Raw genomic sequence first — 71,603 nt, 5'->3', positions numbered from 1 at the left:
ACGTCAGTCAAAGATCAATCAATCTGACTGGTGACATGATAGACATGTTCATAATGAAGTCCACACACACACACACACACACACACACACACACACACACACACACACACACACACACACACACACACACACACACACACACACACACACACACCACACACACACACACACACACACACACACACACACACACACACACACACACACACACACACACACACACACACACACACACACACACACACACACACACACACACGCATTCAGGAAGCAGAGTGGATTAATGTCCAACATGTGATGATGGCATTTGAGTGAGACAAACATCCTGATATGGCAGCAGCAGCCCTGAATCCTTACTTGTGTCCTACTTCTCTGATGTTTAAAAGCTGGGTCCAATTTTGGGGGGGCTACAAAAATATAAGAAATATAGTGTTTGTGTTCTGAAGTAGCTAAGAAGAGATGTTAAAGATATAAGATGACAGTGCCATTTAAAAAAAAAAAGTGTTTTACAATATTAGAGACGGTACTTGACCCTGAATTATCTGTACGGATTCAATTGGCACAGACCCATTGCCAATCTTTATATTATACTCTATTAAACTATACACAGCACATGTATAGTCACTGATAGTGAGGACTCGTAGAAATAAAACAATGTTCCCTTTGTAATCATTGTCAAGAATCAGGTCATATTCAAGAAGCAGATGTGGAGAGGAGAGGGATGAGGCTGGGTCTGCAGGCAGACGCTCCGTCACTGTCCACTTTAGGGTCTTAATCTTATGTGACAGGCTAATCTAAACCTAAATCTATGTTTTGCTGGGAATGGTCCGATTCCAACAGGCCCCATAAAACATGTGGTAACCTAAGCATGTTAACGTGGGAAGAGCTTTGACACTCTGAAACACATCAGTTCGGAGACTTTGTATTTATTTATATTTGTTGGACATGTGTACAATCTGAAGCTAACGTTTGTCGCTTAAGTTAGATAGTTCATTTATGGTATAGCAAACATCTGCCTTCCGGTTATTGAAATGTCTTTCAAACACTTGGTAGTACTGCACTGTTGCCTTGTCTTGCTAGCTATTTGTAATTGTTGTGGAATAAACGACATACATGAAACTACAAATGTAAGACATGACAAGGACAGCTAGCCACAGCTCAATATGATAGCTGCCTGTCTGTGCAGTTTGGGTCCAACATGCAGACAGGCCTTGAGGAAAGACTTAAAGAATACGTTCCCCACATACACAGGAAGGAGATGTTTGTTAAACATATTCATTTATTTTTGCTGCTCTCATTATTTGATAACATGGGATCATAGAGCTCAACAGGAAGCTGTTCACACCATCGTAATATCATGTATACAAAGTGATCATTTATCAAAGCTGTTACAGCTAACAAGCTTTCAGTTTTAAATGGGCTTTGGGTCATTTCCAAAAGTGTTGATATGGAAAGGCTGATATGAGGCTTACTGAGAGACATTTAGTACCTGCTAACTATTGATCCTAACCCAGGACAGACAACTGACCTCAGAAAATATCTAAAGAGCTTGTTAGCCTGGAGTTAGCCCATTCTGAGAACACATACCAGAGGGAGTAAACCAGTACAGCACACAGGAAAGAAGCTTCCGCTCACTCTCATGTTCACCTTGGCTAGTGTGTCAGTGGTTAGCTAGCCAGCTGCACTAGTTTAGCAACAAGCCTTGCTAGTCACTGGGCCTCGCCACTTCCTGCTGCGCCAGGCTTATCACGGACGAGAGGACAAACTGCTGGAGCCAACTTACTCTTCTGACGTTAACAATAAATAAGATGAATGAAAACAAATTGAAGCACTGTCATCGTCACATGGTTCTTTGGTTGACGGAAATAAAGGGTGACCGGAAATACTGGTGGTCCCTCCGCCCACAGGTGATTATGCATATATCAAATACACCTCCCACATTTAGGGTTATTGTATGTAATAGGTTGGAATAGAGCAAGCATATGTTTAATCTTAAATAAACTTAATACAAGAGACATCTTTGTGACAGCCATCCCTTTGCCAATTTAATTGCATTTCATAAGCCCAAGGACATACATGTTCTATTCGAGTCTTTTCTCAATGCAGACTGTGCTCATGAATAACAATGTGAAGCAGACAGATTCTGAGCGGACACAGATGCGGTGTTACAAAAAGGGAATGCACTTGTGTGTTTATAAGGACTTTCTGATTGCCAAATAGCAACACACACACACGCACAAGGAATGGAAGAGTAGAGAGGAGGCGATGGAGAGAGGGCCAGATACAAGTGTTTTAACACAACGCAACAACCTGAGACTAGTGTGGGGGAGTCATAAGGGTGACAGAGGGAGTGAAAAGGAAAGGCAGAGAGATGGAGAGATCAACAAACGTATATGTAGAGGAGAGAAATAGTGCAACAGAGATAAGTAAAGCCAGAGACCTCTCTCAGCATGGCAGAGAGGAGGGGGGAGAGGAGGTACAAGACAAGAGGAGGAGAGGAAACTGGGAATAAGGGGGAGAAGAGGACAAAGAGGTGAGATAGCAAAATAGTGGAAGAATTGAGACAGAAGAGCAGTAGTGCTTTCATGAGTATGGCTGTGGAACTCCATATCCTGGTCTGTAGATGGGTCTCCCTGTGGGGGACTGAGAATTGGAATACGGGGGCCCGGCGGGGTAGCTGTAGCCCCCATAGCTGTAGGAGGCCGGGTAGGGTGCGGGGCCAACATGAGAGTGGCTGGGGGTGTACTGGCCAAATGCTGAGCCTGGGTGTGGGGCAGGGAAGGAGGGCTGGGTGGGGTAAGGGCAAGCAGCTGGATCCGGAGGCCCAAATGCAGGCCTGGGGCCAGAGAAGCTCCCCGCAGGGGTGAAAGGTGAACCAGAACCTGGGTACGGAGGGAACTGCGATGAGGGGTTGGCTGGGCCGGAGCCTGATGCTGCCGCAGGGGGAGGGTTGGGTTGGGAGACAGGGTAGGGGCTGTAGGGGAGGCCAGCAGCGCCCCCTGCAGACGAGGAGGCAGGCTGCGAGGCGTTCTGGTAGCTGGAGGACTGAGGTTTGGAGTTTGGCTGCTGCGGATTTGATGATGTTGCCGTAGTTGTCTGTTGATTCCATGGGGAAGGTTTGGCAACGGGGTCTTGGCTGATTCCTATTGAGGAGGTCATGGCGTTGGGATTGCCATCGCTCCTCTGTCGTAGGATCTCCTGGAGTTTCTCTATCCGCACTCGTCTTTTGTGAGCGAGGGAGCGCAGGGAGAGAAAGCGATCCAGGAAGCAGTCCAATGGCAGAGAGCCCTCCAGAAACTCATCAGCTAGAGCCTGCACACAGACGCACAACAAGGGACAGAAACACTTACTGCTAAGCAGCTAATCCGAGTAACAAGTACTGAACTCCCCCCAAACAAGTTCTCAAAACTCCTCCCCCCACCCAGGAACTTCTCAGTTTGTCTCCTGACGTCTAACAGGCTGCTCACACAGCAAGAGGCTGCTGCCAGTGAGAGAGGTTCCATGTCCTATCTACTTCCTGGTCTTACTGCTCAGAGGAACAGTGTGTACCCCTGTGCTCCTGTGGTGGACTCCTCCTTAGTACCTTAATAATGATCAGTGTGCTCATTGTTCTAATAAAACTGTTTCAACTTTGCATACTATAATAAATAATAAAACACAGTAAACTGTTTGTTACTGGGGGAACTAACTGTGGGTGAGGCAATAAACAACTTACTGTCAGAAAACAACTGTCTGGCAGGAGCAGGGCATGTAAATCATGATGGGCAACTACTATGTATACTGCAGGGCTACAGCTTTATCAGACACTGCCTACTATCTGTATTTGTACGTGTGAATACTATGAGGGGCCGTACACGCCGTAATTCATACTGGTCCTCTCACGCACATACATTCTCCTTTTACACGCGTATATATATTGTCACTCACACATTCATACATTTTGTTCTCATATTGATATATGTTAATGCTCATATTTATACATTTTGTTCTTATGCACATTCATTCAATGATTACATTTAATATTATAAATAATATGTGCATGTATGAAGACAATGTATGTATGCAAGAGAAGAATGGGTGTATGTGTGAGAGAAAGTGTAGTGGAAACGGAAGGCAGGTCATTATTGCGCTGTGCGAAGTCACGCCCATCTACTTCCGCCCCATGGGACATTATTTCTGAAAAATAATGTATTGAAGTCAATGGAGAGAGAAAACGTATCTTTCGATCCCGTTTGAATTGTGCCATGAATTACACATATGATGTTTGTCAATCTTAAAAAATCATTTCCACGTCAAAAAAGTCACAGTTTGTCGTAAAACTGTTGAAATATAAGACTATGAAAAACACGCAACTAGAAAGACTACAAATCCCAGAGTCGCGTAAGTGATGTCACAATTGTTTTCCTCCACTAAGAGATAGCTAAAATCAGCGCCATATAGATATAATCTATCTATATGGCGCTGGCTAAGATAAGAACACTTTAACAAGATGCCTGTGTGCTTAGTACCAGGTTGTTATCATACCAGCAATGGGTCTTGCTCGTTCTTTCGCTTCCCGTCTGTTGAAAGGACCAGGAGTGGCTGGATCAAGTTAGCTACCTAGCTAGTAGCTAGCACGTTAGTTAGCATTACAGCCTTGTCATTTTTATTAGCCTTAACATGAAGTAACATCAAGTAACCCAAAGTGTTAAACAGTAAGAGTAGTAGTCATATTTCGTGAACCCTTTGAAGAGTACTGTCACCGGTGTGATCATTCTATAATATACGCAAAATGCTTTTCATCATTGTTCCACAATGTTTATCATCATGAAATTAATATCTATATATTTTATACTATACTTGCACTGCTTACCGTTTTCATACTTTATATATCTTAGCATATTCATACACACTGTTCATACTGCTCACAGGCTGATATCTAGTGTATTCATACACACTGTTCATACTGCTCACAGGCTGCTGTGTATATCTAGTATTCATACCCCTCACTGTTTATTCATCATTCTATATTTTATTCTGTAGATTGTGTACATTACTTTTCACTTTACTGCTTGTTGCACCTGGTTAGAAGCTAAACTGCATTTCGTTGTCTCAGTACCTGTAATCTGTGCAATAACAATAAAGTTGAATCTAATCTTGAGCAGGAACAAATGTATTTACTTAGTACATATCTGACATTAACAATTAAACACATGTGTGCATTCTTTATAAATGCAAACCGAGTCAAGCCAACTCCGGAGGTGGCGGTATGCACCTTAAAGTTGTTTGCAATCTGCCAAAAAACCGAGAGAAGAAGAAGAAGAAGAAGAAGAAGAAGAAGAAGAAGAAGAAGAAGAAGAAGAAGAAGAAGACTATATGAATATGAGAACAAAATGTATGAATGTGTGAGTGACAATATATACGTGTGTAAGAGTGATAATGTATGTGTGTGAGAGGACCAGTATGAATTACGGCGTGTACGGCCCCTCATAGAATAGAACAGGACTGACATTACCCTTATGAAGAAAACATAGCCCTCACATTTACATTGAGATGTGGTGCAGGGAATAAATGTGTGTGTGTACCTCGGACTCTCCCTCCGATTTGCTGCCCTCTGTCTGCAGTCTGGAGAACAGAGCCTCTGGGGACAACTGACCCACCATCCCATCTGAGGAGGAGACAGAGAGAGACGCAGGTTATAAGATGTATTTTCAAATTCAGTTTTCTTTTTAACATTTTCTAGAAAAAAGCTCGGGGTACCACTTGATTTAAAATATGCTGCAAAGCTTATTTAAACGTCTTTCTCAATCACGGCCAAAGTAGAATGGTGATCTATTATTGAGTCGTTTATGGGCATAGATTTGTCTCATAAATATTTGTGAACATAAAAATAATTTGTGTGTAAATATGTGATTTGTAAATCACCATCCACAAATGCATGTAAAAGATTTGCAAACTCACAAATAAATGTGCAAATGTAAAACGGATCTGCAAATACGCTAAATATGTTCACGAATAAAAAAAAGATCTGTGAATACTATAATTAATTTACAAATAAACAAAAGGAATCTGTGAATATCTCTTTAACATTGACAACTTTCGATCAGGCATTCATGAATCCATTTTGTATTTGTCAACCAAGAATGCGCTTGTGGATCTCACATCTCCGCTTGTGGGTGGTCTTTTTACACACACTGAGTTTGGAGACAAACTTCCCGCCGGTCTCGACCGAAATCTGCTCGTGTCACTCGGTTATTTTCGGAAACCACGTGATGGCCTGCTGATGACGACATTTCAAGGTTTCAAAGTAAGAGCACGATGGTTTGTTTAATGCGCCGTTTTTGTATTACTATAAAGAACAGCAATACGTTCAGTGCATTCTTTATCACCATCATGTTATAGTGATACAGTTAGTTTGTGTTAGTTTATTTGTTCAATACAGCATATTTCGAGCACATTCGTATGCATTGATGTTGAAGTACTCAGGCTACGCCACTTTCGGGTCCCGGGGGCTACAGCTGCAGCGAAGCAGCCCAGAGATAACTCTTTCTTCATATTGTTTGTGTATTCAGTCAAGCGGGTCAAAGTTACAAAGCACTTCACATCTTATTAATCTGTAGAAAAGCACCGTATTAGGTTAGCCTTCACAGTAAGGCTAAATGTTGTAATATTCATCGTGTCCTTTCTACTGTTTATGTATATTCCTGTTTATTGCTTTTATTTGTATTAATTGTATTATGTTAATACTTGTTTTCCACACATTTCCCAATTTGCCTACTGCCTGCCTACTTATCATTGGGAAATGTGTGGGAAAAGGTGGAAAACAAGAATAAACATAATACAATTAAATACAAATAAAAGCAATACGCAGGAAGTATATATACACAGTATACAAAATGAATATTACAACATTTAATGTAGCCTTACTGTGAAGGCTGACCAAAATACGGTGCTTTTACCTTACCACTGCACTGGTATGGTAAAACTAGGCCGATTAATAACATGTGAAGTGCTTTGTAACTTGATGGTGATAAAGAATGCACCTAATGTATTGCTGTTCATTATTGTAATACAAAAACGGCACAATAACCCTCTTGAGTCTTTTTTAGATGTCTCCTTAAATCACCTTTTAAATGTTATACATGGCACCCCGTGTGTTACATATCAAAGTGTTCAGGACAGTCTCTGTTCTAGGTATAAAGTCACTCACCTTAGAGCACTGTGTGATGAGATAATTAGCTCTAAAGCTGAACATTTGACATCTGATTTTTTTTAAATCTTCAAAACTCTTGTGAAAACACAGATTTACTCATGTCATCCTTTTTTCTGGTGGTTTAGATTTGGTTTATCAAAGTCTTAGGTTCACAAAAGTAGTGTAATATATGACTTACACTGTATATACATTTGTAATTCATGTCTAAAATGAAAATGTTTAAATTCGAATTTTGAGTAAAATAGTTGTTTATCAATTGACTTTCCCCACAGAGACACATCAGGACTGAATGACTTCATATGAAATACCAAGGTTGTGTGATGTGTACAAATACAAATTCAGCATTAGAACTCTTTTCCAACCAACAATTTATTATAAATATGTTTTTTTTTTCAACCAACTATTTATAAAAATATAAGAAACTGGAAAATCTTACAATTTACAATATCAGAACTCTTTCTACAAACAACTCATTATAAATGTAAAGACAGGGGGAGCAGTGGCAGGTTCTTTGTCTGTCTTCCAAGACAGTGGGGCTGGCTGCTGTGCAGGTGGGGGTGATGGTGCAGGGCTGCTGGTGGCTGTGTGTTGGTGTACGTTTGATTGTCCCGGGTTGATGCTGGTGGCTGTGTGGGGGGTACGTGTGCTCTACGAGACCTCCTTGCTGGCCGGGTTGATGCTGGTGGCTGTGGTGGAGGCCTTTGTGCCGAGGTGTATCTTGACCTGGGGCAGGCACAGTTGGAGGTTCTGGCTCCTGGATAACGCCGCCTGTGGGCCGCCAGGCCCAGGCAGATGTGAAACCTCTCTGTAAAACAAATTAAAATGTAGGACAATAATTACAACTAAGTTCATTGAAATAAAGTTCAAGTGGCATGTTGCTTAATAACAAGGCACAAGGCACACACACACACGTAAATAAATCTATAACAAAGTCCCCTCTGTACAAAACAGTCAAATACATGTCTATAGCCACTGTAAATGTCTCCGTTGTCGGACGAATAAACGATAATCTTTTCATCTACACATGTAACCTCAGTTTTACATATCAAAATAACTTTTACACATAAAAAACGATAACACAGAGTAAAAGTTAACTATTTGAGAGTCTATTTTGTCCCAAGAAAAAGTTCAATAAACCTATTGTTCATTTTTGCGGTATTCCACACAAAGTGAAAGTACACTATTGCTGTAATATTTACACTTACCCATGTCCAAATGGATCCTTGTTGTCCCTGTATTCTTCTTCTTCAGAAGGGTCGAAGCCTTCTGGTTCTGATGCTCCATTGTCACGAGTGCTAGCGAAAATAATCTCCAGCGCGTCCGTAACCGTTATGTCATTTTCTCAGTCTCTCTCTTGTTTCCTCACATACGTTAACTGATGGGAGACACGTGGTTTATGTTTTGTTCTTGGTCGGTAGGTCCTTAGTGATTTCTTGAGTGTCCATTTGTCATTTCAGACCAGCATAGCTGCAGCTGCCCCGGCCGAGATTTACTTGACCGACATACGATAGAACCAAATCCCACACAGTGTAACGCAAAGTCAAGCTGCTTTGAGCGGCCTTATTGGCTGCTGTGAGTCGTCGGGTAAAGTCTCACAATAGGTACCGCTGGAGAACTACAGTTCTAGCGATTCGGTGGTTATCTGCATGATATTTGTACTCCTTATAATCAAAAAGATCTAAATAAATACTTCGACATGGCGCTGCGAGCGTCGACTCCAGAGGGAAGCCATCATGCTCTTACTTTGAAACCTTGAAATGTCGTCATCAGCAGGCCATCACGTGGTTTCCGAATATAACCGAGTGACACGAGCAGATTTCGGTCGAGACCGGCGGGAAGTTTCTCTCCAAACTCAGTGTGTGTAAAAAGACCACCCACAAGCGGAGATGTGAGATCCACAAGCGCATTCTTGGTTGACAAATACAAAATGGATTCATGAATGCCTGATCGAAAGTTGTCAATGTTAAAGAGATATTCACAGATTCCTTTTGTTTATTTGTAAATTAATTATAGTATTCACAGATCTTTTTTTTATTCGTGAACATATTTAGCGTATTTGCAGATCCGTTTTACATTTGCACATTTATTTGTGAGTTTGCAAATCTTTTACATGCATTTGTGGATGGTGATTTACAAATCACATATTTACACACAAATTATTTTTATGTTCACAAATATTTATGAGACAAATCTATGCCCATACTCGTTGGTCGACTCATTCATTGTGTGCAGCTCCGGAGGGAACAGCATAAGACGCTCAGTCAGAGACGTGCACACATAGACTCTAGGTAGTGCTTGAGCACCTGCCCGTGTGGCCCTCTTGACAGCAATGTGCCCTTTTGAAAGTTCGTTTTTTACAGTTTTTTTTTTTTTTTTTTTACAGTGTACTGTATGTGGCTCATGGTAACATCGATCAATTCTGGATTAAAAGCTTCTAATATACAACAATGCCCCAAATGCGCGTTGTAATTTTGTCAGACATCCCCACACGTGCCCCGCGGCAGTCCCGTACGTGCTCTGGCTGCAGCCCCTCCCTTCCCTGCTCTCAACGTGAACGCGCAGCGCGCAGAGCTGACAGTCAGTCAGTCAGACAGGCCACGGCGGGTGTGTGGTGCAGCAGCACGCAGCAACACGATTAAAAGTGCCCTAGTGACGACCAAGTAAGTAACCACCAGGTAACAAATACAATGAGTGTATTGTTTAATCCCATAAATCAGATGCCAAACTAAACTATACAGGGTTCGTACGGTCATTGAAAACCTGGAAAAGTCATTGAAATTCAAAATGCAAATTCCAGGCCCTGGAAAAGTTATGGAAAACAATATTTTTCCCAAAGTTTTGGAAAAGTCATGGAAATGTAACTAAAGTTGCGTCAAATATAATTTACATTTTATCTAATCGCCGAAATAATCTGCGGTCGCGAGCTGTTATGTGCGCATGGTGTTATTTTTTAATATATGAAGCGCGAGCTGTGTGCTCGAGTCTTCCTGCCTGTCGGCTGAACTCTGCTGCTCCGGGATGAGGGTCAGCTACATTATCTACGGTGTGTTCGTTAACTGTGCAGAGTCACTGTGGCACAGACTGAGCCGCTGGTGAACAGCTGTTAGAACGGGCCGTGCAGGTGTTCAGAGCAGAGCGGCAGAGCGTGATGTGAACTGGAACGTTTTTCTGTCGCAATATCATTGTCACTATCTGCTAACGTTAGCTTTAGCCTTCGTTTTCTAATAGTTTTTTTCATAGGCTATAAACAGAGGTGGTATAAGTATAGAGATTGTAGGCTACTAGAGTAAAAGTAGAAGTATACTCAGATCTTGTACTTTAGTAGAAGTACTCAGATCTTGTACTTGAGTAAAAGTAGAAGTACTCAGATCTTGTACTTGAGTAAAAGTAGAAGTACTCAGATCTTGTACTTAATAAAAGTAGAAGTACTCAGATCTTGTACTTAATAAAAGTAGAAGTACTCAGATCTTGTACTTGAGTAAAAGTAGAAGTACCAGAGTGTAGGAATACTCTGTTACAGTAAAAGTCCTGCATTCAAAATGTTCCTCAAGTGAAAGTAGAAAAGTATTATAAAAATACTAAGAGGCATGAAAATACATTTTCAAAATGCTCAACAGTGCTGCCAAAATTATAAACTGACTGCTACACAATTAAAATAAATGCTTTTATATATTTCTGTTAGATGTAACTCTTTGGCGTTTCTGTTATTATTACCTGCTGCTTTAGTTGTTCTGACTGCTAAAATCCTGTTATTCCTCATTTTAAAGCCGATATTCCGTGGGGTTGGATCCTTGTCACCTTTTTCATACCTGATGAGTTTGCATCCCTGACTACAGTTGCTTCAGCGAGTAGAAGCTAGTAAGCCTACTATCTGATTTGTTTTAGATAGGCATCTGCATCAGACAGCATATGGTTATTGAAATAAATATATATGCAATTACGACATACAAGATGTGCCTTTAATAAATCTCACACTACTAAGGCAGCCGGCGGTTCCACCAGGGGCGTCAATCCCGGGGGGGGGGGGGGGGATTTCGTCGTCCCCTTAGCTTCAGATTGGACCCCCCTAAGTCATTTAGAATAATACAAATAAATGTTAAAATAATTAATTTTTTGATAATAAATCAGTAAAATCAGGCAAAAATAAGAATTAAATAACATAACCCTAACCCTAAAACCGAAATAAAGTAACCAAAAACCGAAAAGAAACTAACAAAATCCGGCAAATTTTTGCGCACAATTTCTGAGCGCACAATTTTGGCGCGACCGCCACGACGACTCAGAAGGTGCCCTTTTTTTTTCTCTTGAGCACCTGCCCCTATAAATGTCTGTGCACGCCACTGTCCTCAGTCCTCTGATCGTTGACAGGGAAACGCTCCCCACAACCCCCCGATTGGTGGTGGAACAAGAGAAGAAAGCTCAGGGCGAGCAGCAGAGGGAGGGCCCTGGCCTGGGACACACACACACACACACGCTTCATCCTAAGAACTTATTAAGCTCCGCCCTTGTAAACACAAGCGAGGTATGTGAGAACAGAGGAGTCCTCAGGTCTGACATGGATATCGTTCACTTTTAAAAACATGCACCACCTTATCACTTTGAAACTCGGCTGGGTGACATGCTGTTTGATACTCATGGTACCTGTCTCTGTGAATAGAGTTTGTAAACTCTACCCTGCACATCATGTTGTTTGTCATCCTTATTGTTGTTCTGTTGTTTTTATGTTACATGTGTAACTAATGTCCTGCAGGTCACCCTTGAAGAAGAGATCTTTTGATCTCAAGGGGCTTTCACCTGGTTAAATAAAGGCTACAAACAAACAATCATAGACTGTATATGCAAAGGGCCTAACTGTTAATATTAGATGTTAATTGAAATGTTTAATCCATCTCTCAATGTCTATATTTATGAGACATTTACTGTATATTTCCTTTACCATTAAAACCAGCTGGAATATACAATATATTTTTCAAACTTCAAAGTGTCTGACATTTATAATAACCTCAATAACTAAACATACGCCTGGGACCAAAGCCTTTCTCAACATTATAGTGTGTGGTTTATTCTATTGTGTTTGGGTAAGGAGAGTATGTTAAATTCATTCATTGTTCAAATGAATGTATATTCCACAGCCAATGTGGTTTCATGTATTTCACTCAGTAATCATAATGTCTTAGCTCTTTCAGGTGGACTGCAGGAGAGCTTGGAAACATTGTCTTTGTAGTGACATTTCCACAGTTCGAACCGTCACAGCTCATGGGTCACTGGTTCCTCTCCCATTCATTTCTCCTCCCTGAAGATCAAGACTCACTTTGTTGTCCCGCACTGTAGATACCCCTCCCTTCCACTGACCTCTGAGGGAGCAGTGTTGTCTGTAGGTTTCTCTGATGGCTTCTAGCTGAGAATATCTCTCCACCAGCACCTCCTTCTCTGACTCCACGCGGGGCTTCATGTCCAGGTTCTGCTCAGCCAGGCTGCGGTTTGAGGCCAGGGCCATCTCTCTCTCCAGCTGGATGTTCTGGATCTGAAGGGAAAAGGAAAGGCTTATGGCAGTTTGACATTTTAGGATATTTCTAGATAGCACTACATTTAGAGGGGTATTTCTGTTCATGTTTTGCATTGCAAATAACAGTATGTAGTGTGTACAACTGGGTCAATATCATAACATTCAAACGTTCTGTTAACAGGGCGCTTCTCCTTATCTGCTGCTAGGATCAGAACAGCGGCTGTTGTTTGTATGCTGTACAGATGTATTTTGGGTTTATCTTCGAAGAAGAAGAAGCAGTGCATACGTGAATGGTGTGGAAGGTGAAAGAACAACCTTAACAAAAAATTGGAAATCAAATAAAGGTCGAGCAGCATATTGCCAATAGCAAACTGACAAAACCCTCTATATCTGATGTAGCAGCCTATTATGTTTATTGTTGGCATGTCAATTTGTTTTGTTGAGATTTATAATGCAATTGTATTGTTGACACTTGGTGGCGGGGATTAGCTGCACAGGGTTAGCCAAGAGGAGAGCCACAGGAAAAGCTGCAGGGGAAGAATGTGAACTATTGTTCTTTGTACTTCTGATATGGGATCAACGGCATAACATCCACATAAAGTACCTTCTCTTCTGGCTGGATCATTGATTACCTTGAGTACCCTGAGTACGATCTGCTATCTGGTGCCTCAGCGGCAGTTTTACTTTTCATCTCATTGTTGGTTTTATTTCTTTATGATTTTTGCTGCTACATCTGATATATTACACAAATACAAACGGTGATTAAGGGTATTGAGTTGTATTCAGAAATACAGGATGGCTTGCAAAACACATTCACAAATGTGTAAACTAATCTAGAGATCTGACTATAATTAGATGTTTTGGTAAGCAGGCTAACTTTGATATTGTATCATTATACAATATGAAAGTAATGGGTCATTACTCACAGCAGAAGTAACTGTATGAGCAATGTATTACTTTAAGTCTCAGCAGTGCCTGATTGATCACATCATAGATATGATCACATCTTATGTTCACTCCTGTATCAGCTGCGTGAGCCAGATGTTGCCGCGCACTTACAGTGCCGCAGAATGATGCATTATAAGTGTTCATTTACTAAAAAGAAAACATGATTTTATGTACGCAGCAAGTGGTTTTAAGATTTAAAACAATATTTAAGATGATAGGTGCTGGACAGAAGAACATTTAAAGTAAGTAAAAATAAACTACACGTTAGTTAATGCTTTCAGGAAATGTTTATAACCCACTGTCTTTAAGATATGAAAGTAAGCCTGCTTACCGCATTGTACTATTTATTTAGATAAATAAAACAGAGTGTAGCTTATATTCTATTGCATAAGAATGCCTTCAAGCAACACATTCATTTAAAAGAATACTTCAATGTAATTGAATTCGGATCTCCTCGTGTCTTTGACAGGGCAATGATATTATAAACTGTTTCATTTCAACATTCACAAAGCCTGGATTGAATGTACACAGTATGCTTGTGCACGTTTTGAATGGTCATATTCATATAACTCTGCCCTTTTTATGTGAACACACTCATATCCAGACTAAGAAACCCTGGCCTGACTAACCAAGTTGATAACTACCATCGTAGTACAGTTTAGCAGGATTGCATCTTTTAGGGTTAATGAAGCCAGATAGCACAAAGATATCCTGGGTATACTATGTTGAACTGTGAGCGGTCTTTATTTCAAGTGCAGGGTGTGTGAAGGAATACAACTAAAAGGGCCACACACTTACATAAGTAGGAGATGTCCATTACAAACATATTTTTGAACATTTCTCCACAGTGGTTACAAGGGAAAGCCTTATTTACTCACTCCCCCCTCCAAGACTGTCCAGTCACTTCGGGGTTTGAAAAACAACAAGCAGTTTTAGAACTGCATTTTGGATGGTTTGTGTTTTTTTTACAAACACTCTTTTTAAGAAAACATATTTAAGAAATAATTAATCAAATCCACTCTCCATAAATTCGTTCATCTTAGCTCGAGCTTATTTGAAAGCTATGACATACTGTATTGTAAAAATGGAAGCCTTATATGATGTAAATCCCCACGTTTTACCTCGTCAGACTCCAGAGCCATAGACTCTACCCTCTCCGGGTTGTCCAGGAGCTCCTGGAGCTCTGATTGGCTCAGGTCCTGGAGCTTCTCCATTTGATTTGCCAGGATGGCTGTCCGTCATAAAGGAACCAGGAAATAAGAGTTAAAAACAATGTTTTGAAACGGAAAGTGATAGTCAAAGGCCTAACGTTTATATTGTAACGCTCCTAACCTTTAATAGACAACGATTAGCAATGTACTAATCAAGACATTGATAACAAATCAAGACAAAACAGACCCTGTCCCCTGCAGCCACTCCCTTAATAAAATAGCAACCGATGGTAACGTTATATGACACAATTCGGCAATTCTGGTCAAAAGTAAACGCTGGTGATTTCGAATGCTACATACCGTACACTGTTTGTTTACTTTACAGCTTTTATTTAAAAAGCATTCATTCAAACTATCGAGGCAAGTGACTGCAGGCCACGAACAGAACAGGCTGTTCAGACGATCACTGGACAGCAGAGCAACAACACGGCGGAAAATAAAGTGGTACTTACATGACGTTAGCAAACCCAGTTCAGCCTGACACTGACTGCTGGTGACATCCAACACCACCTCGGTATTTCCACTGACAGCTGACGTGACACGTCCTCAGAATCTCCGACCAGCCCTAACTCAATCCCGCTGAACGGAATGCTGTCGAGTCCTTTTTCGACGCACTTAAACCGGCAAGCCAGCTAGTTCCTCGGCCGACATGCAGTCCACCCTGACGGCTCAGCTTCAGTGATCTGATGACAACAGTCCGTATAAAGCCAATGTCAGGCACTGACACTCCGAGGGAAGCCCAGCAATTCCGCGACGGAAAACGGAGTCAAGAATGTCTCCACTCGCTCCTGACGAAAACTGTCCAACGCCTCTGTATTCCAGTAATGCTTACTGTAGTAAACAGAAGAGTTCAGTTGACCTATAACGACAGAAAATGACCAAATGTTGGCTAAAAATAGGAAAGTTTCACTCCACACTGACAAAAACGGCTGCCATTTTAGGAACCATCGACGTTCCACGGTTTGAGGGGGGGGGGGGGGGGACACATTTAAAATATTTTTAACAACACCGTTAAACCTTAACAAACTCCTAGTGTATATTAACTATATTCAAATACTTACTGTTGGGTAAACATTTTTGGTGTGTATATGTTATTCCTGGGCCCGTTATCCCTCTGGTGTCCCCTGTGTCGCAGGGTAATGGTAGGTTCCAGTGCTCAGCTGATGTAAGGGAAACCCCTGTGACGGTAATGTCCGATCTACTGCAGCCAGTGCTACTGTCAATGGATACCTTTACAAATGGCTACGTATTTTTCATTGAGCCACTCTTTCAAAATGCATTAACTATTATATCATCTAAATTCAACTACCTCCTAATTTGCACGTTTACAGCTAGGCCAATATTCTTAAAATCAAAATCCGAATCGGATTTATTACCAAGTAGGTTTACACATACGAGGAATTTGCTTTTGTATGGTGCATATAAAGACACAGAATGAAGAAATCTATTATAACAAATTCGCAATTTTTACATATGATATGACACATACTATAGGCCTACTGTATTTAAAGTGGAGAGCTGTGCTGTTTAAAAAGAGGTAGTGTGGAGAAGAAATGTGCAACAAGATGTTGTTTGCATGATGTGATGTACATTATTGTAATGCATAATGTTTATCTGGGGTGGATCAAAGTCAGTGTCAGTGGGGGTCGTGGGCCTTGTTGATGAGGCCGCTAGAAGAGGGGAAGAAACTGTTGGTGAGAGGTTTTGGTCCTGATGGAGTGCAGCCTCCTGCCAGAGGGGAGCGGGACAAAAAGTTTGAGTCCAGGGTGGGAGGGGTCGGCCATAATCTTCCCTGTAGTGCAGCGTATCAGATGGTGATGGAGGAAGTGAGGATGGACTCGATGATGGCGGTGTAGAAGTTCACCACAACCATCTCCACCGTCTGGAGACCATTGATCTCCAGACGGTCGATGTCCCACCTGTAGGCAGACTCGTCCCCAGCGATGACGAGTCTGCCTATTTGTCTACCTGGTGATGAAAACGGTCATCTAATAAGGACACACACTGAACACCTCATTTAATTCCTTGACTACCTTGAGAGAAGACTTATGCTAAGTATTTTTTATCATACCTTTTAAAGGAAGCCAGCCATATTATAATTTGCCCCAGTTTCACAAGTAATCTAAAATGTTGGTAACCTGAAACTGTCTGGCTGGTCCATGATATTTGTTACCAGAATTTTGGGGGGGAAAAGGGGGAGTGAGTCTGTGGAGTGGGTAATTTTTTCTTTGACCTTTCTCTCCATTCATCAACCCCATAAAGGAGGCGTAATGTTTATGACCAGCAGCCACATGATCATGTCTCTCTCAAAAGGACTGAAAAACTTCACTTTTCATATGCACAATATTTATAGCAGTGTTGAGTGGAGTGTGGGGGTGAAGTGGGTATTTGAAGGTGTTGTGGAGATCCAGCACTCACACAACAGGAAAGAATGAAACAGAGAGGAATCAATAAAACACAAACACAGATATAGCTGATCAGTAATTATTATTTAGTTGTTGCAACAAACAAACAATAATGGGAAGTACATCACCTGCTGCCACAGCAGCCAATCGCGGAAATGCCCCCCAACATAGCAACAATCATACAGCATATATAGCCACTGCAATGAACACACACACATTTTCCCTAACCATGTTTAACGTACACACATTTTTATCATGCAGCCTACCACACAAAACGTCACATGTTTGTCCCTCTGAATGCCACACTTGTATATGTTTAAAAGTCATCATCTCATGACATCCTTAGGATTAGTTAACTAACAAAGGTTAACTGTTTTTATAACCTGAGGCCTTCTCTGAACTTCCTCTAACCTCGGTGTCAGCTCACTTAAAATTAATACATCTATTGATAATTCAGAACGACCATTGTCTCTCTAACTGTGTGTGACCCAACTCAGTAACACACATCATATAGCTTAGCATGTGATCTCTAATACATATCAGAAATACGCTGTATTAAACATTTTGTTATAACACTCCCTCCTTTTATTAAGATCACATCATCAAAAAACTATTATTACAAGTAACCTACTGAGTTCCGCCCTCGAAAGCCCAAAATGACTTTCTGAAAAACATTTATCAAGGGGTAATCATTTCACTCAAGGCAGAAGTCACAGGTCACCTGTACTGTACTCTCAATAGAAAAAAAAACACCTTTTTGATTATAACACAAAGAGTGGAAGAAAAGACAATTGCGCTAATACTCTACTTAAATGGAAAATCATTTAAAAACCTCAGTATGTTTAAGAGGAAAAAATCGATTTGTCCCATTCAAGTTTAACACACTTATACATACATAGTGAAACATCTTCCAAAACACTTGTAACTGTAACTGTTGTCCACTCTGTTATATTGTCCAGTAAACACTTCTTCAGGGTGTGCACGTTCCGATCTCCATGCGTAGCCTTTAGATGGAATATCTATCTTAGCCTTCAGGCTGTAATGTCCCATCTCATAGCAACATCCATCGATGACATCTGAAGCAACATCATTACCATTTGAATTGGACGGAACTGTAGTCAGAAAACTGAGACTTCTGTAAAAGAACAGTTAACGGTAGATCTTCTATATGTTCTCTGGAGTGTTGAGGTTACTAATATACTTGGCTGTAAATCATCTCAGATGTTTTGGGTTTTGTTCTTCGTGTTGACCCAAACCCATAAGACAATAGCAGTAGAAGAATAGCTGGAAGTCATCCAGCTGCCCTCATTGACACTCGAGTCTGCCTCAGAATGATCCATCTTCCCTCCTCAAGATTGCAAGGGAAAAACAGCTTTGACCTGGGTAGAAAATAGCACTTGCATTCTGGGTTAACAGCCTACAGTCGACCACTAGGTCTTAGAGTCTTATCTATCATTTTTAAACTTCTTGAAACCATGAAATGTTGTTTGTGTTGTGTTTTTACTTACCCACAATTTCCTAAGCACACAACAAACATCTCCTGCAACATTGTTCAGCCATGGTGCTGAAACCAATCAGATCCCAACTTTGAACAATACATTTAATCATACCTGTCTTAGCAGAACCCAATCGAGAGCTTGACCATGTGGGAACACGTTTTTTAGGCGAAAAGTTGTTTCATTTGCCCTCTGGATCAGGGGTTCCCAACCGTTTTTCCCAAGAGTCCCCCCAAATGACTCCTGTTGGAAGTTGCGCCCCCCCCCCCCCCCCCCCACACACACACACAAAGGGGGGGGGGGCGCAGGGGCGGTTCTAGGGGGGGGGGGGCAGTGCCCCCCTAACACTGACCTCTGACCCCCCTGTGGCCCCCCTAACAATGAAAAGTCTTTTTTTTTCTTTTTTTTTAAATGTATATTTTCTGGTACTCGGTTTGCCAAAAAACGCAGGATTTTGTTGCTGTAATGTGAGATTGTGCAGACACCCTTATGTAAAGTAGAGATGTAACTGTTCATTGCCTTTATTTTTATATAAATATGGTGTTAGTGCAAACATTGCACTATAACTTAAGCTGAAGCTAACAGTAATAACTATAAGATCTATCTGAAATAAATAAATGTACTGAAACAAATACCAATAACTGTATTGCATTGTTTTCTTATGCACAATTACTTCATACTGTCTAGTTCTCTTTTTCATCCTGCATTTATTGTGCCCCCCTCAGAAAATAGCTGGCCCCCCAGTGGCCCCCCCCCCAGTCAAATTGGTCTAGAACCGCCACTGCGCAACAGCTACAACTACTGTCACAAACTGGATGAATGTGAAGTATTTTGTTAAAGGGGGATGAAAGTGTAATTAAGGAGCACTATTGGAGTGACTTTGATGGTTATTGGACTCAGGATTCATTCATTTGAATTCCCGCTGTATGAAGAAATAAAAGGACGGCGCAAGTGGAAACAATTCACAAAGGGATTAAACTGTAAACCGGATTTTGCCAATGTGTTTATGTGGATTCAAAAGTCGTAAATAATCTACAAAATGGAGGAGACAGATCTGGTCGGAGCAACTGTGACGAATAATCCAACTGAAATCAGCATGGACAATGACTATGTTTTAAAAATGCGCTTATCCAGAAAAGCCTGGTTTGGACACTTTACGGGCAGAAGAAACATTTCTATTAAAGAAAGAATTATACATTTCTGTCTTTTTATGCCTTTAATAGCTACTAACTTGAATTTGTATTCAAATTAATTAATCAATTATTTTTATATATTTTATTGTAATGTAGAGACAAGGCTTTTAGTGACAATCATGTATTGCGTTACAATTATATGAAAAAAAAAAGTCTAAATATGATATTTGGCCTCAAATCATCTGAGGCCTGGCGCCCCCTTCCAGCGATCTTTGGTGCCCCCCCCCCAAGGGGGGCGCGCGTCCCAGGTTGGGAACCACTGCTCTGGATCATGTGAGGGTTAAAAGATTCACTTGACAAGATTCAAAAGAAATCTGAAACCAATGTGTCTCAGAAGAAATAATGAAACATTTCACCTGGGATGGAAACAAAATATTATCAAATACATCTTAAAATTCAATTACTAAATTGAACAATAAACCCATTATACCCTTCCTGGAAACATGGTCCTCCAAACCATAGAGACCATGTTTCCCAAATAAGATACTTCAGAGTACCCATCTTCACATACAACGTCATTTCAAAGTCCTATGACTCATCATCAGGAACACCTAAAACAAAGAAAAAAACTTTCTCCTGTCAAAAAGAATCAGCAATGTTAAAAATCAAGCTACACAGTCATCAAGCCATGCAGGGATCATGCAGAGTCAGACAAAGTTCATGCGCCATGTCTCACAATAGTTCAACTAATATGGCAGTCAGAAAACCACTGCCAAAAGCATTGTGTGCATCCCAAAATAAAATCACCTTGTCGGTGGGTCGATGCTCTCTATGGAGCACCTGTAGAAGGTCAGGATGCTCTCTATGGAGCACCTGTAGAAGGTCAGGATCCTCTCTAGCACCTGTAGAAGGTCAGGATGCTCTCTATGGAGCACCTATAGAATGTCAGGATCCTCTCTATAGAGCACCTGTAGAAGGTCAGGATGCTCTCTATGGAGCACCTGTAGGTCAGGATCCTCTCTAGGGTGCACCAGAAGGTCAGGATCCTCTCTATGGTGCACCTGTAGGTCAGGATCCTCTCTAGGGTGCACTAGAAGGTCAGGATCCTCTCTATGGAGCACCTGTAGAAGGTCAGGATCCTCTCTATGGAGCACCTGTAGAAGGTCAGGATCCTCTCTATGGAGCACCTGTAGAAGGTCAGGATCCTCTCTATGGAGCACCTGTAGAAGGTCAGGATCCTCTCTATGGAGCACCTGGTCAGGATCCTCTCTATGGAGCACCTGGTCAGGATCCTCTCTATGGAGCACCTGTAGAAGGTCAGGATCCTCTCTATGGAGCACCTGTAGAAGGTCAGGATCCTCTCTATGGTGCACCTGTAGAAGGTCAGGATCCTCTCTATGGAGCACCTGTAGAAGGTCAGGATCCTCTCTATGGAGCACCTGTAGAAGGTCAGGATCCTCTCTATGGTGCACCTGTAGAAGGTCAGGATCCTCTCTATGGAGCACCTGTAGAAGGTCAGGATCCTCTCTTTGGTGCACCTGTAGGTCAGGATCCTCTCTAGGGTGCACCAGAAGGTCAGGATCCTCTCTATGGTGCACCTGTAGAAGGTCAGGATCCTCTCTATGGTGCACCTGTAGGTCAGGATCCTCTCTAGGGTGCACCTGTAGAAGGTCAGGATCCTCTCTATGGTGCACCTGTAGAAGGTCAGGATCCTCTCTATGGTGCACCTGTAGGTCAGGATCCTCTCTAGGGTGCACCTGTAGAAGGTCAGGATCCTCTCTATGGTGCACCTGTAGAAGGTCAGGATGATTATAAGGAATCATTCTGTACATTTTCATTGTTATGCGGATGATACTCAACTATATTTATCAATCAAGCCTGATGAAATTAATCATCTAAATAAAATTCAAGACTGCCTTAAGGACTTAAAAACGTGGATGACCTTAAACTTTTTGATGTTAAACACGACCAAAACTGAAGTTATTGTACTTGGCCCGAAGAATCTACGAAACAAATTATCTAAGGATATACTAACTATGGATGGCATTAATTTGGCCTCCAGTGAGACTGTAAGGAATCTTGGTGTTATATTTGATCAGGATTTATCCTTTAACGCCCACAATCAATTTCAAGGACCGCCTACTTCCATCTACGTAACATTGCAAAAATCAGGCATATCTTGCCTCAAAACGATGCAGAGAAACTAGTCCATGCATTTGTTACTTCAAGGCTGGATTATTGTAACTCCTTATTATCAGGGTGTACCAAGAAGTCAGTCAAGTCGCTTCAGCTGATTCAAAATGCTGCAGCTCGTGTACTAACCAGAGTTAGGAAAAGGGACCACATTACTCCTGTTCTGGCTGCCTTACACTGGCTCCCTATAGAACACAGGATAGAATTTAAAATTCTTCTTCTCGCCTACAAAGCCCTTAATGGGCAGGCGCCATCTTACCTTAAAGAACTCATTATACCCTACTGTCCTACTAGGGCATTGCGTTCCAAGAATGCAGGGTTGTTGGTTGTTCCTAGAGTCTCTAAAAGTACAATGGGAGCCAGAGCCTTTTCTTATCAAGCTCCACATTTGTGGAATCAGCTTCCAGTTTGTGTTCGGGCGGCAGACACCCTATCCGTTTTTAAGAGTGCGCTCATGGATCTGTTTCTACACGGACCACTATTGCGGTAAGCATGTTGTAACTTCCGGTTGTTGTCATCTCCGGGTATCCCGTGTGCCTGTTCTGCTGCTGATAGCTTATTATCTTAACTTAATCGATCGTTTTAAAACTCTTGATCACGGCAACTGCCTGACGTTGTAATCACACGTTACTATAACTTAAGCACTCACAACTCTCCTTCTCTTAGCGACTGTAACTCCACAGTTGCCTACACTCTTTTCGGGTTTGCTAACGGTAGCTACTTTAGCTTGATAGCTAGCCATGGCTCTTTCCCCACCCTCGGGTGCTATTTCCTGCTCTAACTGTCTCATGTTTGGTTACTTCCCTACCTCCTTTACTGGTACCGGTACATGTGTTAAATGTAGTATAGTTGTTAGGTTGGAGGCGGGAATCATAGCCATAGAAGCCCGGCTCCGCATCTTAGAAAGAAACTCAGCTACAGTAAAGCCCATGTTAGCCGGTGCGGACCGGCAAAAGGTAGCTCCTATTAGCCATCCCCCGGCAACTCCCGAGCAGCAGGGAGACTGGGTGACTGTTCAGAAGGGGCATAACGCGAAACCCGCAGGTCCCCACCAACCCGTTCACGTATCTAACAGATATTCCCCACTCAGCGAGACACCCGCTGAGAAGCCAACTCTGGTTATTGGTAACTCTATTATGAGACACGTGAAATTAGAGACCGAAGCCTCCACAGTCACATGCATTCCGGGGGCCAGAGCGGGCGACGTTGAGGCGCATCTTAAACTGCTGGCTAAAAATAAACGTAAATACAGTAGGATTGTTATTCACGTCGGTGGTAATGATGTTCGTTCACGCCGATCAGAATGCACCAAACTTAATGTGGAGTCGGTGTGTAGTTATGCTAAAACAATGTCGGACACCGTAATCTTCTCTGGTCCCCTCCCCAATCTGATCAATGATGACATGTATAGCCGCATGTCATCATTTCAGCGCTGGTTGTCTTGGTGGTGCCCAGCAAACAATGTGGGCTTCGTAAATAATTGGACAGCCTTCTGGGGAAAACCTGGTCTGATTAAGAGAGACGGCATTCATCCTACTTTGGAAGGTGCAGATCTCATTTCGGCAAACATTTCAGGGCATTGTGGACTTAATCCATGACAAACTGGAGTTGAGACCAGGAGGCGGAGTCGCAGTCTTACACGCTTCTCTGTGCTCTCTCCTAGGCAGTCATCCATAGGAATCCCGAACCCAATAAAATACCCAATATTAGCGGTGTGTGTGTCTGCCCAAGGACAAGTTAAGGTAAAACCTAATAGAGGTGTCATACATAATAACCTAATCAAAGTAAATGTAACAACTACTACAGTGCAACAAAACAGGAATATTAAATGTGGTCTCTTAAACATAAGATCTCTAGCATCTAAAGCAATATTGGTAAATGATTTAATATCAGATTATAACATTGATATATGCTGTCTCACTGAAACTTGGTTGAGACATGAAGAATATGTCAGCATAAATGAGGCCACTCCACCCAGCCATATCAATACTCATATTGCCCGAGGCACGGGCCGAGGAGGTGGAGTTGCAGCAATCTTTGACTCAAGTTTACTTATCAATACTAAACCAAAATTAAATTATACCTCCTTTGAAAGTCTCGTTTTTAGTCTTACGCATCCGACCTGGAAAACTTTGCAGCCAATCTTATTTGTTACAGTGTACCGTGCACCAGGTCCTTATTCAGAATTCTTATCAGAATTCTCTGAGTTTTTATCAACTTTGGTTCTTAAAACAGATAAAGTAATTATCGTAGGTGACTTTAATATTCATGTTGACGATGATAAAAATAGCCTTACTGTTGCATTTAACTCTATATTAGATTCTGTTGGTTTTTGTCAGAGTGTAAATAAACCAACCTACTGCTATAATCACACTCTCGACCTTGTTCTGACTTATGGTATTGAAATTGAGCAACTATTAGTCGAACCGCATAATCCTGCTTTATCCGACCATTTCTTAGTAACTTTTGAAGTACTGTTACGAGACTACAAAGCATTAGTCAAAAGCTCCTGCAGCAGAAACCTATCTGTTAGTGCTATAGCCAAATTTAAGGAAGAGATTCCACCAATACTTAACTCGATAGCATGTCTGCATGTAAGGGAGGAAACTTATACAAAATGTACACCACCCCAAACTGATCATGTTGTTGATAGTGCTACAGATACGCTGCGAATAAAATTAGACTCTGTTGCTCCTTTGAAAAAGAAGAAAATAAAAGAACATAGATTAGCTCCATGGCATAATGCCGAAACCCGCAAAATAAAGCAAAAGTCGAGACAACTTGAAAGGATATGGCGTTCCACTAAACTTGAAGAATCTCGTTTAATTTGGCATATTACTCTCAATGAATATAAGAAAGCACTGCGTAAAGCAAGAGCAGCCTACTACTCTTCATTAATAGATGAGAATAAGAATAATGCAAGATTTCTTTTCAGCACTGTAGCCAGGCTGACAGAGAGCCATAGCTCGATTGAGCCTTCTATTCCCATAGCACTCAGTAGTAATGATTTTATGTGCTTTTTTAACGATAAAATTGTTACTCTTAGAAACAAAATTAATGACCTCTTGCCTTTGACCAGTATAGTGTTATCAACGGCTCCCGGAAACGTAAGTTCTAATATTACACTAGATAGTAAACTAGAATGCTTTTCAGCCATAAACCTTGAACAATTAAATTCAATGATTCTCTCTTCTAAACCATCAACGTGCATGTTAGACCCAATTCCAACTAAGCTGTTGAAGGAAGTTTTTCCATTAATTAGCACTTATTTATTAAATATTATGAATATGTCTTTATTATCAGGCTATGTTCCACAATCATTCAAAGTAGCAGTGATAAAACCGCTTCTTAAAAAGCACAACCTCGATCCAGAGGTTTTAGCCAATTATAGACCTATTTCCAATCTTCCGTTCCTCTCAAAAATTCTTGAGAAAGCGGTCGCAAAACAATTGTGTGATTACTTAAAAAACAATGATTTATTTGAAGCTTTTCAGTCTGGCTTTAGAACACATCATAGCACAGAGACAGCTCTGGTTAAAGTCACAAATGACATTCTAATAGCCTCTGACAAGGGACGTGTCTCTATTCTTGTTTTGCTCGATCTCAGTGCTGCATTTGATACTATCGACCATGATATCTTATTGCAAAGACTAGAGCACTTAGTTGGCATACAGGGAACTGCTTTAGACTGGTTTAGGTCCTATCTATCTGAACGCTCTCAGTTTGTACGTGTCAATGATGAATCTTCCACGCAAACCAAAGTTAGCCATGGAGTGCCACAGGGCTCAGTGCTCGGACCTATTTTGTTCACATTATATATGCTTCCGTTAGGCAATATTATAAGGAATCATTCTGTAAACTTTCATTGTTATGCGGATGATACTCAACTATATTTATCAATCAAGCCTGATGAAATTAATCATCTAAATAAAATTCAAGACTGCCTTAAGGACTTAAAAACGTGGATGACCTTAAACTTTTTGATGTTAAACACGACCAAAACTGAAGTTATTGTACTTGGCCCGAAGAATCTACGAAACAAATTATCTAAGGATATACTAACTATGGATGGAATTAATTTGGCCTCCAGTGAGACTGTAAGGAATCTTGGTGTTATATTTGATCAGGATTTATCCTTTAACCACATAACAGTGAGACCGCCTACTTCCATCTACGTAACATTGCAAAAATCAGGCATATCTTGCCTCAAAACGATGCAGAGAAACTAGTCCATGCATTTGTTACTTCAAGGCTGGATTATTGTAACTCTTTATTATCAGGGTGTACCAAGAAGTCAGTCAAGTCGCTTCAGCTGATTCAAAATGCTGCGGCTCGTGTACTAACCAGAGTTAGGAAAAGGGACCACATTACTCCTGTTCTGGCTGCCTTACACTGGCTCCCTATAGAACACAGGATAGAATTTAAAATTCTTCTTCTCGCCTACAAAGCCCTTAATGGGCAGGCGCCATCTTACCTTAAAGAACTCATTATACCCTACTGTCCTACTAGGGCATTGCGTTCCAAGAATGCAGGGTTGTTGGTTGTTCCTAACAACAATGGGAGCCAGAGCCTTTTCTTATCAAGCTCCACATTTGTGGAATCAGCTTCCAGTTTGTGTTCGGGCGGCAGACACCCTATCCGTTTTTAAGAGTGCGCTTAAGACCTTCCTTTTTGATAAAGCTTATAGTTAGGGCTGATTAGATTCAGCCCCTAGTTTTGCTGATATCGGCTTAGTTTGTCGGGGGACATCTTACTTCTTCCTTCTCTCTGTCTGTACCTGTGTACTCTCATGTTCCGATTAACCCAGCTTCCCCAAATGTATTTCTTTTTGGTGTCTATATACGCCGGGATCCGGAGTCATGGATGATCCTGCGCTCCTCTGTCCGGATCGCGAGCCCTGGATCTTGAGTCGTGGCTGTGATCCTGGATCATAGGTCCTGGATGGATATCCTCGTGGATTCATCTTCCTATTATACACACATGCATTTCCAAACATTTGGACTACCTATGTTGCAAATGTATTATCTTTTCAATTTACACACGGCATCTATTGCACGTCTGTCCGTCCTGGGAGAGGGATCCCTCCTCTGTTGCTCTCCCTGAGGTTTCTCCCATTTTTCCCTTTAAACTGTGGGTTTTCTTCTGAAGTTTTTCCTTGTACGATGTGAGGGTCTAAGGACAGAGGGTGTCGTATTGTCATACTGATATTTTGTACAAACTGTAAAGTCCACTGAGACAAATGTAACATTTGTGATATTGGGCTATATAAATAAACATTGATTGATTGATTGATGCTCTCTATGGAGCACCTGTAGAAGGTCAGGATCCTCTCTATGGTGCACCTGTAGAAGGTCAGGATCCTCTCTATGGAGCACCTGTAGAAGGTCAGGATCCTCTCTATGGTGCACCTGTAGAAATTCAGGATGCTCTCTACGGCAGTGGTCTCCAACCTTTCTTCATCTGAGAGCTACTTTGAAAAAAGTGGCCAAGAGCTTCCATTTATTCACATAGCCCTCATCAGTTGAATTAAGCTACTTTTGTACACGTGTGAAATTGCAAAAAAATATTTACTTCACATCAAGGTCCAAGAAACGACAATTTGTCACATATTATTATGGCCCACATAGTAAGTACATCACTGAAGATTCACATAAATGTCCAAGAGAAAAATACAATTATTTCACTTCTTATTATGGCCCACATCACCTTAATTAATGAATCACCACCTTACAAGCATCTTATGGCACATGTGTCAAATAAGTGCATTCACTCTTTTTCACAGTTAGTGAGAGGACTGGCGCTGCATGGAGTCCACCAGAGAGGTGTATGCTGGAGTGTACCCACTTAGGTTCACTCTCATTCCAATGTTCATCAGTCAGTCTTGTTCTGTATTTAGATTTCATGGCATTCATGTCAGAAAAAGCTGCTTCACAAAGGTATGTAGAACCAAATAAAGCAGACGTGTTCAGTGCTGCTTGGTGTTGTCTGGGTCTACAAGGCTCCAGAAATGTTGTGAGTTTTGCTGAGACTTAAGCTGAACATGATTTTGGAGATTTATAACCTCCATCTCCATCTCCACAGGATTGACACTGAACAGTTCAGCCATCTTCTTCTTCGTCTTGACATGACATTATAAACCATAATAAATCAATTGTAGGTCTAGCCTCCTCATCTGTGTGTGAAATTGTTCCATCCTCAAAAACAAAAAACTAATGCTTCTGCAGTCTAGCTGCAGCTTAGGTCTTCTGTTAACACTGAATGTCCTGAATGTGGCATCACTAACATGCAGTAGCGTAGGCAGAAATGTACTTTAGGGTGGGCCTGTAAAAAAATAGGGTGGGCCAGATTTTTCTTCTGCGCATCAGAAGCTAACAACAATCCCCGCCGGTACCGGTGGCAGATTACTTTTAGAATACTTTCTTTTTCCATAACAGATGTATGTTTCGGTGAACAGGAGACACGCATTTTACTGTTTTAATGGCTTATCAAGAACTCAAACACAACATCTTGGTGTCATTCTGGACAGCTCCCTCTCATCTGCACCCCACATAAAAAACATCACCCGGACTGCATTCTTTGTACTGTCTTAAAACCTTTCCTTAGAATATGTTATGAATTGTAAGGTGTCCTTGGGTGCTTTGAAAGGCGCCCCTAAATAGAATGAATTATCATTATTATTATTATTATTATTATCTGAAACGATGTAATAACTTTTAAAACTGTTTCCAGTCACTTGCCCCAGGCATTCAGCAGCAGCAGGCCATTCACTTTGATTTTATCCCGTTATAAATGTCATCATTTCGACAATAAAGAAATGCTACATAAACGTTATCTTGCACATTTTTATCTAACCATCTCCGTTTCTAACTTTCATTATATTTTAAAAGAGATCTCTCTTTCTCATCTGCGTGCGGGGGCGGGGCCTCACAGACACCTCACAGTAAAATGCTGCATCTCTCTCTCGCTCACAGACATGCTGCAGCGCTGTGCAGTGTGCACACAGTTCTGCCCGGGCCCGGCGCCACAAGGTTGCCCCCTCAGTTGCCCCCTCAGTTGTATTCTTTGCCCCCTCACTTTGAGCATCATTCATCCATCGAAAAGTAAAATAAATGTCACAATTATTAAATAACTTTAAATAATTATTTCCCCCAACACACGTTACTATGTTTAGATCAGATATGTGGGCAGGCAGCATGGGCGGCGCCAGGATTTTTTTGCTGCAGTAGCTTAGCAGTTGCTATATGACAGCACGGCGTTGCTAGTTAATTTTCTAAATAAATAAACAAACAATACCAGTGGGCCAAGCACGAGCCTGTTCATATTGTAGCTATTCAAAATCACGAGCCTTCAATGTCGAAAATGTTCTCTTTATTTTCTGGTAGGCCTATTGACGGCCACAGCCACACCTTACAGAACCAATCAACACTCATTATGACTTTTCCCCACACTCGAACACAACTCCTACCGTCTCGTACTCCCTCCACACACACCGGAAAACGCACACACACACCTGGGGGGTATACTACGAAGCAGGATTTTCGCTTAGCCGGCTAAATTCAGGGAAACTCCGGCTTTTCGGTCCTACGAAGCTGGTTCTCTTTTTAGCAGGCTAGATCTCCATGGTAATTTATGCTTAGCGGCTAACCTGGTCGGGACCAGGTTCGGTTGCAGGCTAAGAGCTCAACTCAGTGAAAGCACTGCCTGCTGACCAATCAGAGCTCAGTGTGCGGAGTTTAAACCGATCAAGTCATATTACAGGAGAAAGGAAATACTGAAAAACTGCCGTTGCAGGAAAGACGGCCGGCAAAAATCACCGACTGTTTGAACGTGAACATTAATAGAATATCACCTCCCATCTTCAGAGCAATCTGACTATTATAACATTAGCGTTAAGAAAGCTTACTTAAATATCTGTGTTATGTTCCCTTCTAAATCTAGGGGGTACAAAGGGAAGTAACAACACACAAGGATTACCAAGCACGACAAAAAGGAGAGAAAACCGATCTCTGAGTAACGAACAAGTCGTTTAATGAACACGACAGGAATACGGGCTCACCAGCCAACTTGCACAGAATAATACAGCATCACTATATCACGGAGCTCCCCTCCTATCAATCGGCAAGACACAGGTCTGCACACATGCAGCCAGAGGAGGAAAAAAGGAGACCCCACTGCAGTCTTCCTCCGGTCCTATATGGAGGCCCTGATTTGGAATTAGGAGCACCTGGGGAGAGGCTGCACCTGGGGACAATCAGGCTGCACCTGGGGAGTCAGAGGGAGAGAGAGAAAACACACACGACCACACAAACACTGCGGCACGTAACACTTCCCCCCCCATAAAACCAAACAAGTGTTTGGTCACAGTTACCAACAACATTCATTACATAGTTCACAAGCATACTATTGAATGCTTGGAAGCTGCCACCTGCTGCTTCCAAGCCACACACTCCGTCACTAAATGACCAGGGTCAAGACAATAAAAACACAATCTCTTAGTGTCGGGACCTGGGAGAGAAACAGAATGAGCACGTGTAACACGTCTGTTACGAGCCCTACAGTGAGGAGAACTGCCCTGAGGATATACTTTACCCCCGGCTATATCATTACCCATTATGACATCCACACCGTCAACAGGAAATTTGGGGAGCACAGCAACTGGAAAGAAACCAGTAGCCAGTTCAGACTGGACATGGAGAAGATGTGCAGGCACAGAACCCATTTCAATACCTCTCACCACCATATTCGCATCAGAGGCCGACTCAGCACTCAGGGGCAGGGCACCGGCAAGGATGAATGACTGTGAGCCACCACTGTCTCGCAACACCGTGACCTGCCGCTGGTCCTCCACCTTTCCTGACAGGGAGACAAAGGCAGTAGAGATGAACGGTTTCAAACACTCATCAGGCCCTTTGTTAACAGTGGCCCGTCCACTAGGACACACTGCTGTAACCAAACCCACCCCTTCTGGGCGCTTGCCATCCACTGTCTGCTTTCTCTTCCAAGCTGCACAGTCTGCTACCATATGACCTGGGTCAAGTCAAAAATAACAAGCTCTGTTTATCCTGGGACCTAACAATGGAACACTGGCACAGGGAACGTAATTGTCAGGAGCTCTACGATAAATGTCCCGCTGAGGAGGATCACGCTGAAAAAAAACGCTCTTGTGTATCAGCGCAAACTCGTCCGCCCGAGTGGCAGCCTGCTGAAGGGTAGTCACTTTCTGCTCAGTCAAATAGACTACCGTACGCTCCGGTACACAGTTTTTAAACTCCTCTAACATCATTAGCTCGCACACTGAAGCAATGTCATCCGCTTTACACGCTCTACACCACCTGTCAAAGAGGACTTTCTTCTCCCTCGCGAAGTCCACGTACATTTGGCCAGAATTTTTCTTCAGGCCGCGAAAACGCTGCCTGTAGGCCTCAGGCACAAGCTCATATGCCCTGAGAATAGCACCTTTCACATTGTCATACACCAAACTATCCTCGACAGAAAGAGAAGAGCAAGCCTCTTGAGCCTTGCCGACTAGCTTGCACTGTAAAAGAATAGCCCACACATCTTCTGGCCAGTGCAGAGCAGCAGCAATGCGCTCAAATGCACCAAAATAGACTTCCACCTCTGATTCACGAAACACAGGGACCAAAGAAATATGCCTGCTCACGTCAAACGAGGCAGCAGGTCCAGAAGGTGTAACTGCAGAATCACCCACCACAGCTGCTTGGAGTTCTAGCTGACGCATCCGGACAGCAGTGTCTGCCTCCAGCTCCTGCTTCCTGATCTCCAGCTCCCTCCTGAGCTGAAAATCCCTATCACGCTCCTCCCTCTCACACTGGAGACGAGCCATACGGACTTTTACCCTAGCATCTAATTTAGACCCCGTAGGTGATGATCCTGCCGAGAACGAGCCAAACTGAGGTGTGGTGAAAAGTTGCCTGTTCCGTAGCACTCTGAACACCAGGAGTAACACCAATGTGGCCTCCACCATGAGATACTGCTGCTACAGCCCCGGCCACCGTGCCAGGAGATTCCACTAAAGTAGGCCGACTCAAAACCCCCTGTTCAACTAGTCCAGTTATCAAAGTAGCCTTGAGTTCACTTTTAACAAGAACAGAGGAGACAGAAACGTGATAATGGCCAGCAACTAACCGCAAATCAACCTTCCTATAGCAGTCTAGCTGACCCACAGTAGGACTGGCCACAAACTGCTCCAAAACAAAAGCCATCCTTAGCAACGGCTACTTACAAATATATATATATTTTTAATTATTATTTAAAAAAAATTGTTTTTTTACAAACTTCCCCAGATCCTGCCTACCAAACTTACCCAACTATCTTCTGGGGCGTGCCGGGCTCGAGGCGACTTTAAAGGCAAACATCAGCGGCCGAAACCCTGAATCGCCTGCCCCCAACAGGGAATAAAACCCCACCCAGGATTACCCCGAAAATAAAAAAGGCAAAATAAAAAATGAGTGCCTGAAGGAAGGACTGATTCAGCCCAGCTAGACACTCCCCTGTCTAAACTGAGGAAGTCAATGCTACCAAACACACTAAACCACAAACAAATACTCACTCTTTTTCTGAAAGATCCCGGACGAGTCCCCATGTTACGTTCCCTTCTAAATCTAGGGGGTACAAAGGGAAGTAACAACACACAAGGATGACCAAGCACGACAAAAAGGAGAGAAAACCGATCTCTAAGTAACGAACAAGTCGTTTAATGAACACGACAGGAATACGGGCTCACCAGCCAACTTGCACAGAATAATACAGCATCACTATATCACGGAGCTCCCCTCCTATCAATCGGCAAGACACAGGTCTGCACACATGCAGCCAGAGGAGGAAAAAAGGAGACCCCACTGCAGTCTTCCTCCGGTCCTATATGGAGGCCCTGATTTGGAATTAGGAGCACCTGGGGAGAGGCTGCACCTGGGGACAATCAGGTTGCACCTGGGGAGTCAGAGGGAGAGAGGGAAAAACACACACACGACCACACAAACACTACGGCACGTAACAATCTGCCACAACATAAGTAACCGGATCAGAGTAACATTAAGTAGGCCTACAGTCCGCGGCATATCACATCATAATGTATCATATATCTCCTTATCTGAGTCAGCTGAGCCGTATAAGGCCGTGCAACACTCACAGTGTCACATACTGTATGCAGAAGTATTATTTTAAGCAACACATTAAGTTGACAAAACACTCGAGACAAATGTAATTAAAGTCAGATCCACTCATGTTTTAGACGGGGCAGTGATATCATAAACCTGTTAATGTACGCATTCAAACACTTTTTCTTTTACCAGCTGTATTCACCTTGCAGGTGCAGCTATGTGGCTTTTATCCTGGATAAAGTGTTTAAGTCATGGATGTTTAAAGTTTAACTTCTTCATATGTCTAATATTATAGTTGACTTTTCATTCAGAAGTGACGCGCTGCGCTGTCAGTATGCTTCTCCATGTTTGTGATTGGTCGAATGCTCCAAATACCACCCCTTTCATGTGAACGCGCACCTAACTAGATAGGGCACGGCTGGTTTGAGCGATCCACTTGATAACCCGCGTCGTAGTACAGTTTAGCGAGAGTGCGTATGTTTTGGATTAGGCCAACCGGCTAACTCAAACATATCCAGGTTAGGTTGAACCAGCTTCGTAGTACAGGCCCCTGGAAGGGGTGGTCTCTCACTAACTCCCACAAACAACATTGCCTAAATAACTTTACAAATGTACTAAACTGTGCACATCTGATAACTGACATAACTATTAACTTGGACACGCTACAATAATATCATTAATATTTACATTAAAACATTCCTTTGACACTTATAACATTACTTTGCAAGGTAAGCACAACCAACATAAGTTGGTAAAAGCAACATTTGAACACTGTTTCTGTGCTCCTACAATATTTTTGTATAATAGGCGTGTGGTGCAGTGGGTTGACTGTTGGTGTTCGGATCAAGGGGTCACAGGTTCAAACCCCACTGCAGTCAGCATGTCGTTGTGTCCCTCGGCAAAACACTTCACCCCAAATTGCTCCTGTGGGGATTTCCCACAGTATTGAGTATGTAAGTCGCTTTGGATAAAAGTGTTTAACAAGTGACATGTAATGTAATACCATTACACCCTAAGCATACAAGCATACAAGTACACAATAACGATCGTTCACTGTTTCAACTGGCATGCTGTGGCATTTAACCACACCGCAAACAGACAGACACACCCACACATGGATGTCCGGCTCCGTTGGAGATCGCGGTCGTTTACGCCTGACTTGTGAGAAATCTTTCCATTTTCGATCTGTGTTCACATACTGAGAATTATAACAACATTAGCCAACAGTTCACGCTTTAACTTACGACGACCCCTGATAGATCTAGCGAGAATGTGTATAAATATATATAGATGCGTTTTCATAACAAAACAATGGGGTTGCTAAGCCGTTGCTAGGCCAATTGTTGGAGTTGCTAGAGCAATTACATTTCCATTCAACTCTCTGGTTGGTCTGGTGGTGTCTTGCCTTTGAATTCACTGCACACGGGAAATTACAATCCTGCCGTCAGTCCTGCCGTCCTCTCTAGTGTCATGATGAGGTTCAGGTAAAGCACGGTTAATGTATTATATATGATTGACTCAATAAAATAATACATGACTTTGAGAGTAGGCAATCTAGACATATTAACACAATTAATTAAACACACTTATCACGGCGACGGTGTACTGAGATTATTATTATTTTTTCATTTTTTTGCTAGGGGGGCCTTAGTGGCGGCGGGGCCCTAAGCGGCCGCTTATGTCGCTTAATGGGTCGGGCCGGCTCTGACCGTATCGGGACAATGAGCGACATCTAGTGACGGATTTTGGAACATTGATCTGATTTTTCTCATGGCAGTTAGAGACAAACCAGGGGACTGTCCATTTGGTGTAGTATTTGATCTAATATTACATTTGGTTTATATATTAGTCACTTTGTTATGAAATGCCAGGTTTTAGGCCTTGATTTGAACATTCAATCCTGGAAATAAAAAATCCCCAGATTATTTGTTTTTTTAATCCTGATATAGAGTAGATAGTAAATCTGATAGGAAGACGAGTTAAGGGATAGAGGAGAAACGGTTATGGTATAATTACAGAGCCTGTCAATTTATACATTGAGGAAATCAATGTTAGTCTGTTAACCAAAGTGCAGCCATCTGATAATGTACTATCTATCGTTAAAGATCAGAGGAAAATAACAGAATGAGAGGGGTCAATCCAGAATAGCAGTGAGAAGGAAAAACGCTTGGTGTGTCAATTCATTACATTGCCAGGATTTTTCGTTGTTGTGAAAAAAGAAATCGCCCCCTCTTATTTTTTATCAGCCCCCTCAGTCATTTCGTCCTGGAGCCGGGCCTGGTTCTGCCGGCAATGAATATTACATTTTCTGAGGAAACTTTTCCACCAATAATTCCAATAAGTATTCCAAAATGTATTCACTTCAGGTTTACGAAAGTGTAATCAGATTACTCGTTTTTCAAATGTAACGCCAGCTGAATACACTTGATTTTTGTATTCTGATTACGTAACGCCGTTACATGTATTCCGTTACAACACAACCCTGTGTATATCTCTCCGGACTGTCCACCAGCAAATGAAAAACACCCACCTCTCCGCCTTTTCCAAGGGACGAGGGAACCGTGCAGCAGAGTTTCCGTTAACATTGTTTTTCTTCAATGAGTAAACTGGGTGGGCCTGGGCCCACCCTGGCCCTATGGTGGCTACGCCACTGCTAACATGACTTGAGTCTGAACACAGCAGACAACAGGAGTAGGCTATTTACAACAGCATATCAAATTGCTAAAACGGCTATTCTCGTCTACTCTCGAGGCAAGCGCCGCAGCTCACCTCAAACAAGCCTACAGGGTTGGTGTTATTGGGGAGGAAAAGTAATGCCGTCAAGGAAACGTGTTGCCCCCTCAGCCCAGTGGGGGGCACTCATCTCTTTTTTATTCGTTATCCCACATCCTGTGAAGCCTCCGGTGCTGTTTACCTTAGGCTACTTCTAAATTGATTTGACCCGCTTTCAATATGTTCGCTTATTCATATCAAACAGCTGTCCATGGGCTGTGTGTGCTTAGCGCCCTGTGGCTGTCTAATCCTGTATCGGGGGAGAAGGTGTTAGAGAGCCCCGGGATGATCCACGATCTGCGGGAGACCCTAGCTGATCTAGCCGGAGAGGGAAGGAGCTACCTGGGCAGGCTGGCCGGGGAGCAGACGCTGCTGTCGGTGCACAAGGTGATGTTAGCGCGCTGCGTTGACTAACGTGTTAGCCCGGGAACACAGGGCAATGTCCGCTACGACATGGCAACAATAATGTTTAATTATCTGTGGACAGTTTAACATCAGCTGTAACACGGTCACACAAAGTGTAGGTTACTTCCGGGTTACATTGGTGCAGTGCAAAACGGATACTGTACTTAAGCTCACTTTTGAGGTAGGCTACTTTACCCGAGTATAAGAAGTTATCTGTTACACATATTTCCAATGTCCAGCTTCTGGAATGTGCAGATTAGCAGCTTTGCTTTAAAATTGTTTTAATGTTTTTAAGAGTTTTTTCTGCAATGCAGTACTTTTACCTGAAATTGAGTGTTTTTACATGGTGATATTAGTATATTTACTCAAGTAAAGGGCTGAAGAAAAAAAAATCTGAGCACTTTTTCCACCACTGGTCTGAGGCATGTCTCCTGTGTTAACCTACCCCCCCCCCCCCCCCCCCCTCTGTTCCAGGCTTTCTCTCAGGTCCTGGGTGTTGTGGCAGGAAGTTTGTCCGGGGGTCTGAACGTTCTCCTACAGTATGCGTCACACTTCCTGCAGGCTGCTGGAATCCAAGGTAGACACCCCTCACATCAGCTACTGTCCATCGCAGGTAGAAAGTGGTGCAGTGATCAGAGTTTCCTGTAGGCCAAGCCGGAGGTTAGCATCAGAAGCCCTCCGACAAAGGCAATGGGATCTTACATTTCCCCTCTGTGGGACATATAAAGGCTTTCTGATTCTGAGTATCACAGAGAACAAGATCAGGGGCTAACACACGTTAAGATACTTGGCAGGATAATCGCCACATATTTATTTACACCACTTTTCAAATAGCCTAAACACAATCGCTAGAAGTAAGGATCTACATCATGGTCACATGACATCACCACCGCTAAGCTAAAGGGGGGTAACTGAAATACTGATTTAGGCTAAAACTCAATCCTGCATGACTCGACTGCGGATGTCCAGTCTCAGTCTTAAAGCTTCATCTCTAAAAGAAGTCGGATCAGAAACTGACCTGTGTTACATTTTTGATTCATAGTATAAATAACAATCACTCAGAAAAACATAAACAAGGGTAATATTGTTAATAACTCAGTGTTATTGAAGAGCTGAAATGATTAGTTGCTGGAAAAACTAAGTTTGCTGCTTCCAACATCTCAAAAGTGAAGATTTGCTCTTTTTGGTCTCTTGTTGTAATAAATCACCTTTTCACATTTAAAGGTGTCCCCTGGACTGACATTCCATAAACCAAATACTTAATCAAGGAAATAATGGGCCAATTGGCTGAATAATAGTTGGTCGCGTATTAAAAATGAATGTTTTTGGTTAAACATTAAGTGCATTTTGTAACTGAACATGGATCCTGGTAGTTTGGATAAATAGATTTCTCTTTTCTTCATGGAGGATAGTATATAAGTGGTTGCAGCATGATATTACTGATCGCTGTCCTTGTGCTCCTGTTTATCCTCAGCTGAGCTCCCCGTCAGCAGAGTGAGCCCAGAGGGGGTGAGCTTTGTTGCCCAGTGGGTGATCGTGGCTCTCATTGGCTACTCGCTGATCTCTTTCGTCTTCCGATTGGTTGCCTCCACTCTGAGGCGGGCTATGTGGCTGCTGAAAGTGGGCGTGGCTCTGGTGTGTTTCGGGCTGATCCTGAGGGACCACAGTGTGGGCACACACACCATGGTGGTCCGGCTGGCTGTGCTGGTGTGTGTGTGTGTGCTGCTTGGGGTCGGCTCTCTGCAGAGATCCACGGCAGTCGATAAGACCGCTCACCTGGAGGAGCAGGTGAAGACCCTGGAGAGACGGCTGAGAGAGATGGAGAGGTGGAGGAGGACGGAGGAGTGAAAAGGGGACGGGCAGAAGTCCAATGCCACATGTACAGACGATGGAGCGCTGGTGTCTTCTGGACATTCAGGGCAGACATTTTTGATATGATTTGTTACTGACACGATTTGATTACTTAATCATTCCAGGAAGTGGACATTTCTTAGTCTAGGTCTTTTTGTTTACTGTTTCTCCAAACATTGTGCCACAGCCTTTATGTTCAATGTTACCATGTTTTATCCCAACTCAGGAGTGAGAGGAGAAGACGGATACTCTTCACATGTGCCTGGAAATGATATCAACGTTTTTATCCCACTCTTGGAAAGAAAGCTAATGAGTGAGCTTTACAAAATATTCCAAACACTGTTATCAACGTAAATATATAGTAATATACTTTACTTTCATTTAGGTGAAGACCTTTCTGGCATTTCTCATAATGAGAACATTCTGGTTGGTTCTACTCTTTTTCTGATGCAGACTGATATACAGAGGATAGATCCAAGCCTTCAGTGTTGCTCATGTACCAGCATTACCCTTCCTTTTAGTGAGCTCAGTGATCAGCAGCTCAGTGATTGTGTCATTTGTCCTCAGTAATATTGTGCCTTCAGATGAACAGATTCCAAATATCACTGTTAAACTCTTGTATAAAAATGTCTTTGGGGAAATGTTGTAAAAGCCTTCCAGTGGAAAACAAAGCCAAAGACTGGTAACTTTACACTCAGATGTATGTGTGCAGCATTCAATCAATGTTCTTTTATCATGAATGCGATCCGAAAACATTGTGTCGATCTGGAGTATGTGCAGAACTGCAGCAGAGGGTATATTACCTTCAGTTAGTGCTTTGCAGAACTCCACAATTCTCTCAGAATGGTCATTCCAACATCCGAACAGCAGCCGTGTTCTAATATTGTCTGAGCAAACTGAAAAAGATTCTTCCTCGTCAAAAATCTCAATGTAATAAATAATAAACACTTGCATACAAACATTTATAAAATTGATTTGTGCTGCATTTAATATTGCATAGCACCATATACTGTCTATACATATGTATGTTAAATATATATTTCATTAGGTAAAGTTCTGTCTAAAGTAACACCAGGACCACTGGTTGAATTTAAATGTAATCATTCGTTTTATCTCATCTGTTCATCAAGTGGACCTTTGTTTTAAATGTGCAGATCGGTCCTGAGACACGGCGACAGACGGGTTGAAAACATGAATGGGGCAGAATAACTGTCCTGAGAGGACGTGCTGCTCAGTTCAGAGGTACATGGTGTACTTCTCCTCCACTACATGTATTTAATACCTTTAGTTACTTCACAGATGTGGATGAATGATGTGAAATATAATCAAGTGTTAAATCAGACTGTAGTTCCACCTGGAGTAAATCCACCAGCTACCCTGCAGTATACAAAGTCATTCAAACTAGCTGCACCTTTACCAGCTTTGAGAACACTTTCATGATCAATCATTATCAAACATATCATATATATTATTCTGAAATGGACCAATCTGCACAATGAATACTTTTACTTTACTTTAATAACTATATTTTGATGATAATACTTTTCTACTTTTTGAATGCAGGACTTTTACTTGTAACAAAGTCTCTCCCAGCTCTTGTCTAAACATCATTCTTTTGCCGTCTTTCTTTCTTACCCCAGTTGTAGGTGATCAATGTCTTTTTGCTCATGCATGTGTTTATACGAGATGCCTGAATGAAGCCAGTCAGAGCGAGCACACTGTTCAGTTCCACTCAGTATTCAGTACACAGTACACTCAATCTATGCAGCCTATCCACTGCCAGCGAGTTTGCCTCAAACAGCTCGGCCCTTTTGCACTGTTTAACAATTTTGAACAACCTGAGAGTGAATGACAGTCCTCATAGGGAACCAGAAATAACTGGTTCTACATCAAGTGGTTGAAACCACAGGAAGTTCTGCTGTTAGTTTGGGAAAACTATGACATGGGACATGAATGTTGTATCTAAGTAGAATTTGGCTCCATGTACAAACTGTAGTGGATTACTTTGACTGTTGAACGTTTCTGTGTTGTCTGAATGTACTAGCTGTTGAAATGTAAGGATCCATTCTAAAAAGTGATGTTTTTAGTTTTCAAAGAGTTAAAGCCAATGCCAGGAAAAATAAGACCATGCACCCGGCTTAAACTGACACATTTTCCCCCCACATCCATTCTTATGCTCCCATCCATCATCAATATCCAATACTCTTCATCTCATCAAACGTCTAACGATCAGTGGCATGGTCCTTGCTATTGAGGTGGCACAACCACTTGTTCTGTCGAGTGTAAAAATAGTAACACAGGTTCAAACCTAGACTACCTACCCCACCTAAACCAGCAGGCAAATCACTGTGTAATGGGATGATGTCAAAGCTGTTATCTGATGAAGTCTGGGGTGGTTGTGGCTCAGTGGATAGAGTGCTGGACTTCAAATCAGGGGGTAGCAAGTTCGAGTCCCACTGCTGTCAGCATGTCGTTGTGTCCCTGAGACACTTCACCTCAAATTGCTCCTGTGGGGATTGTCCACAGTACTGAGTATGTAAGTGTATACAGTAAGTCGCTTTGGATAAAAGCGTCTAACAAATGATATGTAATGTAATGAAGTCCCGGAAATGTGTAAAGTGAGGAGTTATAGCACTGATGGTGACAGCTTGTGGAATCCAAACAGAAAAAGCTGCCTTCTGAATATAGGATTGAGCTGGACAGTGTCTCTCAATTCACCCATCCTCTATTATACAGTTATTTCCCAATGGGTCTATATCAGTGTCACATCAAGTCCTAATCTTCCTCTAACTGTCTCCTGTACAATCATTGTAATTGTGATTTTGAAATTAAACACACTCCAGAATCTCATATTCATGCACAGTTTCATTGACACAGAGTTGCACATCCATATACAGTGTGTATATTTTACTTTTTGGTATAAAATGAGAGGTATGAATCCAAATGTTTAATGGTATCCATAGGGGGATGGAACTGGAGAGACCAAAGAACCAACCATATGAAGCCAGTAGATGGTGTCTCCAACTCTACAATACCAAAGCATCAAATACATGTACACTTTGTTAGTATCATTGAATACATTTACAAAAAAAAAATGTTCAACCACAGTTCATTTTGAGGTTGCCATACATGAAACAAAAAAAAGGATTTTGAAAAAAAAAACAGACCTTAGTTGGCTGTTCAGTTGAACTAGTGGCTAAAGAAAGCTAGCTGCCTCCCCATCATATGCAGGACACAACATGAATCTAAGGTCATACCCGTCAACTCACCTTCAGAGACAAAGACAATCCTGTTAAGAAAGGCATTATTGATGCTATTTCCAGTTGAATGAACACCTGTTAGTGTATTTTTGGTGAACATTTTAGATAGGAATGTTGCTGCCTCCATCTGGATATCAGGAGGGACGTCCAGCTACTGTTTAGTGATCTTATATGAAAGAGTAACAAAGTACCACAGCTCAAAGCATATTGGTGTGGTGGCACTTGGTCTGTAAAAATCAATGTGCGTGTATTCTTAAATCTTCATGGCAGACTCAGCAGCTGACAAACATTACGCTGCACTGTCTAGCTCAATGCAGCTCCTTGGTTTGGTGATAAAGTCTAGGACACGTGCTCTGGATGGAGTGATATGCTTTTTTGCTGTAATAGTCAGGAGGTATGAGGCCACGCTAAAAGGCAGTCAGAGTGGTTCTTCTGGTACAATTCTAACATTTTAGTTCCGAGTACTTACACCAAACCCATTACCAATTTTTCTTTACACAATCATAACATTGACTAATACAAACACAACTGTTGACATATGAAGAGGCATAGAATCTAAACATGAGGTAGATTTTGGTTTATCAATTTCAAAACGGTTCTTCCAGTTAAGTCAGTATCTGAGTGAACTTCTGAAATCAGACCCGCCCAAGCATAACCCAACTGGTAGTGCTTGACTAGAGACCCCGACCTGCCTCCAGACAGTGAATGCTCCTGACATACAAAGGACCTTAATGTGGGTTTCATATGATCTGCCACCAAGAAAGAGTCTTAAATGACACTGAAACGTAAGCCAACCTGAGATGGTGATTCACTGTTGAAGAAGTAATGTTACCCCAAGGTGTGTTCAGAATATGACACTTACATTAGTTTGATATATTAAACACCTTTACAGTCAGTGTCTTATCCTCTCATAGACTGCCAAAATCACAGACTGAAAACATTTCCAAATTCATAGTAAAATAAAAAAGAATAATTTTCTTAGTCTTTAGTCTGAACACACCCCAAGGCAACTTATTTGCCAGTGAAGCATTTCTCATATCGGGCAGTCTGGGAGGAGTTACTGTTGAGGGGTTGGCAGCCAATGGTTGGCAGCCAATGGTTGGCTCTGTGAACTGCTTGCTTTTCTTTTGTTGATTCTGGCTCTGACTCTTTCGACTTCCTCTCAAGTATTTTGCTTGATTGCTTGGCTTCCTCTCAAATCAACAACAGAAAAAAGGATTAATAAATCAAATGTAGATAAAAACACAAGCATGTGCTAAGACATATTTGTAACTTGAACCCAGCTGTTTAGATTTACTCATCAAATTATCAAAATACACTTCTATTCCCTATGCTTACTCTTCAAGAATCAAAATCCTTTCTTTGTCTCATCAACTCTGGAAATTACATCCCCAAATAATGGACTCCCATTGCAAAAGAGTCAGTAGACCTTATTCCAAAAATGATTGCTCATTGAGCCTAAAAACACTTGATCCTCAGGGAGATGGGATTAAATATGGATCAAGGAGACAAAGAATATAATCTACTCTCCATTGTTTCCACCTGTAAGAACAAAGTGAGGAGGCTGCTCCAGGTGAAGCACCCTAAAGGAAGCTTGTGGAGTTTTTGTCTCCTTCAATCGTGAACTGGAAGGCGTCATCAGCAGAATGTAGGATGTTGGTGGAGGAGGGGGCCACAGGAGCCATAGGAGAGGATGCAGCTTCCGACTGGAGGGTGGAAATGAAATGTGTCATAATATTTGTCTTTTATTGGAAAAGTGACATTATACATAGACATGCAATGAGGTGAAGAGGCATCAACCGCTAGACCACCAGACGCTGCTCTTTGTTACACAGACTGAAGAAGCTCTGAAGACAGCTTTTTTGGAAGGTCCCTCCAGAAGATAAATCTAAAACATGTGTGATGCTGTTATCACAGCAGCAGCACCAATACGCCACTAAACGGCATACTTCACAACCGGTTAAACCCTGAGCCTGTTTTTCAGGTCTCAGGCTCGAAAATGACATTCCCAGAACAAATGACCATATCTTCCCTTCTAAAAGGGTTACATTAATAATCTTTTTTCTCAAAGCAAGGTTACACCTGTGAGTTGGATGTAGAAATGTCAGAATCAATATAGATGTTTTTATTTTAAAGTAAATTCAGATTGAACACAGTAAAAAAATTACTTATAGTGAAAACCACCCTTGAATGATGGGATGGTAGACTAAAAGCTTTAGGAATCCAAACTACAACATATAATAAGTACCCTGTATCAAGATTGATGTAAAACAAGTGATATTTGACCTTTTTAGACAGATTTAGCAAAAAAAACACTGCTGGGGTCATTTGGGTGGATTTTCCATATCTCTGGCCCCTCTTGCTGGATTTTGCTGATTGACATCTCTTTCTAACCGTCAGAGCCAATGGAATCGAGAGGAACTCCCACATACTCCTTATTTGGTAATGTGTGTGTGTGAGACTGACGCATAGCCAAAACCGGAAGCGGCGATAACTCTGGTGGCTACCATTAGCAGCTAACTTTTACTCTCCGATTTTTACATAAAAATAGAATTATGGATTATAAATTTTAAAAAAATATTCCAGAGAAACATTATCAACCTATGGATTAACAGATTCAGCCGCGTTTTTTCTGGTTTTAATGCCATTGAACACGTCTTTTGATCAGATTGACAGCTACGGTGAGACGATCTCCCGTAAAAGCTCCGTAAAGTTGTGATGTCTGTGTTTGCTTCCCCTGTCAATAGTTCGGATCACTCAGTGATGATACTATATTCCTAAATAGTCTGTGGAACCTCAGCTTTAATCGGATATCTTGTATGTGCAGCTGATAAGGGTATCTTTTATCTTGAGTTCTGTGCCAAAGTGCGTTAGCATTTTTCGCTCAGGGGTCATTTAGATGCTTCTTATGAGACTTGTGTTTTGTTGTGGTAAAAATGGTTTGTATCGTCAGTTAGCTGAACACATTAATAGGTTCTTAAATATTAAGATCCCCTGAGACACAGTGTCGTGAAAAAAAAAGGACCCGACGAGGGGGACCTTGGGGATTAACAGCAGATGGATGGCTTGTTGGCCTTCTTTTCTGCTGAGGGAGGGGGCCTTCATGGGACTCTAGGCTCCGTATTTTAGTCATTTAGACACATGATCATGTTTAGCAACATGTTTGACACGTGCTCTGCAGGTGTCAAACATGTTTTTATTTTTTGCAACTATTCTGCCCAGTTCAGTCCTTTTCTTCACTATAATGCACAATACATTTTCCCATGTAATGAGCGTCATATATGCACATGGGGAGTTTGAGAACGACAGCACTAAATTAATATTAAGAGAGGTGGTCATTGAATGCATTATGTGTCAAAATGGGATCCACAGTAGTATTGAAAAAGTAGTATTGAAAAAGTTGTTACCAGTTGTAGAAAAAACTGTAAAAACCCACCATAAAGGGTTCTATATAAGTGATGTGGAACAAACACAAATCTTATCTGAAACTTAAATTAGAGGTTAGCAGTGGAAGGAGCACTGTGTGTGTGTGTGTGTGTGTGTGTGTGTGTGTGTGTGTGTGTGTGTGTGTGTACCTGTGATGGGGCAGTCAGCAGGGGGTCAGCGGGGGAGGCTGCCATGCTGCTGGTCTTCACCTCCTCCCGAGCATGCTCACTGGCGGCTGCAGGTGGAGCACTGTACATGGCTGGAGCTGAAGCATAGCCCTGCACACAGGTGGAGAGAACCGGCATTTGTCATTTAAATTTGCAGGAGATTTGTTTACTTTTGACAACATTGTGAACTCTTTTGCAATTTGTGTAATTCGGCTATAGCATTAGTAAATGTGTTTGAATGATGTCAAACAAGAACTGGTACCATTTGCGCTGCAGGTCCAGGGGGGTACTGGCCTGGTGGTGAATCGTTCCATTGTGGAGGCTGGGCAGGGGGAAACATAGCTGGACCAGCAGGAGGATAGGAAGGGTTCTGGGGGGGGTAGCCTGGGTACCCCGGGTTGAATCCCTGCAGACCAAAGAAAAGGAGCTAGATTAGTGAGGGAGGGGGCAGGATCACAGAGAATCTAGAGTCTATAATAACAGAGAACTAGCTAAAACCAGAATCAGCATTGAATAAAGTGCATAGAGCTGTGTGGGTTTAGTGCTGTCAGAGTACTTGGCTGGGCTAATCACATTCATGGAAACTTAGGTAAGCACGCTTGTAGTGTGATACTAACAGGAGCGGGGGGGGGGGGGCGTTCCACTGCCCTGGGCCGGGGGGAGGATGGACTGCAGGACCCTAATACACAAGAGCACACTTGCCTTTAATGAGCATTGCACAATCACTACACCAGAGAAGTTTCATAATGATCATGTAAATGGATGAAGTGTGTGGTGATGTGTCAGTACCATGCTGGGGTCCGGCCCGTAGTAGTACACCTGTGAACACACAAACACAACACCACACATCACGCTGCGCACCTGTGCAATACATAGCCAACTATATGAAGACGTGTTTGTGAAGAAAGAGCAGCCACCAGCTCTTTAGAGTCTCACCACGCCTGGCTGTCCTGGAGTGTTGTATGGGGGAGCAGGTCCAACAGGACCACAGGGGGGGGGGTGAATTACATGTGGGGAGTTCTGGAGAAAGAGACAAAAGATGAGGCAATCCATTGTTTTGGGCTGTGACTAATAATTATTTCCATAACTGATCATTTGTAAATCTCAGATTAAATAACAGTCAGTCTTGTCAAATGTCATATTGCAGGAACAGATTAAAAAAAGAGTCAAACTTTCTCCAGATGCAGTACCTGCAGCATTGTAGCGTGGGGGGCTTTCTTCTTAAAAATATTTTTCCGACAGCAGCAGCAGATCCCAGCCGGGATGCCCAGCAGCAAGAGCAGAGCCAGGAGGGGGTTTCCCTCTGCGTCATTATGGTGATCTGTGGGGGACACAAGAGGGGGGGGAGGTGTCAGCCTCACTGTGTGTGTGTGTGTGTCTGTCTGTCTGTCTGTCTGTGTGTGTGTGTGTGTGTGTTGTGTGTGTGTGTGTCTGTCTGTCTGTGTGTGTGTGTGTGTGTGTCTGTCTGTCGGCGTGTCTGCTCTGATTAGATGATGTCACTCAGGTGTGTGGCCCCAATCTGCCCAGCAACACCATGGCAACCAACTGCAGCACTGAGTCCCATAAGAATGCATTGAGGATTATATCTGACAATTTTGCCACCTGTTCAAAAACGATGGCTCTTATAAAAAAATGACCAGACCGTGAGCATCAGGGAACCCCAATGAACTGAAATATGTTTTTTTTTGGGTTTTGTGTGTAAAATGTGGAGATGGGAGCAGTTTGTCTAAAGTGTACTTCTTTCTGCTCTGAAGAAAGATCTGGAAATTGTTTACATGGGAGTCTAATGAGAGCTAGGTGGACTTTTTGAAACGTTTTTGTCTCTTCATGCCCTCAAGAGGCATTTTGTTTAATATATTTTCTTAATTATTTTTTATTTCCCAACCTAGGAGAGGTTTTCCTACGTTTTTCATGAAAAAATATGTCTGAGGAGTGTAGGGTTTGGGAATTATGGAAAATTTAAAACATTTTTTCGGGAGAATTTCAAGCACTGCTCCACTCTGTTTTGAGATCAAAGCACTCTAGACTTAATGAGCTGCTCCATCCACGCTAATGTTAAAATCTGAAGAAAGCCTCTCTACCAAGCTCCAAACTAAGTTCAATATCTCAAAAAGTGTAAAAGATATCAAAAATGTCCCACCGATTCCTGAAAAGGCTAAATAGTTTAATATTTGAATGGTTTCTGTAGCTGAAAATAAGCTGAAGTTATGGAGAGCTAAAGTATTGGCTGAAATAAGGGGAAGAATAAAGATTTGAAGAACTATAGTGGAATGCTGTAAACAGCATTCGCACTAACTAGAAAATGCATTTCCTGCAGAAAATGCGTGCGAATGCTGTAAACTGTGAATATTTGTGGCTGAATTTAGCTGAAAATGCAGAAAAAGCTGAATATGTTATTAGCTGAATGGTAGTTGCTTTTAGCTACAGAAACCAAGTAAGTGTGTTGCTGAACTTAGCAGAGAAATGCAGAGAAGTGAAATGCTTTGAATCAAATTGTTACAGCTCAAATGCATTGCAATGACTTCCATGTTAAAAAAAAAAGAGTTTAAAAAGCTGAATATTTTAAAAAGTATAACATATTTTAAAAAAGTTGAAGGTTTCCCATTGATTCCTGAAAAGGCTGAATAGTTTAATATTTGAATGGTTTCTGTAGCTGAAAGTATGCTGAAGTTATGGAGAGCCAAAGTATTGGCTGAAATAAGAAGATGAAGGGGAAGAATAGAGAGGCGAAGTCCCTCCCCTTCCGGCGGAGCTCCATGGGACTTTATTTCTGAAAAATCATGTATTGAAGTCAATGGAGAGAGAAAGATTATCTTTTGATCCCGTTTGAATTGTGCAACAAATTACACATATGATGTTTGTCAATTTCAAAGATAATTTTGCAAGTCAAAAAAAATAAAATGTGTCGTAAAACTGTGAAGTAACACTTTTGTTTTGTGTGAAACCGCTCAATGAACTACCTCTCCCGTCTCGCACCACACACCAAGATGGCCGTCATGTTGGAACATTTCACTTCTTTCTTTCAGAATGAGGCGGAAAGTATTAAAAGAGGTGAAAATCACTCCAAGTCTGGGCACGTTGAGAGCTGTACATACACACAAGGGGAGTTAGTCGGTTCCGTGAGAGCCAGCATGCGGGACCGCGACTCTGGGATTTGTAGTCTTTCTAGTTGTGTATTTTTCATAGTCTTATATTTCAACAGTTTTACGACAAACTGTGACTTTTTCTACATGGAAATTATTTTTTAAGATTGACAAACATCATGTGTGTAATTCGTGGCACAATTCAAACGGGATCGAAAGATACGTTTTCTCTCTCCATTGACTTCAATACATTATTTTTCAGAAATAAGGTCCCATGGACCGGAAGTAGATGGGCGTGACTTCGCCACTCTATAAAGATTTGAAGAACTATAGTGGAATGCTGTGGCACAGCATTTGCACTAACTAGTGTTGAGCTTTTATCAGAACAGTAAATACATGTAACAGGGCGAACTGAAGATCATCAGAAAACAAGGAGACTTCATACTAAAGTATGACCAAATATACTCATCAAAATAGAAGTGTGTCACTAATAAAAACCTGTCAGGTCCATTCTGGTGATTGACACCATGCGGTCCCTGCGGTCTCTCAGGGTATAGTGTCCTTCATCACTGTAGTTCACGTTCCTGATCTCGATGTTAATGGAGTGGGTCTGAACACGGTCCCAATAATTTGGAAGGTCCTGGGAGACTGGAGCACCATCTCGCACCTGAGGAGGATCACAGCTACATTCACACTTGAACACCAGCCGTTTCTAAACAGCTTTTAAAATATATATATTTTAAATGTCATCCATGGTGTCCAACATCTAAATCCCCCGGAAAAGCTTGTAAAAGGTAATCCATGTTTAGAAAGGTAATATTTCTTATGTTCAGCTAACGCACCTCACCATTGACTTTGACACGTGTAACTGAAACAGAGACAGAGTTGTGAGGCAGACAGCGATCCACCAGGGACCCGTCCAGTTATCACCTCTATTCTATTCACTATTCTTTCATTATTCGTCCATCTATCCATCCCCCATCTACCCATCATCTAGCTATCCATCATTCCATCCATTTTCTATCCCATATTGTCACCAGTGTAACGTTGGCAGCCTCCCCAGAGAAGGAGAGGCCGGCGTCGGCCAGGTCGATGCCCTCCAGGGAGATGAGGAGGCTCTCTCCTGCCACGCACTTCTCGTAGTTGTGTCTGGCTGGAATACAGAGGACAACAACAAACACATTGAGCGTGCAAAGGGATATCTTGGGCACAAAAAAAAGTTTGCATAAATGTTTTGTAGATTAAGTCTATAGCAATATAATTGCAATACGCTTACATTCCTATCTAATGCTTGACTCAAAGAACTGTGCCCCCAAATATTATCCGTAGGGCAGAGTGTAATATTGTGTTATGGATACAGTGGCTTGCTAATGTGTCAGGTCAATTGATCTCAATTCTGTCCTGAATCTGTGGCACTGTTTGAAGCTGCGATCCACGAGCGTCATTCATCCAACCTGAACCACCTGGAGCAGATCTGCAGAGGAGAGCAGGCTGCCGGGCTGCTGGATACCCCACCAGACTGCAGCCATACTGGCTCTAGCTGATACTGAGTGGAACATGTGTGCAAGTATCCTTTGAAATCCAGATCATTCTGATACGTTTCAAGGGGGTTGAATACTTTTGAAGTCACTGTCTATTGCCAACTTTTTTTTCTATGGTTACCTCCCCTGCTCTGATTTAATGTTGCTAGGTTAGCCTGAGTCTGTTTGTTCAGTTACAGAGGAGCAGGCTGGGTACTGGTGATCATCTGAAGTGCTGCTGCACCTGATCCTACCTTCATGCTGCCCCTATGGATGTTTATGAGTGTCTCTGTCATAAATGTAGCCAGGTTTAGCTACAGGCCGTGCATCTACATTAGTATTCATTATAGTGAGGAGGAGGAGGAGGAGGAGGAGGAGGAGGAGGAGGAGGAGGAGGAGGAGGAGGAGGAGGAGGAGGAGGAGGAGGAGGAGGAGGAGGAGGAGGAGAAAGAGGAGTATGTGATATTATCATCACCATTTCTTTCTATGGTGAGGAGAGAAAGTGGATGTGAGATAGGCCATTTTGTGTAACATCTAAAATGATGAGAATGACTAGCATAACCCCAAGTCCAATAGGAAGACATGTCTGGTGTTTAACACTCACCCTAAAGTTATGTTTTCAAAGAAACAAAAGATAGTAGCAGACATGGCGTGGTGGACACGGTAGACAGAAGACGGTGGACTAACTCACGTGTGACGGCCACTTTGACAGAAGCGATCTCTTTATTCCAGAAGTCTCTCTGGATGTATGTCCCCTCGTCCTCATAGGTCACCTGCCAAAAACAAACGCACCACTGAAATATGATGTGACGATTGGAAGATTTTCAATAAGTACAGATAAAAAGAAAAGAAAAAAATAAGTAAAAGAATAAATAAAGTAGACTTAAAGAGCCTGTGACACGAGTTTCCCCCATCATCCAAACCCATCAATTTGAGTAAATATTGTCCCCTTGAAAACCGTTACTGAACTGATTTTGGATATTTGTACTTTGATAACCATTAATCTGCCTTTCAATGTTGACCATTTTCTGGATCTTCTCTGGGATTCTTCAAGTCCCGCCAAATTATGTGTGACGTCATTGCGGGCACAGCGCTCCAGCTGCACCATTCAGGATCCCAGCATCTGCATGTAAACGCACGATGGCGCACACAGCAGCAAGCTCAGACAGCGATGACAGTTTCATTTTGAACGTGTCTGAGAGCTCATATGAGGCTGAAGGATCGGTTTATGTTGTATCTGTTAGAAGTTTAGGAATTAGGTGCGTCAATATGGGCGATCATACGGTCATGTAGCCAGTGGTGGAATGGGACTAAAAATCATCCCGGGACTCTCGACCGGCCCACTTCGGTACCGCTAGTAAGTTGTCAACGGGGGGAGTGGGGGATGTCAGGGGCGGCGGGTGCTGTAGATAGTAAATGTAAATATGTAAATATTTGTGTCACTGCATCCTGGTAAAATACAAATATAATGTATAATGTCTGTGTCTTTGACATTAGCGCTGCTAGCCACCTGTGCCCTGTACTACGAAGCCAGTTCAACAGACCCTGGATATGTTTGAGTAACAAACTAACAACAACAAACTAACAAACGAGATCTCGCTAAGCGGTCCTACGACGCTGGTTATCAACTCGGTAAATCAAGCCAGGGTTTCTCTCACCAGCTGAGAGCGCGTTCACGTCTAAGACACGAGTGGATCTGACTTTAATTACATTTGACTCGAGTGTTTCGTCAACATAATGTGTTGCTTAAAATAATACTTCTGCATACAATATGTGACACTGTAAGTGTTGCACGGCTGGAGAAGCTGACTCAGATAAGGAAATATATGATATATTATGATATTATATGATCGATGATCTGATTGATGATGTAATATGAATGATATGTGCGACACGTCGGCGTCTTCTCTGCATACAGCAGTTTAAACTGTATTTCCTTTATCCTGTAATATGACTTGAGAGATTTAAACTCTGCACACTGAGTTGATCTCTTTTCTATAGACGCCGGAGGCGGGCAGCGTCAGGTAAAAAAAGTTATTTAGCCTTCCCAAACCTGAGCCTCACGCGCCGCCTATGGGGGATGTGCTAGTGACTTATCCGACCGGCCCACTTCGGTACCGGCCAGTCCGCCACTGCACCCAGCCCACGTAAACTGTCAACGGGGGGAGCCTCGCTGCGGGGAAACGGTGGACCTAGTGTCCCGATCGGAGTGGGAATAATAATAATAATAATCCGTGCATTTTATCCATTAATTTCCCCAACATTGTGGTGAAAAAACCACACGTTTAATCCATGTTGGTGTACTACAACTACAAAAAGCATCGGTTTGTTTTCTCATCAGGAAATGCAGACCGGCTCAAACAAACGATTTTTAATCATCATTCTCACGATCATTTAATGTATCAGATGTTCGCCGAATTGACATGAAAGCACTAATAAATGTAGTTTCATCCACTTGAGTTTACAACTACACAAATAATCGATTTGTTTTTATATCACATACTACGGGAGGAAATTCAGCAGCTCTCACTACCGACTTTTAATCCTAATGTAATCATCATCTTCACCACGATCATTTATGTTTATGTTCGCCGACTTGACATGAAAGCACTGACAAATATGAATATACTGTAGTCAACTTCATTACAACGTTATTAACGTGCCTAAACTCAGTAATTCACCATTTCTACGCATGACAACACACGTTGTCCGTGTTTGGCTCTCTCGCCGCACAGTGAAGCGTTCCCGCATTGACGTCACTTCCGGCTTCCCCCAAAACTTCAAAATGAGTCGAAGGAATTTCCCCGCGATGTTCGAAATTATTGATATTTATCGGAACGGTATCGCACCTTCTTTTTTAAACTGACGGTTCGAGATTACTAGTAGCCCAATATTTCATTGCACAACAGTTGTTGGGATGCTGTCACAGGCTCTTTAAGGGCAAAGTTACTAGGTAAAGGGAAATCAATTAATGTAGCAATTCCTTTTATTGAAAGAAAATGTAGACTTTACATTCGATGATTCAATTTAGACTTTAAACAAAGACTTTGGTTACCTTGTCGATGTACAAGCGTCGGTCGCTGCCCGTGCCAGACACCCTGCCTTTGTTGGTCCTGCAGAGGACAGAACAATAAATCAACAGAGCCAGTGTCCACACCCAGACCCCAGGTTGTCCCTGAGGGAGTCCTACCTGAGTCTGGAATGCTCCCAGTACATATAGATCTTGCGGGGATCCTCAGCTGAGATGAACTCCAGCTTCTCTGCATTCTTGGGCAGATAGATCTTCAGCTGGCGGCCATGGGCCAAACGCTCATGGAGGTCATGGACAGCATAGGAATCTGACACAAAGGCCGATGAGAGAAAAGGAAGAATACTTGCTACTCACATATACTGTATATTTGGGGAGAAATAAAGAATATCATTCACAATAAGGAAATAATACTATTAATAAAGTATGTAATACTGTCAAATAGCCATGAGAAGTTACAGCAACCTCTCAAATATTTTTTTTTTTAAAGATCTGCTGGAAAGTGTGATCCTTTCATTCTTTGCTGTTGGAATACACATTCTATATATGGCTTCAACTGACCTTTATCAGACCTTCTAGAGATGTTATAGCAAAATTGTAATAAATGCAAAAATGATTGCACCATTTATTTTGTAAAGAATTATTCAATCCTATCTCCAAACAAGAATGCCGTGATGATGAGAACGATCTGCCAGATTATTTGTAATGCCAATATTTTTTAGCAACATGATAATTAGTTTGTGTCCAATATTCACTGTTTTAGCACTGGTTTTCATCTCAACCAACAACCAACACATCTCTGCAGCTGCTAAGCACTCCATAATGTTCACCAGCTGCAGAGCGCTTTCTCTGAAGAAGGCTGCATCACATGTGATATACATTAAAGAAATGTTCTTGGTCAGCTGTCGTGTAAAACAAACCCTAAACAGAGATGTTAGATTAGATCTCATAGAGAACAGGAGATGATACTCACCCACACCGAGGGCCGTGGCCAGCAGCATCACAATACTCCACATAATCTGTAGACAGTGCACACCAGAGATTACATTCAAACTAATCACTAGCACACTACATTCACAATGTTATCACTACAGAGGGAGGGTCAGAGTCCTAACTTAGTTTATGTTCACTTTAAGGCTGCTGGAATTTAAGGAACAAAAAGTCTTCAAACATCTGCGTTGGTAGAAAGACCCTCCTTTATGTGTTCACTGAGTACTGAAGTTTGCCATCCACACAGCCATTACAACACCTCAGGAAGAGACTGTGGAACTGCACAGAGACTCTGCAAGGAGGGTTCTGCTCAGCATGAAGCAGTCTGAGATCAGGCAGCACTGGTGTGGACTCAGACTACAGGGAAAGCTAGCCTGTTCGGGGTTTGCTGACCACTCAGTCTCACACTCAGTGTTTAAGAACGCCGCTGTTGGTGAGGATGTTCTGACATTTACCATCAAAGCAAGACTGCAGGTATTACCCACTAAGTACAACCTGTCCACCTGGTACCCTCACATTCACACTAGGGCTGGGCGATTTTTTCGGTTTTCACGATTAATTTGCATTTTTACTTTCCTACGGTTTGTGAAATGCCTGAACCGAAAAATCGCGATTTAAAAACATTTCTAGATTCCGCAGATTTGTTTTTGCTTTAAGGAACTCCGTAGTAGCTTACTCTCTCACTTTCCAGAACGCGCCCAAAACTCAGCCACATTGCCATTACCCGATCTGCAGCTCTGCCCGATCTGCTGTTGTTATGCTGTGTTCGTTATTCTCGCGTCCAGGAGAGAAGCTTTAAAAGGAGATTAAATGGAGTCTCTGAGAAGGTTCAAATGGTGCTTTAATTAAAAAAGCTCTCGTCAGCGAAGGGAAGAGAGCGAGCTCCACCTCTCCAGCTGATATATCTCCTCCGCTGGCTCGCTGTGGGCCGGTTGGCGCTGCTGGGGGCCGGCCCTCCACGTCTCCAATGTTCGTTGTTGAGCATAACAGAGGACTCCGACATTGTACATTAAATATATAACTAAACACGCCTGTTCTCCTCCTTATCTCTTTCATGACTTTTCATTTCATACATTTTAAACGCTGTAATCAATACTCCAAAAATACAGGAAATACTTCACGGCTGGTTTCATTTACGGTAGTTCCGGATGTTGTCTCATACTACTACCCACGTCTGTAAACAAACGTATTCAAATAAACTGTACCTTCATTTAATATTCAGCAATAATAATATCTCCACGTCTATAGTTGTAGTGTTGAAATCAGTAGGTTTCGGTGTGCAACACTCCGTGTCATATCGCTACTAAATTCACCTCTATAGTAAATGGTATATTAGCCACATGCTAAATGCTAACCGTCCGGAGATGAAGGATTTTCAGAATAAAACTGGTTGTGCACAAGAACTTCTAGTTTTTCAGTATAAAACAGCATTTAAACTGACGGTATGCGTAACTTTTATGATATTAAAACACATTTTACACCTCACCGTGTTTTATTCTTATAGAAGTAAGAAGAGAAGTAATGGGGCAGAAACCCTCCTTTTGACGCATTTTTTGCAAAGAAAATATGTATTTACATTTTGCCTTGGTCTGGTTTGTTTAGAAAAAAACAGAAAGAAATCGAGGTTTAAATCGAAAATTGTCCATTAGTTTAGCGATTTTATTTTTAGGCCAAATCGCCCAGCCCTAATTCACACTCCATTCTGTTTAAACCATCAGGGTTCACAACAACACCTAGAATCCATTGCACACATAACAAATGGATGTAATGCATACAAACGCCTGTACATAGCCCGTCATGACGGTATTGTGGACATTGTGTCTGATGCGGTACAAAACATCTTACCATCTAGCGCAGCAATGTACAAGCACGCTAGAGTTCTACCAGAATGGTTTGGCTTTACCAATGATGTCTTTGCTAACATCCCAAATACACCTGATGTGGTTTTTGTTGACACCAACCACAGGGAGGTGCTAATATTAGAAGTAGGCTGTGCCTTTGACCTGTACATGGACCAGGCTTTCCAGGACAAGTATATCAAATACCAACCACTGCTCGATGTGATAACCAGCTTTGGGTACAAGTTTAGATATAGCATACTTATATTCTGAAGTCTTGGCCATGTATATAAATGCACCATGATTGGTCTGAGAATTGCTGGAATGTCAAAGAGAAAAGCCAAACAATTTGCCAAATATTGCTGTTTCAGCTATTATTGGCAGCTTAGCCGTGTGGAGAAGGAGGTGCTATGTGTTCCCTTAAGTGTTCTGTGCTGCTTAGCCGTGTGGAGAAGGAGGTGCTATGTGTTCTGTGCTGCTTAGCCGTGTGGAGAAGGAGGTGATATGTGTTCCCTTAAGTGTTCTGTGCTGCTTAGCCGTGTGGAGAAGGAGATGCTTTGAGTTCCCTTAAGTGTTCTGTGCTTCTTAGCCGTGTGGAGAAGGAGGTGCTATGTTTTCCCTTAAGTGTTATGTGCTGCTTAGCCGTGTGGAGAAGGAGGTGCTATGTGTTCCCTTAAGTGTTCTGTGCTGCTTCGCCGTGTGGAGAAGGAGGTGCTATGTGTTCCCTTAAGTGTTATGTGCTGCTTAGGGGTGTGGAGAAGGAGGTGCTATGTGTTCCCTCAAGTGTTATGTGCTGCTTAGCCGTGTGGAGAAGGAGATGCTTTGAGTTCCCTTAAGTGTTCTGTGCTGCTTAGCCGTGTGGAGAAGGAGGTGCTATGTGTTCCCTTAAGTGTTCTCTGCTGCTTAGCCGTGTGGAGAAGGAGGTGCTATGTGTTCCCTTAAGTGTTATGTGCTGCTTAGGGGTGTGGAGAAGGAGTAGCTATGTGTTCCCTCAAGTGTTCTGTGCTGCTTAGCCGTGTGGAGAAGGAGGTGCTATGTGTTCCCTTAAGTGTTATGTGTTGCTTAGCCGTGTGGAGAAGGAGGTGCTATGTGTTCCCTCAAGTGTTCTGTGCAGCTTAGCCGTGTGGAAAAGGAGGTGCTATGTGTTCCCTTAAGTGTTCTGTGCTACTTAGCCGTGTGGAGAAGGAGGTGCTATGTGTTCCCTTAAGTGTTCTGTGCTGCTTAGCCATGTTGAGAAGGAGGTGCTATGTGTTCCCTGAAGTGTTATGTGCTACTTAGCCGTGTGGAGAAGGAGGTGCTATGTGTTCCCTTAAGTGTTCTGTGCTGCTTAGCCGTGTGGAGAAGGAGGTGCTATGTGTTCCCTTAAGTGTTCTGTGCTGCTTAGCCGTGTGGAGAAGGAGGTGCTATGTGTTCCCTTAAGTGTTATGTGCTGCTTAGGGCTGTGGAGAAGGAGGTGCTATGTGTTCCCTCAAGTGTTATGTGCTGCTTAGCCGTGTGGAGAAGGAGGTGCTATGTGTTCCCTCAAGTGTTATGTGCTGCTTAGCCGTGTGGAGAAGGAGATGCTTTGAGTTCCCTTAAGTATTCTGTGCTGCTTAGCCGTGTGGAGAAGGAGGTGCTATGTGTTCCCTTAAGTGTTCTGTGCTGCTTAGCCGTGTGGAGAGGGAGGTGCTATATGTTCCCTTAAGTGTTCTGTGCTGCTTAGCCGTGTGGAGAAGGAGGTGCTATGTGTTCCCTTAAGTGTTCTGTGCTGCTTAGCCGTGTGGAGAAGGAGGTGCTATTTGTTCCCTTACGTGTTATGTGCTGCTTAGGGGTGTGGAGAAGGAGGTGCTATGTGTTCCCTCAAGTGTTATGTGCTGCTTAGCTGTGTGGAGAAGGAGGTGCTATGTGTTCCCTTAAGTGTTCTGTGCTGCTTAGCCGTGTGGAGAAGGAGGGGCTATGTGTTCCCTTAAGTGTTCTGTGCTGCTTAGCCGTGTGGAGAAGGAGGTGCTATGTGTTCCCTTAAGTGTTCTGTGCTGCTTAGCCATGTGGAGAAGGCGGTGCTATGTGTTCCCTTAAGTGTAATGTGCTGCTTAGGGGTGTGGAGAAGGAGGTGCTATGTGTTCCCTCAAGTGTTATGTGCTGCTTAGCCGTGTGGAGAAGGAGGTGCTATGTGTTCCCTTAAGTGTTCTGTGCTGCTTAGCCGTGTGGAGAAGGAGGTGCTATGTGTTCCCTTAAGTGTTCTGTGCTGCTTAGCCGTGTGGAGAAGGAGGTGCTATGTGTTCTGTGCTGCTTAGCCGTGTGGAGAAGGAGGTGCTATGTGTTCCCTTAAGTGTTCTGTGCTGCTTAGCCGTGTGGAGAAGGAGATGCTTTGAGTTCCCTTAAGTGTTGTGTGCTGCTTAGCCGTGTGGAGAAGGAGGTGCTATGTGTTCCTTTAAGTGTTATGTGCTGCTTAGCCGTGTGGAGAAGGAGGTGCTATGTGTTCCCTTAAGTGTTCTTTGCTGCTTAGCCGTGTGGAGAAGGAGGTGCTATGTGTTCCCTTAAGTGTTCTGTGTTGCTTAGCCGTGTGGAGAAGGAGGTGCTATGTGTTCCCTCAAGTGTTCTGTGCTGCTTATCTGTGTGGAGAAGGAGGTGCTATGTGTTCCCTCAAGTGTTCTGTGCAGCTTAGCCGTGTGGAGAAGGAGGTGCTATGTGTTCCCTTAAGTGTTCTGTGCTGCTTAGCCGTGTGGAGAAGGAGGTGCTATGTATTCCCTTAAGTGTTCTGTGCTGCTTAGCTGTGTGGAGAAGGAGGTGCTATGTGTTCCCTTAAGTGTTCTGTGCTGCTTAGCCGTGTGGAGAAGGAGGTGCTATGTGTTCCCTTAAGTGTTATGTGCTGCTTAGGGGTGTGGAGAAGGAGGTGCTATGTGTTCCCTCAAGTGTTATGTGCTGCTTAGCCGTGTGGAGAAGGAGATGCTTTGAGTTCCCTTAAGTGTTCTGTGCTGCTTAGCCGTGTGGAGAAGGAGGTGATATGTGTTCCCTTAAGTGTTATGTGCTGCTTAGCCGTGTGGAGAAGGAGGTGCTATGTGTTCCCTTAAGTGTTCTGTGCTGCTTAGCCGTGTGGAGAAGGAGGTGCTATGTGTTCCCTTAAGTGTTCTGTGCTGCTTAGCCGTGTGGAGAAGGAGGTGCTATTTGTTCCCTTACGTGTTATGTGCTGCTTAGGGGTGTGGAGAAGGAGGTGCTATGTGTTCCCTCAAGTGTTATGTGCTGCTTAACCGTGTGGAGAAGGAGGTGCTATGTGTTCCCTTAAGTGTTCTGTGCTGCTTAGCCGTGTGGAGAAGGAGGTGCTATGTGTTCCCTTAAGTGTTCTGTGCTGCTTAGCCGTGTGGAGAAGGAGGTGCTATGTGTTCTGTGCTGCTTAGCCGTGTGGAGAAGGAGGTTCTATGTGTTCTGTGCTGCTTAGCCGTGTGGAGAAGGAGGTGCTATGTGTTCCCTTAAGTGTTCTGTGCTGCTTAGCCGTGTGGAGAAGGAGGTGCTATGTGTTCCCTTAAGTGTTCTGTGCTGCTTAGCCGTGTGGAGAAGGAGGTGCTATGTGTTATGTGCTGCTTAGCCGTGTGGAGAAGGAGGTGCTATGTGTTCTGTGCTGCTTAGCCGTGTGGAGAAGGAGGTGCTATGTGTTCCCTTAAGTGTTCTGTGCTGCTTAGCCGTGTGGAGAAGGAGATGCTTTGAGTTCCCTTAAGTGTTCTGTGCTGCTTAGCCGTGTGGAGAAGGAGGTGCTATGTGTTCCCTTAAGTGTTATGTGCTGCTTAGCCGTGTGGAGAAGGAGGTGCTATGTGTTCCCTTAAGTGTTCTGTGCTGCTTATCCGTGTGGAGAAGGAGGTGCTATGTGTTCCCTTAAGTGTTCTGTGCTGCTTAGCCGTGTGGAGAAGGAGGTGCTATGTGTTCCCTTAAGTGTTCTGTGTTGCTTAGCCGTGTGGAGAAGGAGGTGCTATGTTTTCCCTCAAGTGTTCTGTGATGCTTATCTGTGTGGAGAAGGAGGTGCTATGTGTTCCCTCAAGTGTTCTGTGCAGCTTAGCCGTGTGGAGAAGGAGGTGATATGTGTTCCCTTAAGTGTTATGTGCTGCTTAGCCGTGTGGAGAAGGAGGTGCTATGTGTTCCCTTAAGTGTTATGTGCTGCTTAGCCGTGTGGAGAAGGAGGTGCTATGTGTTCCCTTAAGTGTTCTGTGCTGCTTAGCCGTGTGGAGAAGGAGGTGCTATTTGTTCCCTTACGTGTTATGTGCTGCTTAGGGGTGTGGATAAGGAGGTGCTATGTGTTCCCTCAAGTGTTATGTGCTGCTTAGCCGTGTGGAGAAGGAGGTGCTATGTGTTCCCTTAAGTGTTCTGTTCTGCTTAGCCGTGTGGAGAAGGAGGTGCTATGTGTTCCCTTAAGTGTTCTGTGCTGCTTAGCCGTGTGGAGAAGGAGGTGCTATGTGTTCCCTTAAGTGTTCTGTGCTGCTTAGCCGTGTGGAGAAGGAGGTGCTGTGTTCCCTTAAGTGTTCTGTGCTGCTTAGCCGTGTGGAGAAGGAGGTGCTATGTGTTCCCTTAAGTGTTCTGTGCAGCTTAGCCGTGTGGAGAAGGAGGTGCTATGTGTTCCCTTAAGTGTTATGTGCTGCTTAGCCGTGTGGAGAAGGAGGTGCTATGTGTTCCCTTAAGTGTTCTGTGCTGCTTAGCCGTGTGGAGAAGGAGGTGCTATTTGTTCCCTTACGTGTTATGTGCTGCTTAGGGGTGTGGAGAAGGAGGTGCTATGTGTTCCCTCAAGTGTTATGTGCTGCTTAGCCGTGTGGAGAAGGAGGTGCTATGTGTTCCCTTAAGTGTTCTGTGCAGCTTAGCCGTGTGGAGAAGGAGGTGCTATGTGTTCCCTTAAGTGTTCTGTGCTGCTTAGCCCCGATATATTGTATTCCCTGTCTATGCAATATAATTTGTGGAACCAAATAAAGTATTCAAATGTGTCTGTGTGTGTTTGAGTGCTCAGTCTGCAGCTGTCTGCTTCCTTTCTATTCTGAGGAGTGCTGGATCCTAATTTAGCAGAAGGAGTGGTAGACTTGGTAGTTTGATCACTGAAAAATGATTTTGTAATTTGACAAATGACATACAAACCACATTTTGATACTTATTTTAGTGAACTGAACTTGTCAGCTGCAAATTATTAGAATGTGTAGGCCTATACATTAAAGACATATTCCTAGTAGTACACTTTTTGACAAATGTAATGACGTTACATCGTTTCTGTCTGTGAAACAAACACTATATGGCTCAAACTGATTGGATGCTAATAAAACATTTAATTGCTTCTCAAATCAAAACTTGCTGGACATTTCTTTGGAAAGTATGCCTGAGTTCCTGTGATAGACACACCTTGCTGTCTGATATTTTCGACAGTACCTGAAAGCCTCACAGGCAGCCCCCCACCCCTGTGAGGCCTGGCAGTATTCATAACACAACAAAGGGGGGCTTTGCTCTCCGCTGTGTTTCAGTGTGTGTGTTGGTGTGTGTTTGAGCCGTCAGAGAGCCGTATGCAGCCATACCCACTCTTTGTGTGCAGCTTTATGCCGCTGATGTGATGTTTACTGAGGAGAGCGCGGAGAGGTGCGGCCGCGCGCACAGAGAACCGTCATTTAACAATTGCTCCGAGCGCGCGCTCCAGGGGAACGCCTCGCCTTGATGTGCTTTAACACTCACACCATGCATCTATATAGCTGTATTTAACGAACACCCCGACACGTTGAGCCTGCTATAGAGCTGGTGCGTCACCGCCAATGGTAGGCTCCATGAGGTTCGAAAATAAAAGCAAAAATCACGAGAACATGTCAATATCTGATTATACCATTTTGTTTCCAATAACTGTAAAGTCCATGATTTTTGGGATCATACTGCTGTGATTCCTGCATACATTCCAGTCACACAGCAGTGGGATTTAAACGCCTCACCAACAGAGCTACTTGTACGCAAAGAAAACAAGATGTCTGAAAGGAGTCCCATCGCTTTTTATGTTGGGCTTTTAGGAACACTGTGGCTCTGTAGCCGCACCCTACCCATGTCAGAATATATGTAGCCTTACCCGTCACACTTACCTCACGGTGCCGTCTGTCTGTCCGCAGCTCACGGCACGGTGCGGGTTAGTGTGTCAGTGAACGTCTCGCAGAGAGGAGAAATGGATGGACCAATGAGCGACCACAATGTGCTGCATTCAAGAAGCTGTCGGAAATACAAATTAAGTGCAAGAAGGGTAATCATCAGATTGGAAAACATAGTGATGTGTAGCTTATCACTTAAATATTCATCACGTTCACATGCAGGTCACCCTTGAAAAATAGATCTTTTGATCTCAAGGGGCTTTCACCTGGTTAAATAAAGGCTACAAACAAACAAACAAACATACATGTCAACCTTTCCAAATCCAAAAAAGGTAGGTTTGCGTGCGGCAAATGTGCACGCCGAAATGAGGTAATCAGAAGAAATGGAACCCAGTAATTACATGTATAAACCATGTATTTACATGTATTGCATCATTTTATGCATTTTTCAGACAAAGTGGTAGTTTGGTAAACAGTGACATCAAAGACATGTCTGGTCTGTAAAATGCCCGAAAAGTTAAAGAATAGGAGATAAATATCCCAAAGTCTCCACATGTTGTTATATTTGTAATGTGTTTCTGGTCCTCTTTCAATTGAGACAGATGAAGGATGTGTCAGGATGTAGAACTCTTGTGTGAACATTGGATAAAGCCAGGTTCATATTCTTGTTTCATGTTGTTGACATAGAGTCAAAGGTTTGCACAGAGCGAACTATTTTTGTGTTGCGCCATGAATCAGAAAATACTGCATTAAAAAAGTCATTTCCTGCATGTTTCTACTGATAAAGTGTGGTATAAATATTGTACAGGCTTTCAGATTGCTGTCGTTCACTAAACAGAGACATTAACGACATGTTTGGTGTTGAAATGTCAGAAAAAGTGAAAGAATGTGAGATAAATATCCCCAAATCTCAAAATGGTATTATATTGTGTTTGTGGTCCTCTTTCAGTTGAGACACTGTAGGTGAAGGATGCTTCATGAAAAGACCAAACACTGGATGTCTTTCAGTCGCCAACATGTGTTTTCGAGACACTGATACTAACGGGGAAATCCTGCAGGACACAAATGCCTCGTCTCTGTTCCCTTAAACCAGGGGTTCTCAAAGTGTGGCCCGCGGGCCAATGGCGGCCCTGGGAAATGTTTCTGGCGGCCCGCGATAGTTAATGTGACACGCTGAAATGCATGCGTTATATTTTAATCCTCCATGGTTCGTATCTAGTAATTTAGGTTAACTTCCTGTTTCGTTTGCATACTTTTATTTTGAAGGCGAGATAACGTGTTTGACAGGAAGTTGTGGTGGCATTGGAGACAACTTGACGGATAAAGTAGTGTCTTCAATAGCCGCTTTCACACCGCAGGACTTGACGTACTTTAGTGCCGGCACTAAAGTACCACGGCACTGAATCCGCCAGGGGGCTAGTGCCAATCGCATTCACACCGCAGTACTTTCCCTGAGGCAAGATTACGCTGACGTCACTTCGTCTTCTTCTTCTCTGGGTTTACTGGCAGGCCGCAAAACCACTTCACGGCGAGTACAAAAAAAACGAGAGAAGAAGAACTACACGGGGGAGGGGGTATAAACAGGGGTGCACATAACTTTTTTGCCCTGGTTCTCAAAGGAGCACCTGGAGATGTTGCTTGGTGCTCATCCTTAAAATGAAATAAACCGTAACTTTTGAGGGGGTCTTGACTTTATTTGCCAGACACACGGCACTGAACACACATGCAGAGGTGAACACAGAACACACATGCAGAGGTGAACACAAGACAACATTAGCACGACCAGTAATCCTACAAGCTGTCATCACTTCCCTCCTGACTGTTCTCCTCACTGTCTTCCTCTCTGTCAGACATGGTAGCTGATGATGTAGGCCTACTACTTTCTCTCTGGTTGAGTCTGCGATTAGCTGCTTGCATCCACAAGTCAACAGCTGGGTTTGGGTCGAAAGTCTCTGTTGTCATCTTAGAAAAGTGGATGTAATCAAATAAGTATGTGAACATAACCAATAACCTACCATAGCCAATAACAAATTAATGTAACTTATTTTATGTGTGTTGTTCATTCATATCTTATTTTACCTTAACATTTATTTATTTCTGCATTTTTTTTTATCTCTCCAGTTTTAAAGGATATTTTTGGTTACTGTCCTATAGTATACATTGGAATGATTTAAAACCTGTTTATCCCAATAATTATAAAGGAGTGCCTTGGAAATATGTGTTTACATAAATTGTGACCAAACCGTTTGAACTTAGACTAAAGTGAACTATCTAAACACTCAGAGTCCACTGAGCCATGGCCGTATCTACCATTGAGGTCACCGAGGTCCGGACCTCGGTAATATTTTTCGAGCTGTGTATACAAAACTTGTGAAATAACAGCACTAAACGGGGTTCTTTGTAGTACTTCCATTTACTGACCATGGGGGCGCTGCATAACTACGCAGTCTCGATGAAAGCAAACAGAAGAAGACAACATGTATCAACAAACCACCGCAGCCCGGGCTTGTAGCGGAGGACAGGCGGAGGTATCTAGAGATCTGAGTCCAGCGGGCTGCTTGTGTTTCTGTTCATCAGAGACAAAAAGGTTTTTGAAGAAAAAATAGTCTTTACTTGCAACAAACAAAATCACTCTTTTAGAGGAATGAACAAACTGACAAACGTAAAGCTCTCTCGTGGAGGGTAAAAGGCAAAACACTGACTTTAATTAAACAATCGCTTAGATCTTACTTCTTGGAGCAATGAACAAGACGAACCGACAACTAACAAGGGGAGACAGGACAATATATACATGAGGTAAGTGGGCACAGGTGGAAACAATCAGGGGCGGGGCAGACACTGATGATGGCGGGAAAAGGAACCAGAGCAGGAAGTAAAGGGACCTGGAATGAGACAAGGTGAGTACAAAACAAAACAGGAAATGGAACATAAACTAAACTAACACGACAAAACTTAACATAATTGACGGGACACAACATCCATCTATCTATCTATCTATAACAATAGTCTTCATTTATAGACAATAGGCACCATTTTAAAACAACATATATCTATTGCAGTTATGATGTCATAATAACATACAATTGTATAAAACACAATTTGCTTACATCTTTGTTCTCTTTTGAGAATCAAACAAAACAGATTTAAATGTAAAAAAAAGAATGCAAACAAACAAGTGAAATGAACTGAATTGGTTTTAATTCACTGGCTGGAGCGACAAGTGAGGAGGAGCAAACATTTAACAACGAGGGAGAGATTGAACAAAGAGAAAGAGTAGAGGACAGAGAGAGTAATGGAAGAGATAGAAGAGAGGGGGCGGGTTATGGAAATGGAGACTGAGGGAAATAGCACAGGAGACACAAGAGAGACCAAATACCAATACTAGAGTAGACCAGGCCGGAAGAGAGGTAGCAGGAATAGATGAGAGAGAGATGAGGGGTGAGAGAGCTGATAACGGTCAAAGAGAGACAATTCTACATGAATTTGATCGAGCCAATTATAAAAATAAAGCACTAACTGATGAAGAAAAGTACTGCCTTCTCAAAAAAAAGTGGTTCAAACATGAACATAATTACCCCAAAACAAAGTTTGGTGAAAAGCAATTACGCTATAACATGAAGTGGGAGGAGAAATATCCTTGGCTAAGATATTCTGTTTCAGAAGATTCCACCTATTGTTCCATTTGTATGTCATTTAGTAAAAAACAAAAGAACACAATCTTCATAAATGACGGATTTCGAGACTGGAAAAATGCCATTGGAGAGAAGCGGGGCATCATTTCTAACCACAGTTGTAGTCCAGCACACCTACATGCCTCGGAGCTGGCTGAACATTTTCTGTCAGTAGCCAAGGGCAACAGAAAAGCATTAATTCTGTTCTGAGTGATGCATATGCAGAGAAGGTTGGAATCAATCGCAAAGCTCTACTTTCCATTATTTATGTTGTCAACTGTCAATCAACTGATTCTTATGCATTACACTTTCAAAAATAATTTATATTGTAGCCCACTGACTTGGTTTGAAATCAATATATTATCCAATTTCGGACCCCCCACAGGACTTAAAAAGCACCTCACTAGATCATGAAAATCCCAAAAATCTCGGGGGTGTATACCCCCGAACCCCCCTAGAAGGTTTGGACCTCGGTATTTAGGAAATCCTAGATACGGCCCTGCACTGAGCTGTAGTTAACTTATCAGCCTCTCAGTCTGACTGGAGAGGACTCTCCCTCCACATTATTGTAGAAACATCTTCTTCTTCCGTTAGAGCAGCTAGCACCAGATTCTAATAACAGCGCCGGTACCGCTGCACCCTCCCTCTCTCCCTCACTCACTCGCATTTTGGCTGTGAGCTGCGGGCGCCAGATAAGCCAACATCCCCCATTTTCATCACTTACAGCGCCCATCATACAGGGCAAATGAATCGTGTAACCGGGGTGAAAAGGGTGTTACATTTACTTAATTATGAATATTGTTACATCAAGGCCGAAAATTAGGATGAGCCCCAACGGTCAAAATGTTTTTTTCCCTCCCAGAAATGCCAGCGCAGCGCCTCCCCAGATCTGGCGCCCTAGGCGAACATCTAGCCGCCCGGCACATTCAAGTTACGTGTTCAGTACTACATGAGTTTCTCTTTACCCATGGATGCACAATAACAACGGACCATATCGCCTTACTGCCAGCCCACGGAGCTGTAATAATGGATATATTGCACATGTTTGCTGTAATTCATCATTTGTAAAATATTATACTACATGGGCTGTATGATGTAAATCTTGTACCGTAAATGTTGTATTAAATAAAGTTAATATTACCGACGTTGATTAACGTTCCTGTAGCTTATTATTGCACTTGCAATATACCATTAAAAGAGTTGAACGTAGCTGTTTGCTCTTAGGCCGACTATATATTAAGTCGACATATTTATACATATATCAATAAAGATATGTGTCAAAGCTCTAATCAAATTAACAGTTGTATTAATTATAATATGTATATTGCCTGTGTTGTATAGCCTATGTATACACACAAATGAACAACCTTGTGTTTTTTCAAAAGTTTTACAAGTTGTATTGTAGTGTTTATTTTAGTGTTGTTTTATTCTTATCCACATTTTGATTTCAGAGCACAGGACAGGAGAATGCTGGGCACAACATTACGCTCAACAGTGAAGCTGGCAATGCTGAACAAAACCAGTTATAATATTTATTCCGCTGAAAAAGTGATCCTCCCAGCGGCTCAGGAAGAAAGCCCTCAGTTTATGTTTATGTTTATGTTAGAAATGTTTTGGCACATTTGTTCCAATTCTGCTAATGGTATATTGCAGGATATTTAAGTCTCCCATGTACTTTTTAAATGAATAATAGTATGTTCATCTTGATGTTTAACTTGTAATATTGTAATCATCTTAGTTAGAAATGCTGTTTCCACCCCATCCTCTGCTGCTGAATGATTTTATATATTGTTACTTAAAGTGCTTGTCTTTGATATTATAATGATTACACCAGAAAGTCACTCTTTGTGAGATGTATTTGTTCACATTTTTCCCAGCCACAAGATGATGTTCATTCATTGGAGGCCTCAAAGCTGGGTGAAGGTATTGATGCTCGGATCAATGCAATCCTTTACAACAGCATTCCACTATGGTTGGGGATGTCTGTAAAAAAAGGGGAAATAATCTTAAACCAAATAAGTGTCGCAATATAGGGAAACAAACTGACAAAAACATCAATTAGATCAGAATACATTTACATTGTTACAGCAGAAAAGAGCCAAAGACAGCCTAATGTTACTAATGTTAAGTATGCATAACAGCACTGTTGATAGTGCCTAAGACCAGGCTTAAAACCCGAGGGCATCAAGCTTTTGCAGCGGCTGGCCCTAGGCTCTGGAATACTTTGCCCCTCCATGTGAGGTCGGCCCAGACCCTGGGGTTTTTTAAATCAACACTTAAAACACTTGTTCTCTCTGGCTTTTGTTTAATTATTTATTTATTTAGTTATTTATTTATTCATTTAGTTATTTATTTATTCATTTAGTTATTTATTTTAATATTTATAACATAACATAGGATTTCATAAAGTATTTTTAAAATAGTTTATACATTAAATAGAATATAGGAATAGTAGATAGGATTACTTAAAATATAGTACCTTATATTTCATCTTTAGACCCTTGCGGTTTATTCTTAAAAACCCTTACCCTTACCCACCCCCCATTTTCCCTCTGCTGGTCTATGGCCTTGTAGAAGGTAACGGGGTACAGAGTCGATTAGATAAGCGGGGGAGTGCATCTGACGAAGAGATAGGTTGTTGTGCTCCCTATCTCTGTTTCTTATCCTATATCTAATAGAACTGCTCGGGTCTTGATAGATTGAGTGGGGAAGTTCATGAGATCTTTCTAGAGGGTTATCAAGAATAACTTTTATCCAATGACCTTTTCCCTCTCTGTCTGTGTCTGTGTATTCTCTTGTTCCGATGAACCCATCCAAATATTTTTTCTTGTTTTGTATCTATATCTACACCGGGATCCGGAGTCGAGGCTGATCCTCTTGCTGTAGTCCTGTGTCTTGGATCCTCTATCCTGAGTTCTGGATTAAGTCGTGGACTTCGGGTCGTGGCTGAACCTGTCTCTGCGGTCCTGCCTTGGGTCTCGTCATGCTGCTTCCCTGATGGCTTCCACAGGATTGGAGCTGACATCCTCGTGGATTCATCTTCTTATTACAGACACATGCATTTCCTAACATTCGGTCTATATGCTGTAAAATGTATTATCTCTTGGATTTACACAGGGCATCTATTGCACGTCTGTCCGTCCTGGGAGAGGGATCCCTCCTCTGTTGCTCTCCCTGAGGTTTCTCCCATGTTCCCCTTTAAACTGTGGGTTTTCTCTGGAAGTTTTTCCTTGTACGATGTGAGGGTCTAAGGATAGAGGGTGTCGTTTTTCTCATACTGATATTCTGAACAATCTGTGCTGTTGTATTTGCTGTAAAGTGTCTCTACTGTAGGCTAATTTTATTATATGTACAGCACTTTGGCTCAACCAAAAATCGTTTATAAATGTGCTATATAAATAAAACTTGATTTGATTTGATTTGATAAAAAAAGTATTAAAGATTCAAAACAAGAAATTATAATTAAAAAAAATTACACATTTCACAAAATACACATCCTGTAACAGTTTGGAGGATTTAGCAGCCTGGTATATTACACAGTTTTAGCGGCATATTTATATACATACACATGGTTGGTATTCAACAAAAAGGGGTGTTGTAGTGTGTGATATTGGTATTTATGGGAACATTTGACACCTTTCCTTCAAGTACTATATGTTTTAGTTACTTGTGGGCTACTTAACATGAATAATCACAGATACTATCCTTTTACTCCATCACATTTCAAACAGAAATAGGCTATTGTTATTTTAACTCCACCACAGCATCATCAGCTTTACTTTTTAGATAAAGTTTTAACTCACAATTGATCAAAACAGGCTTCAACATATACATTTTTATATATTACCAAGTGGTTTCATGTACAACCCACACAAGTATCATGCTAAATGAAGCTCTGTTGCTTGGATATCACTAGATCCTGATGTCAGCGTAATATAAAAGTACATAACGATTGATGTGTAACTTAGCATAATTTACTAGCTAGCCGCTAGCTACTAACTGCCGCCTCGTTAATATTAATCCAGTACCATGCTGTCATGAACGCGCGGTGCTGTTACGTGTATGCAAATTCACGTGCTTAATGTGAACGAGCCTTTTGGGCGGCGTGGTTAAAGTTGCGCATGCTCTATGAGCGCACATACGGGTACTTTTCAGGCATGCCGGGTAATCTGTGACGTTTCGCTCTCTCAAAAGTTGGGCCATTTTGTCATCATGCGCCATTGAGCAACTCTCATAGGAATGAATGAGGCCCTGCCTCCCACGCTGTATCCAGTTCTTATTATACATCCATGTGCCTTTCCCGCAGCGTTACCCCCGGTCTGCATGTTGTTTCTCTTTCAGAAACACAGAGGACTGTTTGTATGATGCGATCACAGACACGCTGCAAACTAGTGATGGCAAAATGAAGCATCGAACCACTTGGACAATTGTGTTGGAAATAGGTTCATTTCTCGAAGCTTCAGTTACAGCGACCTCTCCTGGCGAAGTGCAAGGCTGCAGTGGGTTTAACGTATCTTTGCCTTGAAAAATATTCGATGCACACACACACTAAGACTGAATATCATGTTCTATTTGCAATTAAAGATTGATAATTGTGTGTATTGGGTTATTGAGAAGAGACTAGAGAGTGCTGGATATTTCTTTGGGCGGAGAGGGCCTTTTATCAGTTTTTAAAGTATTAAAGTTGAAAAGCAATGATTAAAAGTACATCCATTCCGGGCTTTGAACCAGCTGCGCGGAGGACATCGGCGCATTCGGTCCGCCGGCTCGACCCACTGGGCTATCTATTCCTTAAAATATTGAACTGTTTTTATATTACTGATAATTGTCTTTTTGTTCACAACTTCTCCACATTTCGAAGTGTTTCCCGAGCCAGAACGACCTATCTCTCTTCCTGGCTTGCTCTATAATGATACTACAATTCAAATGCAATACCAACAACAACTCAACAGCAACAACGCAAACTACGACAACAACCCACACATTGCGCATTGTTTAGAGCGGTCATAAAGTGAAGCGCTCAAATTTGAAACTGTTTCAACCTGTCACTTGTCAGAATCGAGACGAGGCAGTGCATTGAATCGCGTGCATGGACCACAAACCAGTGAGTTGATTCATTCAGGAAATGAAGCAGTTGCTGCTTCGGACGTCATATGTCACGTGATTTGAAGCAAGCTTCGAAGCACTGCTTCTATGGAATAGGAAGTCCAGTGTTGAAGCTCCGTTCGAAGCTTCAGTGTCAAACTGTCATCACTACTGCAAACGGTGTCCGCCAAAAGTCGAGTCCAGTGTCTATGGAGTGTAATTTTATTTGTTATAGTTTGGGAAGATTGAAAATCGGTAGGGAAAGCCAGCTAAGTCGGTAGGCGGTAGAAACATGTCAAAAGCGGTAGACTACTGCCCAAATTGGTAGGGTTGGCAGGTATGCGTTCATGCAGTGGCGTTTGTATATGTACAAAAGTGGTGGGGCACGAACAACTTAGATGTTTATATATAAGTGTTACGTGTTCCTCTCCTGTTTGTCTCTCTGTCTCCCTGCTGCACAGACACACCTGGTCCGCCCCTGGCTCCGCCTCCCCCAGGTGTCCCAATTACGTTCAGCTGGGGACTTGAAAAGCAGAAGCTGGAGGAGAAGAGTTCTCTTCCCCAATCTTAACGCCGGAGGAGGTTGTCCATGGTCTTCCTCCTTCTTCTGCTTCAGGATCAGTAGATTCCGAGTGTTTTGTGTCTTATGTACTCTGGAGGAACAGGTAGTCTAGGTTTTCGCGGCTTTGTTTTCTCCCACAGGGATTTGTTAGGTCTCTGGGTAGCGGAGGGAAGCTCTGGGTCCTACGGCCCGTGGTGTGGCTGGCCCAGGCCCCCTTTGTCCTTTTGTTTGTTTCCTGTCCTCCAGTGCATTGTTATTTGCCGGTTGGCCATGTAAGTAAAGATGTATCAATAAATGAACACCGTTAAATGCTGCGTGTTTGCTGTGTTTTCTATGTTGCGGGTCTCCCCAACGAGTCTCTACCATTAAGTAGAGGGCGGGTCGTAACAATAAGCTTCTGGTGCTTTTTTAAACACGTAAACAAATAGCTGTAGGCTATCCATGGTTCCGATAAATAGAGGGGGGGAGGGGGGTCAAATGACATACTGTCGGAAGCAGTGCTTGAATTGGGCCGGTACTCACCGGTACGCAGTACCGGCACTTCTGATTTTTACCCATGTGGAACCGGCATTTTTTCAGTAAAATTCCGGTACTCAGCCGCCGGCGGCACGCCATGACGCATGACAACAAATATGCCCAGCGTACCTAGGCCCTTTCTCATTTCATCAAATCCCCA

General features: G+C 42.5%; 3 protein-coding genes across 9 annotated transcripts; 1 reads left to right on the top strand and 2 right to left on the bottom strand.

Moving 5' to 3' along the window:
- Positions 1-910: 910 nt before the first annotated feature.
- On the bottom strand, positions 911-16,055 carry vps37c (VPS37C subunit of ESCRT-I). 2 transcript variants are annotated; one of them, XM_034224483.1, is made up of 6 exons: positions 15,919-16,055; positions 15,310-15,716; positions 14,768-14,877; positions 12,545-12,716; positions 5,565-5,647; positions 911-3,312 (listed from the first exon to the last, which is right to left on the bottom strand). In XM_034224483.1, the coding sequence occupies exons 3-6, from the start codon at positions 14,858-14,860 to the stop codon at positions 2,584-2,586; spliced, it is 1,077 nt and encodes a 358-aa protein (XP_034080374.1). In that variant the 5' UTR covers positions 14,861-14,877; positions 15,310-15,716; positions 15,919-16,055; the 3' UTR covers positions 911-2,583. The 2 variants fall into 2 exon arrangements, with proteins under 2 accessions (XP_034080374.1, XP_034080375.1); XM_034224484.1 differs by lacking the exons at positions 14,768-14,877; positions 15,919-16,055 and having other exon boundaries at positions 15,310-15,801.
- A 19,867-nt stretch (positions 16,056-35,922) lies between these two features.
- tmem109 (transmembrane protein 109) lies at positions 35,923-41,082 on the top strand. Its single transcript, XM_034224474.1, has 4 exons — positions 35,923-36,363; positions 36,856-36,958; positions 37,856-39,474; positions 39,873-41,082. Exons 1-3 carry the CDS (start codon positions 36,157-36,159, stop codon positions 38,227-38,229), a joined length of 684 nt encoding a protein of 227 aa, XP_034080365.1. The 5' UTR covers positions 35,923-36,156; the 3' UTR covers positions 38,230-39,474; positions 39,873-41,082.
- Positions 41,083-41,164: 82 nt separating this feature from the next.
- Positions 41,165-61,709, bottom strand: wu:fc21g02. Of its 6 annotated transcripts, XR_004569814.1 has the most exons (14): positions 54,383-54,834; positions 53,690-53,735; positions 52,879-53,026; positions 52,744-52,801; positions 50,380-50,461; positions 49,206-49,321; positions 48,667-48,835; positions 46,276-46,406; positions 46,022-46,105; positions 45,875-45,904; positions 45,703-45,764; positions 45,348-45,491; positions 45,068-45,196; positions 41,165-43,198 (listed from the first exon to the last, which is right to left on the bottom strand). XR_004569814.1 is itself a non-coding variant. In XM_034224471.1 (13 exons), exons 2-13 carry the CDS (start codon positions 53,730-53,732, stop codon positions 43,076-43,078), a joined length of 1,257 nt encoding a protein of 418 aa, XP_034080362.1. In that variant the 5' UTR covers positions 53,733-53,735; positions 61,607-61,709; the 3' UTR covers positions 41,165-43,075. The 6 variants fall into 6 exon arrangements, 5 of the variants coding, with proteins under 5 accessions (XP_034080362.1, XP_034080364.1, XP_034080361.1 ...); XM_034224471.1 differs by lacking the exons at positions 45,703-45,764; positions 54,383-54,834 and adding an exon at positions 61,607-61,709; XM_034224473.1 differs by lacking the exons at positions 45,703-45,764; positions 54,383-54,834 and adding an exon at positions 61,594-61,615.
- Between the last annotated feature and the right edge of the window lie 9,894 nt (positions 61,710-71,603).

The sequence above is a fragment of the Gymnodraco acuticeps genome, unplaced genomic scaffold, assembly GCF_902827175.1.
Source record: "Gymnodraco acuticeps unplaced genomic scaffold, fGymAcu1.1, whole genome shotgun sequence".
In the NCBI taxonomy this organism is placed as follows: Eukaryota; Metazoa; Chordata; class Actinopteri; order Perciformes; family Bathydraconidae; genus Gymnodraco; species Gymnodraco acuticeps.
The sequence above is the reverse complement of the archived record's forward strand: the minus strand, read 5'-3'. Positions and strand labels throughout refer to the sequence as shown.

Bases quoted from the DNA above. Each gene is read 5' to 3' on its own strand.
- tmem109 (XM_034224474.1), top strand. From the start codon at position 36,157: ATGTTCGCTTATTCATATCAAACAGCTGTCCATGGGCTGTGTGTGCTT. The intron at 36,364-36,855 runs GTGATGTTAGCG...CCTCTGTTCCAG, and splicing joins CGCTGCTGTCGGTGCACAAG to GCTTTCTCTCAGGTCCTGGG. The intron at 36,959-37,855 runs GTAGACACCCCT...GTTTATCCTCAG, and splicing joins GCAGGCTGCTGGAATCCAAG to CTGAGCTCCCCGTCAGCAGA.
- wu:fc21g02 (XM_034224469.1), bottom strand. From the start codon at position 54,427: ATGGCAATGTGGCTGAGTTTTGGGCGCGTTCTGGAAAGTGAGAGA. The intron at 46,106-46,275 runs GTACTGCATCTG...CTCTTTCTCCAG, and splicing joins CCCACGCTACAATGCTGCAG to AACTCCCCACATGTAATTCA. The intron at 45,492-45,874 runs GTACTGACACAT...TTTGGTCTGCAG, and splicing joins ACGGGCCGGACCCCAGCATG to GGATTCAACCCGGGGTACCC.
- vps37c (XM_034224483.1), bottom strand. From the start codon at position 14,860: ATGGAGAAGCTCCAGGACCTGAGCCAATCAGAGCTCCAGGAGCTCCTG. The intron at 12,717-14,767 runs GTAAAACGTGGG...TTTTCCCTTCAG, and splicing joins TGGCTCTGGAGTCTGACGAG to ATCCAGAACATCCAGCTGGA. The intron at 5,648-12,544 runs GTCAGTGGAAGG...TCTCCTCCTCAG, and splicing joins ACAACACTGCTCCCTCAGAG to ATGGGATGGTGGGTCAGTTG.